Source organism: Megalobrama amblycephala, linkage group LG14 (genome assembly GCF_018812025.1).
Source record: "Megalobrama amblycephala isolate DHTTF-2021 linkage group LG14, ASM1881202v1, whole genome shotgun sequence".
In the NCBI taxonomy this organism is placed as follows: Eukaryota; Metazoa; Chordata; class Actinopteri; order Cypriniformes; family Xenocyprididae; genus Megalobrama; species Megalobrama amblycephala.
The window spans coordinates 23456259-23509918 of NC_063057.1; the positions used below are offsets into that span (position 1 = coordinate 23456259).

Here is a 53660-nt window from a genome sequence, read left to right on the forward strand (position 1 = left end):
CCTAGTCATGGCTGGTCTCTGGACCAACTTCAGGCTACTCCTCCCCCTTGGCTCTTCCCATCCTCCGCTCCCCTTGTAGTGTTCGGCGATAGCTCAATTTTCATATTGTCCAATCGTCAGCCTATTTGATCAGTGACACATCATATTATCGTGCATGGGGGGGGGGAGTCTTTACTCGTTTATTTAATTATTTATTATATGTATTATAATCATGGAAATTGAGAATCTTTATCATTTTGCGAGCAAAGATGGAGTGTTTATTAATAAATCAGGTTATTTCCTGGTAGCGAGGTAAAAATATAGCCTATAATCATCCAAACCGAAGAGTATTCCAACATGCAAGCAAGAAATGTACTGACACATTATCCTCTCAAGTTACGTAGGCTATGCAGCATTCTGTACTTCTGCACGAGATGAAAACATTTCAAGAAAGAGTCAGAGTTTGCTATCGCGTGAAAAGCTCATAAACGTCATACAGCCTATCACATATGCACACTTCAGCGTCGCAAGTGTGGTTATGTACGCAATGTTGTTATAAAATTAAGCAAGGCAAATGAATTGTAAGCCCTAAAGTTAATTTAATAATAACAATAGCCCTATAATAGTAATAACACTAATACTAATAACAATATAGATTAAAGTACACATGAAATCAAAACTGACCTTATTTACTTTGTTAGTGCATATTACTAGTCTTGTGGTAAATAATTAATCCGTGCAAGTTAAAACAGAAAATTTTTTTTTTTAAGTTTGTCACGGTAATTTTTAATCAAAATCTGAAAAGTTACTTCCTGTCTGGAATGGCGTTCCTTCTCTGATAACGTCAGTTTGACAGCTTGGTTTGAAAATGCGTAAACCACTCCCCTGCAACCGTTCGCCTGCTATGACCAAGATATGGAGAGGAGGAGCCTAAAGTAAAACTCTGCCCCCTATTCAATATTCTGTTTCACTTGGAAATACGTCACAACACTGGAGAAAAGTCATTTGCAACTTCCGGTTCATGCAGACTTTAATGGGAAAACGAGCCATTATTATCTTGATATCGTCAAAGGCATCAGCCCTCGGTGATATGTCTGACCATCATTGATACACAATACTATCGTCTACCAGCACAACCCTACCCCCTTGGACTTTTGTTTTATTCTGCCCTTCTCCAGGTCCTCAACCTCCTTCATAGGACACATAGGAAGGCAAGCTCAGAGAATGCTGGTACTGTTTGTTTGAACAGTGATGACTGGTTGGTGTTCAGCATTAATTAAATGTCTTTAAACTTTAAGTTCATGTTCAAGTTCACGTTTATTTATAAAGCACATTTAAAAACAACGTGTGTTGTACCGAAGTGCTGTACAATTTACCCCAGAAGTATAAAAGATAATAAAACTAATACATAAAATAAAATATAAAACATGCAAGATAGACCATAAACCACTCGAAATGCCTTTAGGCTATATTTAAAAGTGTCCAATGTGGGTGAAGACCTCACGCCAACTGGAAGTGCAGAAAAGTCAGATAAAGTCAGAAAAGTATAGTCGCACAATGTGCTTAAGCAAAAAACAGACAATTATAGTATGTAATATCTTTATTGAACACATCTCATTAAAAATTCACAGTACTACAGAAAATGTGACTACTTTGTTGTTGTTACATGTGAGAATTCACAGCAGAGGGAGAAATGAGAGAAGTATAGAAATTTGCATGGAACATCTGTTTTCTTGTCCCACATTGATGGTCCGTGATAGTGTCAGTTATGGTAGTGAAATGTAGTGTAATGCTTGAATAATCTCGAATGAAGAGTGTGCTCCAAGTGATCTGTGCTCAGTACTGCAACACACAACAGTTTGGAAGAGTTGTTGAATAAACAATTGAACTGATCAGTTATGCCTTCCTATCTGTTTGCTAACAGTTTTATTTATGACTTAGATAGCATTGACTTGGAATGAAGTCAGTTCAATATAAAAATGAAATTTAAAAAATAGCTTAAATGTAGTAAACTACTTTTGCCATGGTGCAGTAGCTACATTTCCCAGCTTCAGTGTAGTGAATCTTTATTTAATGAATCTCAGTGGCATTGGAAGCTTTGGGGAATCTGTTATTTATCCTTTATCTTCTCATTTGAATATGTTTTCTGTGTGTGAATTTCTATTTCGTGTGAACGGGACTTTTATTTTGGTGCGTTGACATGACGTCATAAGGCTGCGCCGCTCTCCTGCATCTGTGATTCTGCTGAAGAAAGGTTTGTGTTTTTAATCATTTAAAGTGTTTAATACAACCTGTTCAGACAATTAAATGGAGAACTGTGGAATGAATTAATTATTTTTGAGTGTAACACTGTAATGTTTCTAATAACAGTAGGCTAATGAATAACAGTTTTTTGTTCAAATCAGTTTTTGTGAGTAAAATGTGTAACAGAAAAGATGCATCTCATTTCGCTCCCTATATTCTGAATCAGTTCATCATAAGCACTGTTTGGTCACTGACAAGCTATAAGAAACTGAGCTTTTAAAAACCAATTCAGATACAACTGAATCAAATGATTCAGTAGTTTGTAATCGCTCGACTCACTGAATCATACTGACGACTCCTGCAGTTCACCAGTGTATACAACAAGAACAACTTTGTGTGTGTCTAATCAGGTCATTTAAGGCCATTAACTCCCACTCTGATGACTCCATTACCAGTGTGCTGACTAGTTGTGATGTGATTTTCTTTCTGTTAATTATTCTCATCTTAATCATGACAGAGTGTCCAAACACACAGAGAAACTCCTGGTGAAGCGACTGAGATCCACATGACACACTATTATAAAGATGGAGTTTATTAAAGAGGAGAGTGAAGACGTGAAGATTGAAGAAACATTCAGAGTCAAACATGAAGAAACTGAGGAACAAACAGGTTGGTTTCATTCTCAGTCTTTCTTCAGTCATTCTATGTCATGATCTCCTTATCTCTATTATTTGTCTTGTGACAAAATGAATGCCATGTGTTAAATGAGGATAATCAATAAAGAAATAGCAAAACAAAACAACTATTTTGTGTAACATCAGACCCAATACCTACTTCTGAATAAAAAACAATAATGAATAATATTTTTATTGCTTAATTATGCAACAGTATCTAACAAATACATTTATTTAGCAAAAAGCAAACTGTAAAATGTGAGTGATCCACTTTACTTTTTTTTTTTTTTTTTTTTTTTTTTTGTCTTGTCATCCTCAAAATCGCTTCCTCACATCAGGGTCTTTTAAGCATTACTTTCTTGCCAGGCATACTTTTTAAAACACCTTTACTCCACAAAATGATAACATTTAAAAGGAAATAAGACTTGAAAAACACTTCTTTTGAGAAAGAAATGTAATGTTTTTAATATTTGTCACATTTTCATGAAGCACATGGAAGCTGACAATATTAAATATTCAAAATTCTTAACAAAAATTCTGTAAAACTGAACCTGATTGAGAGGACACTATTTATCTAATATTTTTTATATGAATGTCAGATGTGAGCTCTGTCTAGGTCAGAATGTGGGTTATAGTCCTTCACTGGACTGTTTTCTCAATCCCTGAATTTCTGACCATTACCCGCTCCTGCAATGTGTGTGTTTCACTCCTGCTCGTTCCCACAATGATCATCGTTCCTGGTATTTGGTGACTTTTGGACAAAATAAAAGTTATTTGCTATTTCAGTGCTTCCCACAGGTTTGAAATATACTTGCGGTGGTAGTCAGGTGGAAAATCCTCCTGTTACCCATGGCACAAAAATGATCTACTACATGTGACAAACAACAAATAATGTGTTTTTAAAAATATTTTTATTTATTGAAATTCATTTTCATACAGATTATGTTGTGTTTTGGGGGATATGAAGTACTTTTTTTATCCATTTACCACAAAAGTTATCAACTACACCATGTGCATGCATATGAAATATTACATTTTTATGGGAAAAAAAAAACACTTTAATGATGATCATAATTAATTATGAGTTGTTTCTGGATATTGATCTAGGGGTTAGAGGCCGAATTCTGTAATCTGCTAATTAGACAAATCTGTAGGAAATACATTTTTAGTGTAATTACCATATACATCCAGCAGAGGACCCATAGAGATCCATTAATTTTTCTCGATGTGGCACACTGCTCTTATAAAAGCAATGTGGATGGAACATGATCACGTGCACACACACATGCACCAGGCCTTTGTCTGTGAAATATCCACTGTGTCTCTGAGGGTCTTTGCAGCACATGTGGGATTGTCAGTGGGAGTAAACGGTTCTCACGCACACTGAGCGCACAGGTACGAAACAGGTAGAGTGAGGGGAGACTTCCCAGTACCTAGTTAGGGGCCGTTCATGTGTTGCGTCTTTTTTACGCACTCAAGTTTGTTATTTTAAATGTAGACACGGGATGAACACGCTCAAATAGAGCTCGAAAGCTCTGCCAAGATGGACTAACTGATCATACCTGTACAGGGCGGGTTTTTTATTTCTCATCTCCATAAGTAGTAGTATAATCTAGTATTAAAGCTAATGCAAAGTCTGGAAATACATTTATCCTTTGCTGAAACTTTGTCTTCATGGAGAATGGGGCTCATGGTTACTTAGCAATGAGCGCTGTTGAAAGAGGAGAAAGTGGCGTGGCTGGCGTTTTCCACGCGTTTTTAGACGCGACATGTGAACGGCCTCTAAATCGAATGTGGATAATTTCATTATCTTGGGCGGATAAAAAAGTAAAAGTGGATAAAAACAATAAAAGCAGCCGCCTAGGTAAAGTCTATGTGTGGGAAGCACTGTATTTAAACAACATGGCATAGGATGTGAAAATGAGAACTGCATCTGGCTAAAATTAGTATGAGCTGCTGTAGCTCAAATTGCTCCAGAAGTTAATGCTGGTTCTGATAGAAAGGTGTCAGAGTACACAGTGCATCAGTTTGTTGTGTATGGAGCTGCATAGCTGCAGACCAGTCAGGGTGACCATGCTGACCCCTGTCCACCGCTGAAAGAGCCAACAGTGGACACGTCAGCATCAGAACGTTTTCTTTTACATCACATGGATGGCCGGGTGCATGTGCGTCTCTTACCCGGGGAGCACATGGCACCAGGATGCACTATGGGAAGAAGGCAAGCCGGCGGAGGCAGTGTGATGCTTTGGGCAATGTTCTGCTGGGAAACCTTGCTATCCATGTGGATGTTACTTTGACACGTACCACCTACCTAAGCATTGTTGCAGACCATGTACAGCTTTTCATGGAAACGGTATTCCCTGGTGGCTGTGGCCTCTTTCAGCAGGATAATGCTCCTGCCACAAAGCAAAAATGGTTCAGGAATGGTTTGAGGAGCACAACAACGAGTTTGAGGTGTTGACTTGGTCTCCAAATTCCCCAGATCTCAACCCAATCGAGCATCTGTGGGATGTGCTGAACAAACAAGTCCGATCCATGGAGGATCCACCTCTCAACTTACAGGACTTAAAGGATCTGCTTCTAACATCTTGGTGCAGATACCACAGCACACCTTCAGGGGTCTAGAGGAGTCCATGCATTGAATGAGGAGCTGAAAATGTAAATAATCTTGTCCAGTTGGATAAAAATTTCTCCGTGTCTCCAGCTGTTTCACTACGGTAATCCCCTCTCAGCCATGTCTCGCGTCGCTTCCGTCGCAGAGTAGTAGATGCTTACACTGTCTTTGTAGAAGACTGGGATTTTGGCAGGAAAGGGAGTTTGGAAGTGTATCTCCTTTTCTTTTATCTTTCCTCTTCTTTACCTCTGCGTATTCTCTTCGCCCCTGACGCTTAGTAATGATCAGAGTTTATTTGCTTGCCCTTCCAAACTAATCTTTTGTTTTGCCACACAGATTCCTTCTTTTGTTCTGTAGTTTAGAAATCTCACAATAATAGACCACGGTGCTGATCCAGGAGGTGGTAAAGGAGTAAGAGCTCTGTGGGCTCTCAGTCTGCAGATTCATGTCCGTAGGGAGTTGTAAATTTTCTGTTAACAACTGTTCAATGAAGGCCGTCATTCTCAGATCTTTCGAGCACAGAGTAAATTATGTTATTGTTCCTATCATGCCCTTCCTGATCGATTAGCCTTGCTTCAAGTTGGCTGTGAAGTTTTGTGATCAGGGTCATTACGTCCTTCTTAACCTGTATTCGGTCCTCCATTGTTGTTATCCATTCCTCTGTTTCTTCAAGTCTTTGTTTAGCCCTGTTGATGTCCTCTTTGAGCTCTTGGAATTGTTTCTTGTTGTCTTGATGGAACTCTTTTATTTCTCTGAATATAGTCTTCAAGTCAACTTCTATGCCCCTTCTTCCTCACTGTGATTAGCTAGCATTCTGGCGTCACTAGCCTCAGAGGCACTTTCAGTGTTCTGCACAGTTTTCTTGACTTTAGCTTTATTTTGTCTGTCTTTTGTCAGTCATAGGGTGTATGGCAAATAACATTCTTCAACTCAATGAGGATAAAACCAAACTCATCCTCTTTAGAAAGAGTCAGTATGACAAAAGAAAATTGTAATGCATGCCTATTTTACTTCCCCCCCCAATATTGGACTATTAAGTAATGCCTAGGCATAAATGAGTCCTTGATTGACCATGTAAGACTTGATTTTCCTGCTAAGACAAAAGCTGAGATCAAGCGCCTTGCAATAAAGCAATAAAAAACTAATCTGGAGAGAATATCTCAAAGAAATAGTATAGGACAACGCCTTGCCCAAACTCTCCTCACACATCTGGTCTCAGTTTCACAGCAGTCTTTTCAATTATGAGAAAAATTGAACACTCAGGAGAATTCTGTTCTCCTTTTGGGTGGTGTCTCTCCTATCTGATAACCTCCTTTCCCCGTAACCAGGTGTTGATATTTACAATCCTTTTGTTCTGGTCTGGGTATTTAAGGGAAAGTGCAAAGCAGTCATGCGAGATGTTCTGTAGACAGAAACCCCCATGCCATGATGGGCCACCACTGTGTGTATACAGTGGGTACGGAAAGTATTCAGACCCCTTTAAATTTTTCACTCTTTGTTATATTGCAGCCATTTGCTAAAATCATTTAAGTTAATTTTTTCCTCATTAATGTGCACACAGCACCCCATGTTGACAGAAAAACACAGAATTGTTTACATTTTTGCAGATTTATTAAAAAAGAAAAACTGAAATATCACATGATCCTAAGCATTCAGACCCTTTGCTCAGTATTTAGTAGAAGCACCTTTTTGATATAATATAGCCATGAGTCTTTTTTGGAAAGATGCAACAAGTTTTTCACACCTGGATTTGGGGATCCTCTGCCATTCCTCCTTGCAGATCCTCTCCAGTTCTGTCAGGTTGGATGGTAAACGTTGGTGGACAGCCATTTTTAGGTCTCTCCAGAGATGCTCAATTGGGTTTAAGTCAGGGCTCTGGCTGGCCCATTCAAAAACAGTCACGGAGTTGTTGTGAAGCCACTCCTTCGTTATTTTAGCTGTGTGCTTAGGGTCATTGTCTTGTTGGAAGGTAAACCTTCGGCCCAGTCTGAGGTCCTGAGCACTCTGGAGAAGGTTTTCGTCCAGGATATCCCTGTACTTGGCCGCATTCATCTTTCCCTCGATTGCAACCAGTCGTCCTGTCCCTGCAGCTGAAAAACACCCCCACAGCATGATGCTGCCACCACCATGCTTCACTGTTGGGACTGTATTGGACAGGTGATGAGCAGTGCCTGGTTTTCTCCACACATACCGCTTAGAATTAAGGCCAAAAAGTTCTATCTTGGTCTCATCAGACCAGAGAATCTTATTTCTCACCATCTTGGCAAACTCCATGCGGGTTTTCATGTGTCTTGCACTGAGGAGAGGCTTCCGTCGGGCCACTCTGCCATAAAGCCCCGACTGGTGGAGGGCTGCAGTGATGGTTGACTTTCTACAACTTTCTCCCATCTCCCGACTGCATCTCTGGAGCTCAGCCACAGTGATCTTTGGGTTCTTCTTTACCTCTCTCACCAAGGCTCTTCTCCCCCGATAGCTCAGTTTGGCTGGACGGCCAGCTCTAGGAAGGGTTCTGGTCGTCCCAAACGTCTTCCATTTAAGGATTATGGAGGCCACTGTGCTCTTAGGAACCTTAAGTGCAGCAGAAATTTTTTTGTAAGCTTGGCCAGATCTGTGCCTTGCCACAATTCTGTCTCTGAGCTCTTCAGACAGTTCCTTTGACCTCATGATTCTCATTTGCTCTGACATGCACTGTGAGCTGTAAGGTCTTATATAGACAGGTGTGTGGCTTTCCTAATCAAGTCCAATCAGTATAATCAAACACAACTGGACTCAAATGAAGGTGTAGAACCATCTCAAGGATGATCAGAAGAAATGGACAGCACCTGAGTTAAATATATGAGTGTCACAGCAAAGGGTCTGAATACTTAGGACCATGATATATTTCAGTTTTTCTTTTTTAATAAATCTGCAAAAATTCTGTGTTTTTCTGTCAATATGGGGTGCTGTGTGTACATTAATGAGGGAAAAAATGAACTTAAATGATTTTAGTAAATGGCTGCAATATAGCAAAGAGTGAAAAATTTAAGGGGGTCTGAATACTTTCCGTACCCACTGTATGTGTAACACAGTTCGTAGATACAGTAAGAAGGAGGCAGAAACCAGCGAACATTCAAACATAACTTTTATATATAAAATAAACAAAGAACAAAACAATAGTAATGGCGGCAGACCCTCACGGATGTCTGCCGGCCACAAAAACATAATAAAACTATAAATTATGTCCAGGCCTGGTCCTGTCTCATCCTTCATTGTCGTCGCTCCCCTTTAATGCTTCTGGAGCTCCTCCATAAGAGATTCGAGACTGGAGACTCGTTAACACTCACGCCACCAGCCTCGCGCCGCTCCCTCACGGCTCTTGCCCACCCTGCTCATCACAATATGCATTTCTTACTCTTAGAGTCATCTTTGAGCAATTAATGTCATGTGTTTATTATTTGAATTGGCTTCTAATTGTCTAACTATGTAATTGGCATGATACGTTTTTACCTGACAAATAAATGTCATACTTGATTTATTCTGTATTTATTCTTAAATCATTATTTCTAGTAGATTATCGTGAGTTTGGTATTACCGCAAATCAGTGTCCAGGATGGGTCATATGGGAAGGCTCAATGAATGGAGCAGGAGGCACATAATTTGAGACCTTTTTGATTTCTGTCTATCACTGACTTAGCAAGTTGCAGTTTTCGTAAATATACAAAAGTATGCTTATTGTTACGAGTGAGAGTTAGGGTTACAGAGCACAACTGACTTAAAGGTAGATATTTACACTGCATCCTCTGTCTAAGAATCAGATCTGGTGTGTTTGTGATTGTGGAAGTACATATTCGGCCGATGTAACTTCCTGTGCAATACCGAGTCCGTAATATATTTTCAATAATTGAAAATATAAGCTAATCAGAATAATCAAAGATCTAAATTAATACATAGCCTTACCAATGATTAATTTCTAATTTAAAACACTATATAAGAGTAATAATCATTTGAAATTGGAGTTAGATTAAATGAGCAGCTAAAGTAAAATTGAAACTAAATTCTAAAAATTAAGTGGACTTTACAGGGGCGCTGAAAAGACTTCGCCCAGGCCATTAGAATCCGCCCTTGAGCTAATTGGTGGTCCTTACAACCACCTCAAAAATGCTGCAGGAAGGCTGTTAACTAACACCAAGAAAAGTAGCATATTACACCTGTCTTTTATCTCCTCACTGCCTTCTGGTGGAAAACAGGATCCAGTATAAGGTGTTATTATTTTTTTTAAAGAATTGCACGATCACACTTGTTTGTATTAAAAAGATGTCACATCCATATTAATCACAACAACTTCTGCTTTCTTCTGACCAGATGTGTCTAATTTAGTGGTTCTAAACCATGTTTCTACTGCTATACTGTGGGTCTTCATAAGGGCTTTGATAATTGCCAGCTTGAAAGTATTTGGGACGTGTCCTTAAGAAATTTGAGAATTACGATATCGATGAGGTTCTGATATTTAGACGTTTAGTGGGTATAGGATCAAACATACATGTTGTTGGATTTGATTATTGACATGTCTAAATGTTTCATGTTTTTGTGCAGTTTAACTGGTGTTAATTTGTTTTTGTTTGTTTTCACCCTAGACCTGATGGTGCTGAAAGAGGAGAGTCAAGAACTGAATGAAATGGAGGAGAAAAATCAGTATGATAAATGTCATGATTTCATGACTGGAGAGAAATCTGTTAGTTCCTCACAGACTCATACAACAGAAACTAGAAACCCCCAGATGAGAGTTCACACTGGAGAGAGCCATTTCACCTGCCAACAGTGTGGAAAGAGTTTCAGTCGAAAAGAAAGACTTAAAGTCCACTTGAAAATCCACAGTAGCAACAAGCCATTCATATGCCCTCAGTGTGGGAATAGATTTACAGAGAAAAAAAACCTTAAATCCCACTTGAGAGTTCACACTGGAGAGAAGCCTTACACCTGCCAACAGTGTGGAAAGAGTTTCTCACTAAAGGGATATCTTAAGATTCACATGAGAATTCACACTGGAGAAAAGCCGTTCATATGCTCTCAGTGTGGAAAGAGTTTTAAACAGAAAAAAGAACTTAAAGCCCACTTGAGAGTTCACACTGGAGAAAAGCCTTACACCTGCAAACTGTGTGGGAAGAGCTTCACACGAAAAGAGACTTTTAAGACTCACATGACAGTTCACACTGGAGAGAAGCCATTAGTTTGTGATCAGTGTGGAAAGAGTTTCAGGTATAAAGAAAGCCTTAATCATCATATTAGGATTCATTCAGGAGAGAAATGTTTTATATGTCATCAGTGTGGAATGAGTTTCACAGACAGGAATCAACTTAAGAGTCATGTAAAAATTCACATTGTAGAGAAGCCTTGCATGTGTCATCACTGTGGAAAGAGTTTCACAAACACAGCAAACCTTGAGAATCACATGAGAATTCACACTGGAGAGAAGCCTTTCACCTGCCCTCAGTGTGGAAAGAGCTTCTCGGTTAAAGGAAACCTTGAGAATCACATGAGAGTTCACACTGGAGAGAAGCCTTACACCTGCCCTCAGTGTGGAAAGAGCTTCACGGTTAAAGGAAACCTTAAGATTCACATGAGAGTTCACACTGGAGAGAAGCCTTACAAGTGTCTCCAGTGTGGATTTAGTTTCGCATATCACACAGAACTGAAAAGGCATTTTCAAACTCATTGTGGAATGAGTTTGGCAGACAGGAATCAACTTAAGATTCATGTAAAACGAAACACTGAAGAGAAGCCTTGCGTGTGCCATCACTGTGGAAAGAGTTTCACAAGCACACCAAACCTTGAGAATCACATGAGAATTCACACTGGAGAGAAGCCTTTCACCTGCCCTCAGTGTGGAAAGAGCTGCAGGACGAAAGGAAACCTTAAGATTCACATGAGAGTTCACACTGGAGAGAAGCCTTACAAGTGTCCTCAGTGTGACATGAGTTTCACATATCACACGGAACTGAAAAGGCATTTTCAAACTCATTATGAAAAGCAACTGTCGTTCTCCTCAGTGTGACGAGGTTTAGAAAAGGAAAAAAAATCTTCTGTGCATCCACTCTGGAGAAAGACTATTCAATTAACTTGTGATCCGTCTAACAAAAAGTCAGATATATATTTGGCCTATAAATGTACTCAATCTTTAGTTCGATATATACTGAAAAGTAAAAATAAGTATTCTATGTATACTTGGCTTGTAGTTGTGTTTACACTTTTGATTGAGTAGCCTTTTATATACATTTTTATATAGTTTAAATCACTGTCTTATTGTCATGGCAAATTCAATGTCTCTGTGTCCCTTCAGTTCTGGTCTTAAAGAAAAACTCAGAGTCGAAGTTCCAGGTCTCAGAAGTATTTAACTTTATTGTCAAGCAACAAAGTGAGATGCCTGCTCCACATCTGAATCTCTCTTCGCTGGGGTACATTTTTATACATTTTTGTTATCTGTTACAGTGTGAAATCCACTCCTACAGTTATTTTCCATGATCTCATTTACAGGGGCTCTCCTCCCATACCTCTTTCCCATGTACTCCCCGACCTTTCTACCATAGTCATTTCTCTAATATAATTGTAGGTGTTGCTTATGTAAGAGACAATAAGGGTGACCAACGTCTAGCTACTGTACATCTTTTGACTTAAATTCTCTTGGGCCTTCTGCCAATTTGATGGTCAACCCTTTTCCCATGGGCCAAATGAAACATTGTGTCAAAATCTGTCAATACACCCCAGAGGCGAGAAGCCTTCATATGACACACTTAACAATGGTCTTATTCATTTCTCAGCCACCTGTTGTCTGGTGGAAAATTACCAACAAAATATGCTCAGTGGCCAAGTTAACTTTCTCAGACACATCGGACCCTTACAGTTACATAGGCCAAGAGACCTCAAAACAATTCTAGCTTTTATAGTAAGCAAACTAATTCTACAATTGTTTTCTATAGGATGTATAAAATACTCCATCATTATAAACTTAAATTGTTTGGAAATAAATTACTGACTGTTCACATTGTGTATCGCAACTGATCCGATTTGTGTGTCCATGCCACTCTTTTATTCTCCAGAATATTTACATTGGTTTCTATGGCAATGTTGTTGCATTGGTAGGTAAATGCCAAAAACAACATAACCACCAACATAAACACCAGCACTTTGCTACAGCACAATGTTATTTCTGCAGCAACTCTCAGCATGTTTCCAAAACAACATCTGGTGTTTACAGTGAGCACAGAATTTTTAGGTACGGAAGCGTTAAACAGCCATGGATTATCATTTTTTTCTATCTTGTTTCCTCATGATCATGACTTATTTTCTCATTACCTCGAGATAACAAAAGTTGTTTTATTGTCATCTCGATTGATCATGATTGATTCTGAAACAGACTGTACCCAAATTCTACTGTTGCTATAGTAACGAACACAACTTTCAAGCGCATGTGATCAACAGATAAATCATGCGCTCTTATATCTTGTGTATATTTCAGCAAAATGTTTACATCACTTAATAATAGGCTAATCAATCACTGTTCAATAAATGTACGCTAAGCATTTTATTCGTGTAATTAACATGTTTAATGATCAACAGAGAATTCAACATCTCAAGCGTAGGCAGAGTGCCTTCAGAAAGATGCCAGATTATTCTATAATTCTAAAAACTTTTGGATTAAAGCCACTTTATTTTCCTCATTTGTTTGAAATAAAATTATATTACATGATGTGTTTGTTATTTTTGTTCGTCATGTAGGATAGGCTGTGAGATCATAAACTGTCTTCCTCCTAGCTCTTCCATTAAAAAGAGGTGCAATACTCCAGACTTCCAAAAAACAAAACTTTATTCCAGTTGATATAGGCTAAAACAATCTTGGGATGCTATTTGAGAAGATTGTTTATGTGTATCTGTGTGGTTTTCTACAAAGAAATGTAGAAAATACAATAGGTTACACACTATCACTGAATTAAATGATATAGGCTATAAATCATATTTCTTATCAATAAACATTGAGTGACACAGTGAGGTAAACGAACACTGAAACTGCGATGATTAAATAGCATCTTAAAGATAAACAATAAGCTGCAAACAGAATACTATACAGTGACATCAAAATTAGTTTTAATAAGCAATAAGTTTAGTATCACGGTCGTGAAACTGGTGAGAACATAACGATAACTAGATACACTTTCAAGAAAAATAATTATATTCAATCATTTAATAGTTAAGCTAATTACTTAACGCTGTTAAGTAATTAGCTTAACTGTTAAATAACACGCACAATACTGCACAAAATAAAGCAATCACAAAAACTCTCTGTCCGAAACTCGTACAATCTGGGGCGATGTTAACTAACACAGTAAAGTGTATATTTATATATCATCAGTTATATTTGGTAATATACTGCCACATATTTGCACATTTGTGTAATTTAGAGCGGAGAATATTAAGTCGTGATCACGAGAAAACAACATTTGCCATTGCAGCAGATATACTTCGTCCAGACGTGCTCTCTTGATGGAGGATGTTTGGCCTTCACAGGACTTCAGATATTTGAAAATTGCCTCATGATGAGCTTTTTGGCAACAGTGTCCTGTACAACAGAACAAAAGCGTCAATGAATAGTTTTGAAACATAATGTTAGCAGGAAAACATTTTAAATATTCCAGCAAATGAAGTCACTCACTCATGACTCGATCCAGTTGACTTATCTTTTATCATAGGGTAGTATTCCACTAACCGCTTTGCCATGGCCATAACTTCATGTTCAGTGGGATATCTGTAGTCATCTCAAGAGGCTCTTGCAATTGATATCATTTTTATCAAGGTATTTCAGATAGAGCTCCTTTGATAAGGTGACTTCACCCTCTTTTCCAAGACGCTGCTGCTCGAAGTATTCACGTCTCACGTGTTGTAGTTCACTATCAGTGAAGAGAATGTATTCTGGGCTGGGTAACTTCAATAACTTCTGGGGTCAATAATGTTCCGGGGTCATCTCTTTTTGGACTTTCATTATATTCATCATCTGCTGATCAACCTTGGGCTTCAACAGTAATTGGTGTGCCACTAAAATACAAATTTATACATTAATCAAATCAGACATTTATCATTTTATTCCAGAGGGTCTCTCTTGTATGTATAAGTGTTAATCTTTAACCACACCAACTTACATATAAATCTTCTGTACTGAAAATGTAATTCCTGGTGGGACACTTGGTCTTCTTTTTATATATTGCCTCTTTTCCTATAACATATTTTAGTAATCATCATCATTTGAAAGCTTATGAACTCAAGACTCAGCCTGTGAAAACCATTTGAAATTGGATGTTGCGTTACCATGGAAATGGTACTTTTAGCAAGCTCCTCCCCTAGTGGGTTGGGTCAGGCTTCATATTAGTATTGGTGACTGTAAGTCTGAGTGGACATCCATGACATGCAGAGTCCCTCTAGGTTCAATACTTGTACCCCTCCTGTTCAACCTATATATGCTGCCACTGAGCCAAATAATGAGAAAGGACCAAATTGCATATCACAGCTATGCAGATGACACCCAGATTTACCTAGCCCTATCACCTAACGACTACTGCCCCATTGATTCATCATTGAAATTAAAAATTGGATGTGCCTAAACTTCCTTCAGTTAAACAAAGACAAAACTGAAGTCATTGCGTTTGGAAACAACAATGAAGTTCTCAAAGTGAACACATACCTTCACTCTAGGGGTCAAACAACTAAAAATCAAGTCAGGAATCTTGGTGTGATTTTGGAGTCAGACCTAAGTTTCAGTAGTTATGTAAAGTCAATAATTAAATCATGTTATAATTGTTATGTTTTGTGTTAATTTTATTCCTGTGTGTTTGTTTCCTGTGCTTCAGTTCTGTTTAGTCTTAATTGCATTCTAGTTAGTCTCCTTGGTTACTGATTACGTTGTCTGTCATTATGTTCTCTATGTATTTATACCCCCTGTATCTTTCAGTTCATTGTTGGTTCTCGTTTTGGTAAGGTGTGTTTATTGCTTCCCGTTCGCTGTGTTCTAGACTGTGTTAATAAATCTTTGTGTTGGAATTACTATTATCTCCTTCTTCGTCTGCTTCCCTGCACTCACCGTAACAGAAGAACTGACCCACAGAATGAATCATGAGGACTACACTTCACAGAATGGCCGGTTGCTGGAGGAATACACTCACCTAAAGGATTATTAGGAACACCTGTTCAATTTCTCATTAATGCAATTATCTAATCAACCAATCACATGGCAGTTGCTTCAATGCATTTAGGGGTGTGGTCCTGGTCAAGACAATCTCCTGAACTCCTGTAACAATTGGGGACTCAGGCAGGAGATCCAAATGCAGCGTTTTATTAACAGTGAGCGTGGTCGTACAGGCAGTGGTCAATAGGAACAAAACACAGTGTCGGAGAGCAGGCAGAATCGTTGTCGTGAAGCAGGCAGTAAGATGTCAGGGCAACAGGCAGGGTATCACAGTCCATAAACAAAGCAGTAATCCAACAGGTAACAGGCAAAGATTCAACCACGATAAACAGACCAAGACGTTAACAGGAAGACAGACAGGGATAAACGCTCAGAAATGCAAACACAAGGTAAGACTTCGCGATTGACATGAGGGAACAGACAGCTTAAATACACAAATCTGATGAGCTACACCTGTGAGGTAATCAGAGTCCAATCACAGGGCTTGTGGGAAGTGTAGTGCGAAAGTGCGTGGGTGTGTGTCAGTGATTGAATGATGAGGACCAGCTGGTCTGTGGGTGTACAAACAGAGTCCAGAGACAGGGATTGTGGGAAATGTAGTGAAGCAGTCCGTGTGTGTGTGTGTGTGTGTGTGTGTGTGTGAGTGACTGTATGCTGAATGGCAGGGTGTATGGGAAATGGAGTTCTGGTGTGAATGAATAGTCCGGATTGGAATGCCCTCTGGTGACTGTGACGGGCACTCGCTTCTGTGATCATGACAACTCCAAACTGAATGTCAGAATGGGAAAGAAAGGTGATTTAAGCAAAATTGGACAGTTGAAGACTGGAAAAATGTTGCCTGGTCTGATGAGTCTCGATTTCTGTTAAGACATTCAGATGGTAGAGTCAGAATTTGGCATAAACAGAATGAGAACATGGATCCATCATGCCTTGTTACCACTGTGCAGGCTGGTGGTGTAATGGTGTGGGGGATGTTTTCTTGGCACACTTTAGGCCCCTTAGTGCCAATTGGGCATCGTTTAAATGTCACGACCTACCTGAGCATTGTTTCTGACCATGTCCATCCCTTTATGACCACCTTGTACCCATCCTCTGATGGCTACTTCCAGCAGTATAATGCACCATGTCACAAAGCTCGAATCATTTCAAATTGGTTTCTTGAACATGACAATGAGTTCACTGTACTAAAATGGCCCCCACAGTCACCAGATCTCAACCCAATAGAGCATCTTTGGGATGTGGTGGAACGGGAGCTTCGTGCCCTGGATGTGCATCCCACAAATCTCCATCAACTGCAAGATGCTATCCTATCAATATGGGTCAACATTTCTAAAGAATGCTTTCAGCACCTTGTTGAATCAATGCCACGTACAATTAAGGCAGTTCTGAAGGCGAAAGGGGGTCAAACACAGTATTAGTATGGTGTTCCTAATAATTCTTTAGGTGAGTGTATGTTGAGGTGTATCTGCAGCTCTATCACGAGGCGCGCTGGGACGATGAATCATTGAAACAGCATTTCTGGAGCGAGATGGACGATATTCTGGTCCAGATGCTGCTGTTGAAGGAGGATCACCTTCCTTTCATCAAGTTCGTCGACTATGCCGTGTGGGTGTGCGGATCCTCTCTCACCGTGGGAGTCGTCGAGTACAACGACACCATTATCTCTGACTCCCCAGGACATTCAACACCTCCAGCAGCCATTTCTCTGCCCGCTCCAGAGAAAACACTTTGTCCCAGCCCGGAGTGTCCGGGTACGACAGAGAGACCTCCTGCAGTGATGGGAAGATGGGAAGAGGAATTAGGACAAAAGTTTGACGATGGTTACTGGGACAGGGTGTTGGATAATATATGCACTACCATGTCATGTGCAAGACTTAAGTTTTATACAATTTAAAACGATCCATAGAGCTCATCTTTCTAAGACTAAGATATATCCCAACGTTTCCGACATATGTGAAAAATGCAAGCTTTCGGCCTGTAACCTCAGCCATATGTTTTTTTTTTTTTTTTTACTACTTTGAGAAGTAGTTTTGTATTATTATTTGTATTTTAATTTATTCCTTTTTTTCTTTTTTATGTACATATTTTAATTTTATTATTTAATCACCATTTTAACTGTAGTTGAACCTTTTCACACGTCCTTTTATTTGAGTTTGGGATCATAGGGCTGGGTAAGATGTGATTGTTGTGAAATTAAAAAGTGCAATTTTGCAATAAAAATTCTTTGACAAAAAAAAAAAAAAAAAAAGATTCATCACTGGAAAGAAATAAAAAGAGGAACAAGAGGAGGAAGCCAAGCAAGAGAAACGAATAAGAAGTGTTGTAACTGTATCTGTTTTGAAATAAGTTGTTTTTCAAATAAAGGTTTCCGAGTGATAACAGATTGTTTGCATTTTTTAAAAATTACTTACCCTGTAACTACATGAAACATGAGTGTAATAAGCACCACTTTAATTTAGGGCCCGCAATGTCATATTCACCCTGTAACTACATGAAACAAAAGCATATTTCCCCATGTATTAAAAAAGATTGCAATAGTTCTTTCTACTTGCCTTGAAACAACTTAATCAGTGCACTTTCTTGCTAAATTGCTCCCAAACATAAGATTGTTGTCTATCATAATAGTATAAGTACCCCTTCGTTCTAAAATACTTACAGTATAAAATAATTTGTTATTTTCCTGGTTGTTATTCCAAAGACTTTACATATTGTTCCCCTATATTTACACGTACTTGCTTTATACATACACTATAATTATTGAAAGCTACAATGTAAAATCTTTGTAATTATGCAGTACTTTCCGGGCTGCAATCTAAAGCGTTACCTAAACTTGCCTTCCCTAATTTCCGCCTGATAGGCTGGTGAAGTCTGGTCGATATACAATCATGTTTCAGGCTCTAAAAACAAGATCGGGAAAGAATCTCTTCATGCATTTAGAGTCGTCTGACATTTTATCTTCTGGTCAAGTCCCATCGTTAGGCCTACATGTAAGTAATGTTTTGTTTTTAGCGTATAATAATATTTTGATCATAGCCTATAGTTTTAGTTAGTAATTATTCTTATGTACCTGTTCAGACTTAGACAACTGTTTTGTCTAACCTATCATGTCTTTAAATATTTAAAAAAATAAATGAAAAATCATAAAAAATATGCAAAAATATATATTTTTTTCCAAAATAAGTGTTGTAGTATAACTATCAGGACAGCAGTGATGTATGAACTGAATTTGGAGACAGTACAGTGTATTACAGTGAAGTCATTGACTGTTTTTGTAGTAATGCTTTTCAGGTTTTGCACTTTGCAGACGGTCCCTTCGGATCCGTCTCTCAGCCGTCTGCGTATAGAGATCAATGTATTTTTTCCACTGTGGAGGAAAGCTGATTTTGAGGAAAATAAGGTTGTAGCTTGTCTATGTTACTATGATTGAAAAGAGGTGTTATTTGTGTAGTAAAAGCGTTTAGCTCAAGAGTTATTAATCAGGGAAATTCAAATCTGTGAATATGCGGCCAACTTTACTTTAAGGTTTAAGTTAGTCAGTACATGTTTTTTAGTTGATGGCTGCTCCATATCTCACACAGCAGGGGAGAAAATTATGAAGCCCAGCTAATGTTGTTAAATATTGAGATGAATTTACTCTACCTTTGCCCTAATCCACGACACTTTAATTCCTCTGGTTGATAATAAAGCTCATAATGCCTACGTTAAGGCCACAGCTTACCTTACAACTTTATTCCCCATTTATTGGTCATCACAGAAAAGTGTAGCTAATGTCTCACAGTTAGATAATAACTTAATACTGTACAATTAACACTAGCCAATGTCTGTTCCTTTCTTGTTTAAAATATTTGTCAAAACTACGTGAGTACCTTAACCGCTGACAACAGAACCTCCAACTTACGCTATTTGGTCAAAACTTTTAAATTACATGCACTATCATATAAAAAAACAAACAGTCATTTTACTGACAAAATTTGACATTTCAACACTTACCGCTGAATCTGTTGGATGAGACCATGGAGAAGACAAGAGAGCTGAGATCACACACCGCATGCAAAAATGTACATAATCATATTTTACTGTGAAATATTAGAGTTACATCTTGTGAAATCCTGAAAATAATTCACAGTGTGACAAATGTATTGAAATAAATTATTAGAAAAATAATACACACCCGAAGTGGTAATGCAGCCACAACACAAAGCCAATAAAGGCATAAAATATAATAAAAGGTTTGTATTAGTACCTTAAGGTATGTAGTGCTATCTAAGGTACTAATATGCACATTTTAGGGGTAAATAAGGTACAAAGATGTTTTTTAAGGGTACTGCCCCAGTGACAAGCTGTTGTACCCCTAAAGGTACAGTTTTTGTTAATTTTTTCTGAGTTTGAACCAAACTGTTTCTTTCAGACACTGACAGCACACGTTAATCTCTGAGACGTCTCTCTGATGTGTGTGTTTACATCTGGAAGATGTATTTTAGACTGTCTGCCATTCTGCAATACATCTGTAGGATGTTTCCTGTCAGATGTCAAATAGACGTTTAGAAGACGTCTTTAAGATGTTTATGATTAATAATGTATGTAAAACTGACATCTTAAAGACGTCTATCAGATGTTCGTAAACAGCAGATGCTTTCCAGATGAAGTGATCTTGAACAGACATCTTGCAGATGTACGTGTGCTCTGATGCTGATACTGTGATCACGGCTGAACCGAGGACTTGAATGAGAAGGGGGAATTTGAGGAAATGAAACATTGTTTTGATTTACATACTGTTGAATGTCTCGTGATCCCGTTATTTTACATGTGTGTGAAGAACTTCTATCTGCTTCTTCTGGTTTATCCAGATCTTCTTCTTTGCTTATTTTTGGATCTGGAGATCCTCTACTCTTTCTTATTCATTCAATCACTCTCTCTTTTCATTATTTGTCTCACTGCTGCTGGCCAACTGAAGCCACTGACTGAACCTCCTACTTCTAGTTGTAAACTTCCCCTTTTAGTAGCAGAAACCTGCTGCTGTGCAAGTATTGAGTAATAGATAGACACAAGACATGGGCGTGATATTCTTGATCATTGTACTTGCTCTTTCAGCAATCTGATAATGGTATGGGAACTAACCGATCCAGCCCTAAAGCTTCAGTGGATTACAGCAGTAAATCGAGTGAATCCAGCGGGAGGAAAATGCTGTCATGTTTGAAAACGTGTCACTGATTGGGATCATCAAATAGTAAATGTATGTAGTATTTAAAAATATTCAGGCAAATATATGTGACAGAGAACTGAGTGTGTGTGTGTGTGTGTGTGCTGACGTCTGACTCTCTTCTGATTCATATGTCTCTTCCTGAAAAACAATTTTAATTAATTTAAGGAAGTCAAAGAAATTCCAGTTCAACACAACAGTTCAGAGGAGGAGAAAAGATCTACAAATATTATCTGAGGTGAGTGTTTCATCTTTCTTTAGTTGTGTGTGTGTGTGTGTATGTGTTATGATGTGTCATTGGTCACTTTGTGCTTCTGAGACTTTAAAGCTGTGCTGAAGTCATACTGATGATTTTATTTGAGTTCCTCATGTCACGATCGAACAGATGATGACATGAGGAAGTGTGTCTTGGTAAGTGAATCACAGAAGGCAGATATTGTTGTCACATGCTGTGAAATCACTGTAAATTGTGCATTGATAAAATATTAATAAAATATGCATTAATTTATGCTTATGCATAAAGCACATGATGTGTGCTTTTACTTTTTTATGTAAAACCTATGAAGATTAGAGGCGTTTATCTGAATTAAACTGAAACTGACAATTGTGATATAAGTCCACTACTTTAATGAAAAAAACAGCAAACATTTCAGTCATGTGACCTTTCTCAATGCCTGATAAACAATACTCAGCCATCTTAAAGGGACAGTTCATACAAAAATGAAAATATGCTATTAATAATCCACCCTCAGGCCATCCAAGATGTAGGTAATGTTGCCAACTTCAGAACAGGAAAATAAGAGACAATCGTGGTTCTTTATAGGAAAATAAGGGACACTTGAAATATTTGTACTGCACCACACAGTGGCCCTCATTTATCAAACGATTGTACACCAGAAAACTGTGCGTACGCTCGTTTCCACGCAAAATTTGGCATTTATCAATATGAGCGTTAGCGGTGGCTATGATCAAATCTCACGTCAGGTCTCAGCTCGTGTACACACATTTTTGAGTCAGCAGGAACTTGCGTGTGCAGCATAGTAGATCTTATGAGAACATTTAGATTATTTTCCTGACCGACAATCACTCACTAACCGATCATTGACCATTAAATGACAGGATTAAAATGTCAAATTAAAATCAAATTAGAATAGATGTGTGTCTTAAAATACCACAAATGTTTTTTTGTTTTCTTTCCAGGGATTTAACTTTGGATGTGCAAATGGCAACATTAAAAGAACATATGGATTCACACATCATGCACCTGCAACGCATAGAAAAACAGAATAATATAGCCTACAAGGAATGAAAAAATGGGACTACATGAAATATATTTCACTGAAATAATTATCAAAACAAAAGTGAAAAACTGTGCATCAAGTAGGGCTAGTACTGGCTACGCTCATATGGCATGTTGGGTTCGCTTTATTTTATTAAAATATTTCTCTTTATTTTATTAAAATATTTCTCTTTATTTTTTTTAAATCCAATTGATCGTGCAGGCGCCTCACTCACACACAGATGCTACATATCAGTTCTAGCATTGCTAACTTTACATTTCAGCCATTTATCAGCAAACTAAATGCAGAGAAAGTTAACACTCCTCAGTTTAAATGGTCCGCCACGTTTTATGTGGATATTGAAACGAGTGAAATAGAAAGCCTTAATTTAAATAATGAACAGTAGTTCAGCAACCAATAAATATTACATCACGACTATGGAAACGTTTGGATTCTTCCCGAATGAGAGAGGTAGGTTATATGAGCCCAATTCAGTTTTGCTTTAAATAAATTCATTTCTGCTTTATAATGAATGCCACTATAGCCTAATTTGTGTTTCAATATATGGCTACTTATTTTTCATTCTTATGTAAGGCTCTAAAATAACCAAGTTATTTATATATATATATTGATAATGATAATATATATATATATATATATATATATATTGATAATGTTTGTAAGTATTTAGTTTTATTTACCTATCAACCTATTGTTTGAAATTAGGTTGATAGGTGATTTTAGAGTAAGATAAATTTCTTTTTCATGTGATTACTTCCTGGCCGGGTTACGTTTCTCTGTGTCGTAAACTCTAGGACGAGGCTTGTAAAATTTGGGGCATGATATTTTAATGACGATTGTTTTCAGCCGCCACACTTATCATCACCCGGTCATTTGTACAACGGAGTTGGCCACTTGCGAAAGTTTAATGAATCACACGTGAGCGTTGTCGTTAGCTGATTTTTTCGTCCGGATGTACGCTGGTTTCTATGTCCGTTTGATAAATGAGGGCCAGTGTGTGTCATTTCAGTGTCTGCAGTTAAGGATGTGTATAAAAGCTTCTCAGACACATTTGTTATGCTTAACCTATTTATGTACAATTTAATCTAAAAAAGAATTTTAATGTCATTCAAAAAAATGTCGCGTTACACACAAACCATCATTTAAAATAACAGCATTTATCTAAAATAGAAAGCTTTTAAACCATTATACAGTAGACAAAAGTTTGGGGTAAGTAAAAAATGTTGGGGGGGGAATTAAAGAAAGTAATACTTTTATTCAGCAAGGACACATTAAATTGATCAAAAGTGACAGTGAAGACATTTATAATGTAACACAATCTTTCTTTTTCAGATACATCTGTTTTTTTTAAAACTTTCTATGCAAAGAAACCTGAAAAAAAAATGTTTTCAACATTGAAAATAATCAGAAATGTTTCTTGAGCAGTAAATCACATCAGCATATTATTCCCTCGGGTAGATTGCATGTGTTCTTGCGTGGCCAAAACTGATTTGTTGAAATCAAAATGCTGACAGTGAAAGGGACTTGCCTTGAAATTTGCCTTGGGATTTGCCGCTCGAAGCAGGAGTGACCTGACAGCAGAGGATTCTGCAGTTCGAAAATCAAACAATGATTTGTCCCAAAATAATGATACATTTTTAATTTTTGTAGAGTTTGTTCTTCGTGTTGCCTAGACTCTAGTGTATGCCTCTGACACAGTCTATTCTTTTTTGCAGGTTTATCCATATTTGCTTCTTTTTATCTCAGATGTGACTTTTTATCTCGCAATTGCGAGTTTATATCTCACAATTGTGTGATATAAAGTCAGAATTCTGAGATATAAACTCGCAACTGCGTGATATAAAGTCACAATTCTGACTTTTTTCTTGCAATTTATTGACGGACAGTTTCTCTGTCTGTAACAATTCCGGACATCCAACATTTCTGGTGCATCCAATGATAGCCGTGCTGCCGTGAAGTCTGAAGCTGTTGGTGTATAAAATGTGTCACTTCAGCTTCATCTGTTTTATTGCGCCTCCGCCACAGCTGATTCTTATTATTATTACTATTATATTGTCATTATTGTGTCAAATTCATTAGTGTATCCATTCTGTTAAAAAAACTTTTATTCCCGTTGAGAAAATTATGGGTGGTCCCTTTTTATATACAAGTGCAACACCTTTATGGAATAATAACTGTCTACAAACTGGGAAAAAGCCCTTTGTTTATAAAGCCTGGTCTGATTGCGGTATTCACACTTTGAATGACATTTTTTGTGAGGAAGGCCTCAAATCTTTTCAAGATCTAAGTAAAGAATTCTCCTTACCAGGATTTTCCTTTTTCTTATATTTAAGACTGAGGTCAGCTCTAAAGGCCTACGGTGTTCCCTGGACTGCTAATATATTCCCACATCCCTTGTGGAAGTGGTTGGACTTTAACACCCCCTCAAGTGGCTTAGTCTCTAAAGTCTATAACTCTATTCTCTTCCATCAGTACTCCTATATACCAGCTATTTACTCCTGGGAAAAAGAAGTAACAACTAAACCTGATTGGGATGTTGTATGGGCCAGATGTTTCATTGCATCTAAAAACATGGCGCATCAGATGATCCACTATAAACTTATTAATAGGGCCTACATCACTCCAAGCTTATTGTATAAAATGAAGATCAAACCTGATCCTTACTGTCATCTATGTGATAATTCTATAGTAGGCTCGTATTTGCACATGTTCTGGGAGTGCCCTATGGTGGTACCTTTATGGTCCCTTGTATGTATGGTTCTTTCTGATATCTTGCATCTAGAAATACCTCGGGACCCCATGATCTTCTTGCTCTTAGACGACTCTACACTTCAGCTAAATACTCATCACAGAAGGATCTTATTGGCTGCAGGTACTGCAGCCAAAAAATCTATCTTAAAGCTATGGATTGAACCATCCACCTCCTACAATTACATCTGGCTTTCTTACTTCAGAGACATTGCCTTGCTTGAGGGAACCACTGCTAAACTCAATGGGGCTAAAGACAGTACTATTCAAAGCTGGTCAAGAACAGCCGAAATGCTGTTAGAACTACTTAAACCTTGACTTCCTAATTTTGTTATTTGGTTGTGATAATTTTCATGGCATCTGTTTGTATATAGTTAATTGAATCTGTCTTAGTGTTTATGATGCAGCTAAAATCATAATAAAAAGTTAATCACAAAAAAAAAAACTTTTATTCCCCAAATACCTCGACTGTAATTTGCAGAACTGCATGATTCTACCCTTGAATTCCCCCTTTTATGGAGCCACCAGACTTGAGTTGCAAAGTTACAAAGTTGATGAAACATGATAGGAATTGGTGTTTTAGTATTAAGCCCACTAGATGGCAGTAAAAGCTGTTTTTTTCTCCTTGAAATGCTGTGCTCATGTACAAGGTTACCATTTAAACATATGCATATTCCTGCATAATGCATATGTCTGGAGACTAATCTTTGTGTCTCCTCCAGTAAAATCAAAATTTCTTTATTGGTAAATTGGTGCTAAAAATAATCCTTTATGATGTCCTCTATTTTATAAATAATAACAAAGCAGCAATACTGATGGTCAGTTGCAATGAAAGGAAATGCAAGCAAAGTAAGAACTGTGAGAAACAAAGTTTCACACAATTGTGAGAAAAAATGTCAGAATTTTGAGAAAAAAAGTCAGAATTCTGACTTTATCACACAATTGCAACTTTATATCTCAGAATTCTGACTTTATATCACTCAATTGCAAGTTTATATCTAAGAGTTCTGACTTTATATCACGCAATTCTGACTTTATATCTCAGAATTCTGACTTTATATCACTCAATTGCGAGTTTATATCTCAGAATTCTGACTTTATAACTCGCAATTGCGACTTTATATCTCAGAATTCTGACTTTATATCTCAGAGTTCTGACTTTATATCTCAGAATTCTGACTTTATATCACTCAATTGCGAGTTTATATCTCAGAATTCTGACTTTATAACTCGCAATTGCGACTTTATATCTCAGAATTCTGACTTTATATCACACAATTGCGACTTTATATCTCAGAATTCTGACTTTATATCTCAGAATTCTGACTTTATATCACTCAATTGCGAGTTTATATCTAAGAGTTCTGACTTTATATCACGCAATTCTGACTTTATATCTCACAATTCTGACTTTATATCATTCAATTGCGAGTTTATATCTCAGAATTCTGACTTTATATCTCAGAGTTCTGACTTTATATCTCAGAATTCTGACTTTATATCTCACAATTCTGACTTTATATCTCAGAATTCTGACTTTATATCTCAGAGTTCTGACTTTATATCTCAGAATTCTGACTTTATATCTCACAATTCTGACTTTATATCTCAGAATTCTGACTTTATATCTCAGAGTTCTGACTGATTTTATTGTCTGCTATATTTGCTTCTTCTTTATTAAAATCCAGGCAATTGGTTGATGAAACATTGCTTAAAATGAAGATAATTTTTTTACAAAACGAAATTCACTTTAAAGAAAGGCTTTCTACATAACAAAACTTCATGAAGTGGTCAAAATCATGTCTGACCCACTCCATGTCTCTCGATATATATATATATTTTTTTTAAGTAACACAATAGTTACTTTCCCTGGTAATTAGTTATTAGTTAGTTATTTTATAATGATGTAACTCCGTTACTAACTCAGTTACTATTTGTGAGAAGTAACTAGTAACTATAACTAATTACTTTTTTAAAGTAACGTGCCCAACACTGTTTATATCACACAGTTGCAACTTTATATCTCAGAATTCTGACTTTATAACTCGCAATTGCGACTTTATATCTCAGAATTCTGACTTTATATCATGCAATTGCCAGTTTATATCTCAGAATTGTGAGATAAAAAGTCGCAATTACTCTTTTTATTTTTTTATTTAGTGGCGGAAAAGGGCTTCCATAGTTTAATCCGTATTTCCACATGCCAAATCTACTGAACAGCATCACACATTGCCCTAACTATATTTCTTTTCCGTTTTTTGAAGAGGAATTGGCGCAGTTGCATAACATACTGATGCGCATGTGGGGGGCTGTGATTGGATGATGACAGGTGTCGGTGATCATTCTCAAGTGTCGTGATCAGCACTGCTGCTGTTGTGTTACCAGTGGTTAGATCAGCATAAGGGAGGACATGTACGGGACAAATCAATTAGGCCCAATATAAGGGACGTCCCATCTAATATATTCTCAACAGTGTGCAGTGTGAGCTTCCTGTCACATGATGACGTATGCGCAGGAGCAACCTCACACGTCAGCTGATGCAGGGCGTGTGTTCACCAGCAGTACCAACGTCTAAATCTAAGTTAGCTAAAAGTACCGGTCATCTAACACTAGACAACGTGGAAAATGTTTTGTCCGTCTTTATTGTTTAATCTTTTGTTTTGTACAAAATAGCACAAAGTTACAGTTGTGGTGTTCTTGGTCAAAAAATGACTGAAAATAAGGGAGAAAATGTTCATCATGTTCATGTGTATGTACATATGTACATGTGCTTGCAAACATAGCTCCTTTTGACCTGTGCATGTGTGGATACGTGCATATGTAACCCCTCCTGTTCAAACTGCTGCTCTAAGCAGGACTCAAACCTGGGTCCACCAGCATGGGAGGTGGATGCTTTTACAAGAAGACTAAAGACCGCAGTCTATAGCGTCAGCCGCTAGAGCACCTCTTGAGTTCAGGGGAGTGAGGTTTACACACACAGCTTTTACTGGTCTACGTCTGTTACACACACACTATCAAACACACACACGTTAATACAAACTATTTGAGTTTTACACACATTATTTTTCACAGAGATGAATTTTATCCTACTCTGATCTAATATCCATTCATATATCTGGCATTACCACATTCAAACACACACACACACACACACACACACACACATATGCGCAAACTGTCTTTAGTCTGCAGTGACCCTGCTTCAAATGAATCTTCATGTTCTTTGTTCAAATATTATGATTGCGTTTTGGGACTTTAATGTTCTCAGAAAGAAGCAGATAAAAATGTAGAAATATACTGTAGATGTTACAGCACAGACACATATAAATCATTCGTTTTGTGGCAGCACAACAGCGAAGAAGGTCTCTGTACATGATGTTCTTCATCAGATCATTGATCATTGCATGAGTTCACACTAAGACCCAGTGTTTGTTGTTTTTTCTTAATTAGGAAAATGTAAAGAATATGAACAGTTTGGTATTGTTGCTCCCTAAAATTTTCTTTGTGACAGCGTCATTGTGTTCTTCTTTGTTTGTCACATTGGCCAGATCTGACAGATATAGCCAGATAGTCATTGATTTGTTTTCTTCCTAATTAGAAAATATAGCTTACTCAAATATGACAGTATTGGTATTGTCCATGAAATGTACTCTATATGACAGCATTAATGTGTTCTTTCTTGTACAGGTGCTGGTAATATAATTAGAATATCATGAAAAAGTTCATTTTTTTATTGTAAATTATTTTAAAAAATGAAACTTTCATAAATTATAGATTCCCTACATGTAAAGTAAAACATTTCAAAAGTTTTTTTTTTTTTAAAAATTGTTGATTAGAACGTACAGCTCATGAAAGTCCAAAATCCGGTATCTCAAAATATTAGAATATTTACATTTGAGTTTCATTAAATTACCATCCCTACAGTATAAATTCCGGGTATCTCTTGTTCTTTGAAACCACACTAATGGGGAAGACTGCTGACATGGCAATGGTCCAGGAGACAATCATTGACACCCTCCACAAAGAGCGTAACTCACAGATGGTCATTACTGAATGTGATGGCTGTTTACAGAGTGATGTATCAAAGCATATTAAATGCAAAGTTGACTAGAAGGAAGAAATTGGGTAAGCAAAGGTGCACAAGCAATAGGGATGACTACAAGCTTGAGAATACTGTCAAGTAAAGCCGATTCAAACACTTGGGAGAGCTTCACAATGAGTCAAATGAAGCCGGAGTCAGCGCATCAAGAGTCACCACACTCAGACATCTTCAGGAAAAGGACTACCAAGCCACTTCTGAAACAGAAACAACGTCAGAAGCATCCTACCTGGGCTAAGGAGAAAAAGAACTGGACAGTGAACAGTGGTCGAAAGTCCTCTTTTCAGATAAAAGTAAATTTTGCATTTCATGTTGAAATCATGGTCCCAGAGTCTGAAGGAAGACTGGAGAGGCACAGAATCCAAGCTGCTTGAAGTCTAGTGGGAAGTTTCTGAAGTCAGTAATGATTTGGGGGGCCGTGACATCTGCTGGTGTTGGTCCATTGTGTTTTATCAAGTGCAAAGTCAATGCAGCCATCTTCCAGGAGATTTTGGAGCACTTTATGCTTCCATCTGCTGACAAGCTTTATGGAGATGCTGATTTCCTTTTCCAGCAGGACTTTAGCACCTGCCCACAGTGCAAAAACCACTTCCAAGTGGATTGCTGACCATGATATTACTGTGTTTTATTGGCCAGCCAACATGCCTGACCCCTGAATCTATGGGATATTTTCAAGAGAAAGATGAGAAACAGTTGATCCAACAATATACAGATGATCTGAAGGCTCAATAGTGCCTCAGCAGTGCCACAGGCTGATCACTTCCATGCCACACTTCACTGATGCTGTAATTTGTGCTAGGAGCAAGTCATTTGCTGTAATATGTGCTGCCGACCAAGTATTGAGTGCACAAATGAACATACTTTAAAGAACTTGAACTTTTCTGTTTTGAAAATCAATTTTTTGATTGATATTAGGAAATATTCTAATATTTTGAGATGCTGGATTTTGGACTTTCATGAGCTGTACGCTCCAATCATCAAAATTAAAAAAAAAACTTTTGAAATGTTTTATTTTACATGTAGGGAATCTAGAATATATGAAAGTTTCATTTTTAAAAATAATTTACAATAAAAAATTAACTTTTTGATGATATTCTAATTATATGACCAGCACCTGTATATCACAATGGTCAGATTTGACAGGGAATAGCACAAGTCCTACTTTGCACTTCTTTTCAGAAAATAAAAGCATTTCAAAATACAGATCCTGTCCCATTTTTTTAATCGGGAACACGATTAAACAGTTTGAAAAAGAAATCAGTCCTAATTGAAAGAAAATGAGTTGACAAAAAGATTGAACCAAATTTTTTAATGATATAGCATGACGTGTAATTTATAAGATATATTTTGTAGGCTGATCATTTTTGACCAGGAACACCACAAGTGTAATTGAGTTTTCAACACAACACTAGGGTTAAACAAAAGTTCAAACACCACAGAAAATGTGATATCAAGCCAAGAATCACCAGCAAAAAACAAACTCTGCAAACATGCAGCCTGCGCTTGGTCTACTGTTTTCACAATGTCTAACTTTTCAATCAATGGAAACATGCAGTTTAATTTAAATACATAAGCATATATGTCTTAATGATGAATAGATAATTGAAACAGAATATATAAATATATTGATAGGAAAATATGTTGTTTCTTAAACATAGGATCTCGAGGCTACGAATTCACATCTCGTGGCCACGACATAATGATGTTGTTAACTTGAAAAAATTATCTTGTGACCACGACTTATCACATTCCCATGAGTTAATATGTCATGGCCAGGAAAAAACTAAGTGAGCCGAACATGTCCCCTCCCAGTCACCATACAGATCTAATATGTGATTTAATTTCCAGCTGACTATGTTCAGAGACATAACCAATTTTGTTTTTGTGAACTTTGTGTTTGCACTCAGACAACCATATATCAGAAACTAAAATTAGCAAAGCTTTTTAAACTAATGCAAAGAATAAATATTTCATTTTTACCATGACAGAGATGAATCAAAACCAAAGAGATGTTTAACTTGTTGCTGGCAGGGTATTTAAGGCATGAGCTGCAAAGACTCTGCCTACTTCTGGAAAAGGGGGTGAGGAGCAGCAGCTCATTTGTATTTAAAAGACACACAAAAACATATTTTTGCTTCCACTCAAAAATGGGCATTTACAGAATTCCATAATATTTGATCTGTGTGGTATTTTGAGCTGAAACTTTACAGACACATTCTATTGGACACCTGAGACTCATAATATCTTGTATTATAGTATTATCTTGTAAAAAGTAGCGTTATAGGACTTTGACAGAGGAGTTTGGATGAGTTGACTGAGAGTCCTGATCCGATCACAGCTTAATTTCATAATCTAAATTAAATTTGAGTGCTTAGGCCCAAATGTTAGGAGTTAAACTACATCAGATCTTTTCTTTTTGTCCTGCAGCTCGGTGAATTGGTGAAGGGCGATGGCATCTGTTAAAGATCTGCTCAAGAAATCAATGTATGAACTGGGAGGAGATGATCTAAAGGAGTTTCAGTGGCACTTAGAGAATGATCATGAGAGTATATCAAAGTCTGACATGGAGAATGCAGATAGGTTAAAAACTGTGGATAAGATGGTGGAGTGTTTTGGACCAGAAGAAGCTGTGAAGATCACTGTGGAGATCCTGAGGAAGATAAACCAGAATAATCTGGCTGAGCATCTAGAAAACAAACTCAAGCAAGGTAATGTTTAATTTGTTGTGACTGTAATGTTATTGACAGGCAATATGAAGACATGTGCCGCTGTTGGAGCTCATTCAGAAGAGATATGGGGTAAATAACAATCACTGCCTGTACATGGAAACAAGAAAATATAACAGCAAGCAACAATTACAGGGCCAAGAAGATCAGCAGCAGATCTTATACAAGTATATCTAATAGAACAGTGTCTGATTTTACTAATGGTTAAATTGTTTACAGCGGTCTTAAAACTTCTACAAGCAGCTTCTAAATGCAAAGACTCCATCATCCATTGCATTGATTACACACACGACTGAAGCCAGTCACACACCCTACATAAGCCATGGACTTCCTCTCTCTCATTGCCGAGTATTGTTTAGCATTTACACTGTTTTAGCGTAACTACTTTACGGAGCCAGTTCCCTGTTCTAGTCGTAGGCTGCGTCCAAATACCATACTGTAAATTAGTTCAACAATTCTGTTTAAATCAATATTGAATTTAAAATCTAAATTTGTCGTCTAAAGATAAAACTGAACGCTGCCTCTTTAAAATCATTAGTTGTAGTGCAGTTGCATGTGAGTTCGCAACTGCGAACCATAAAAGTATTATGTTTTGATAAAGTTAAAATGTTTTAAAAAAGCTATAAAATGCTATTCCATGTTTGACTAAATCATTAAAAGTTTCCTTTCTATTGTCTATCCGGGGTTTATAGGGATTTTAAGAAGTAATTAAATTACTTTTCAGACAGAGTAATTAGAAAAGTATTTTAAATACAACATTGATGATGTAATTAGTAATTAATTACTTTTTTGAAGAAACTTACCCAACACTGGTCCAATGTTGCCAATCCAATAAATGTTCTGAAAAGAATTAGAAAAAAAAGAAAAGTTATTCAGAAATGTTAAAACTGAAACCAACTGCATTCTAGTCTGCATTAGTCAAGGTGTTTCCATCACCATATATGTTGTCAGCTTAAGCATTATCAGTGTAAAATGTGCATTTAACACAATTGCAGTGCAAGTGTGATCAATTTGAATATAGTAGAAATTTTTATCACATGTGCTGTAGTTATATTTGTAATGGGAACTGCAGACCAGGTTACAAATTAGATATAGGTTTTATTAAAAAATTTATGAAAAACATGATCACTTAGTCTTTGTATATTTATTTGCATTTATTTATTTATAGAGCACTTTCCAGGCTACTCTGTAGCTCCAAAGTGCTGTACATAGTATACAGAATCAATAATTAAAATACAAATGGACAAACAACACAACAAAACACATCATCAATAATAATCCTCATCATTGATAAAAAATACTTAGGACAAGTTAAAACGCCAGAGAATACAGATGTAATTTTAGGTGACTCTTAAAGATACCTAATGTAGAGGATGATCTAACCTCGAAGGGAAGCATATTCCATAGTCTTGGACCAGTGACAGCAAACGCATGGTCTCCTTTTGATTTAAAACGTACTCTTGGGATCACTAATAAAAATTAAAAATTTGCTTTCTTTTCACCTCATTTTTAAAGGCTCAACTGCGGACGACAGACAAGCTATTCTTCATGATTACACAGAAACCAGCCGCAGACTGAAGAACAAATTAAAACGGGACTACAAGTGGATATTCATTGGTAATTCACAAACGGGTCAAAAGAAAAACTTGAACAATATTTACACTGATTTATATGTGGTGGAGAATGAGACTGGAGGAAGAGAAAATAACCACGAGGTGATACAGATCGATTTTAATCAAAAACAAAGTGATGCCAAGGACACACCAATCCAGTGCAATAATATTTTTAAAGTCCATGAGCATCAACAAAACAAAAAGGTAATGACGTTGGGGATCGCAGGGGTAGGAAAAACTGTGTCTGTCAATAAATTCATCCTTGACTGGGTTGAAGGAAAAGAAAATCAGGATATAGCCTTCATTTTTCCTCTGCCATTCCGTCAGCTAAACCTTCTTACAGAGAACTGCAGTCTCATGGAACTGCTTAACAAACACTTCTTTAATGATCCTAAAGAACTGCCCTCTCTTCCTGAAGGTGATGGTAAGGTCTTGTTCATTTTTGATGGGCTGGATGAATGTCGCTTACCTTTGAACTTTAAAGAGGGTGACAGAATTACAGATGTTCACAAAATAACAACAGTGAGTAAGATAATAACAAACCTTATCAAGACAGACCTGCTTCCCTCTGCTCTCATCTGGATCACATCCAGACCAGCAGCAGCCAGTCTGATACCCCGAAAATTAATTGATCAAATGACTGAAGTGCGAGGATTTAACAATGAACAGAAAGAGCAATACTTCATCAAAAACAGCAGTTCTGAGGTTTCTGAAAACATCATCCGTCACATCAAGAAATCCAGAAGTCTGTACATCCTGTGCCACATTCCTATCTTCTGCTGGATCTCTCTCACTGTTCTTCAGCCTCTACTGGCTCAAGAGAGTAATGACAAAACACCTACAACTCTCACAGGGATGTACACAAGCTTCTTAATTTCTCAGCAACAACAAATGGAAGAAAAATACTGTGATGATCCTGAAGCCAATGCAATGCATTTTGATCAGATTATTCTGAAGCTTGGGAAACTGGCCTTTCAACAGCTGGAGAAAGGAAACCTGATTTTCTACAAAGAAGATCTTGAGGAATGTGGACTAGATGTCAGTGAAGGGTCTGTCTACTCTGGGTTATGTACTCGAATGTTTCAGGAGGAAAAAGCTGTTTCAGCAAGAAACGTTTACAGCTTTGTACATCTCAGCATCCAGGAATTTCTTGCTGCTCTTTATGTGTTTTTGATTAACAGAGACAAGAATGAAAACCCATTTCTTGAATCATGGACAGAAAAATTAACATGGAAATTCTCCAAAAAGCCACTGTTTAAACTTCATAAGACTGCAGTCAACAAGGCTTTAGAAAGCAAGAATGGACACCTGGATCTTTTCCTTCGGTTCCTCCTGGGTCTTTCACTGGAGTCCAATCAGAGTGACCTGAAGGATCTACTGCCAGGACTGGAATTGAAAACGGAGGGCGTTAAAGACACTGCTGACTATATCAAAAAGAAGATACAGAAGGAGAAATCAGTAGAGAGGACCATCAATCTCTTCTACTGTCTGAGTGAACTAAAAGATGACTTTGTGGAGGAAATCCAGGAGAATCTGAGCTCAGGAAATCTTTCAGCACAGAATCTCTCCTCTGCTCAGTGGTCTGGTCTAGTGTTTGTGCTCCTCATGTCAGAAGAGACTCAAGAGATGTTTGAACTGCAGAAATACAGAGGATCTGATGAAGCAGTGATGAGACTGCTCCCAGTGATAAAAAACACTAGAAAAGCACTGTAAGAATCATTTTACAATCATTTACATACACTGTTAGTCACATTAATTGGGCCTTTATCTTACACAGGTGATTTGATGGTCAAGACTGTTGAAAATGAATAAATGCAAATGCATCACTGTATGTGATAATATTAAATTAAGGGTGTAACGATACACTCAACTCACAATTTTAATACATATTGTGATACTGGGCTCATGAGACAATATGTTTCATGATGTTTTGAACAAAATTAAAAAAGGAAACTGAAATTCAAATAACAGATTTATTTCCAAAAGATTAACAATTTTCAACAGCTTTATTGTACATACAACATACAATATTTCAAGATTGAATTGAACCTTCTGTATCTAAATTAACAATTGACTAGGTGATTCACTGAACAATAATAAAGCAACAAGCCCCGAGAAGCTGAGGTTTAAAGTGAATTTATAACAGCTAAAGAGCATTGTAAAACCCCTTAGCTGTTATAAATTCACTGTAAACCACGGCTTATGCTTTTATAAAACGGTTACCACACAATGCAAATATTAAAGCCCAAAAAATTATCAATGCAACTTTCATGAAGTAAAATAGCTAAAAGCCTTCCTTCCAATGGAAAAATAGTCCCTGACCATGAACAACAGAACAACAGAAGTTATATTTATTACATAATTAGATGGCAGCAAAGATTGTCTTTATGAGTGAGTCACTCATTCGCAAAGACTTTTATATTGAAACTTGTTGTGAACACGGAACGAGACACAAATGACAAATGCTTTGACTAGTGCTATCAGTGTCAGCAGGGCACGGGTGAATGAACAATATCAATTGAGAACATACAGTTTACATTGCTAAGTGGTTGCTAAGGTTGTTGTGCAGTGATACACAGAACCATTGGGTCAAACAGTCAGAGCCGTGTTTTATCGTGTTTTTATAAGAATCAAGGACTGGAACTAACCATTTTATGAAACTGCATTTTAACATGAAATTAGGATAGTTGAAACCTAAGAAAGAACCTATTAAAGCAGCAAAACAATGGTGACATCAGAATAAACATATTCATGATTCTGAACCTGAAAATACAGAATTATACATATAAATAATGTAAGCCCTGTTTAACAGGTGAAATCAGACATTTGGCATTATTAGGACCGATAAATATTGCCCCATTTCATTATAATCAGATTCAACATTAAAGTAGTTAAATGTAGTGCTGTTACTGAAACTATGTTAGAATAACTTTCATTTATTCTAACGCAGTACACTCAAGCTTAATGCAGGCATTCGCTGAATCTCTTTTACACAGACAAGCCACCCATGCAGATTATACACTTACATGATAAGTATAAACAATCTAAAAAGCTTTGAATCTTCATTCTATCAAAACTAAAAACACAATGCTTTCACTTTGAGGAGTGCCACTTTAAAAGATGTTTGCACTTTCGCTTTTAAGAGAGCCCCTTCAGTGCACATGCTCTTCAGATGATGAGTTAATCACAAAGCGTGTCAAAATGATTATTCCCAAACTTTATTCATTCATCCAAAAATTAAAATGTAATTTAATTCTTAATTTACTCACTTCATGTCATTTTCATGTGTCATGCACATACATACATTTGAACACATCTGTGTTTACTACAGTATGTGCGTTTTAAATCTGTTCATCATATAAATGCCAATGCATCATCAGATAAGCTGGGTCAGGCATCAAACCTGAGTTTTACCCATTTTATTATTCTTAATTTTATCATAAATTAAAGAAACCTAAAATACTAATTATTTTATAAAGAGACATTTTAGCTCTGCTTGCATCACTTAATTATCTGTGCTCCAGATGCATTAATATTGCATTATTATTGTTTTGTTCTTTGCACAGGCTGCAGTGCTGTAATCTCACTTTTCATTGTTGTAAGAGTTTGTCTTCAGCTCTACAATCCTCAATTTCTTTCCTGAGAGAGTTGGACCTGAGTAACAATGACCTGCAGGATTCAGGAGTGAAGCTTCTTACTGATGTGCTGAAGAGTCCAAACTGTCAGCTGGAGATACTGAGGTAGATGGTTTTAAAATAATCAGCAAAATACTATCACAATAAATGATTTTGTCACAGAATGTGGCATCTGCTCTCAATAGAATTCCAGAACAAAAGACAAAACAACATTTGCTGGAATGAGATTTTTTTTCCATATTTGTACAGATGTCCATATTTTCGTTGAGAAGTATGACCGATGTGAACCGCAAAAGTCCTATTTAAAGTGTTTCAGAATGGCTTGATTCACAGTAAATTAGTGGGCTGCAGAGTTTAGCTCCAGCCTGCTCCAAAACACCTGCCTAAGTCTAGTAATCCTGAAGACTTTGATTAGCGGGATCAGATGTGTTTAATTAGGGTGGAGCTATACACCCTAATTCAAAACAACAAAACTGAATTTTTTAGTTACTGAAAATTAATATTTAAGTTTTTTACACAGTTACAAATAAATGATACCTGGTGAACTGCTGAGAATAGGTATAAATTGTCAAGTCATGTGGACTGTTGCTGTGTGTGTCTGTAGGCTGTCTGGCTGTATGGTGACAGAGGAAGGCTGTGGTTATGTGTCTTCAGCTCTGAGTTCAAACCCCTCACACCTGAGAGAGTTGGATCTGAGCTACAACCACCCGGGAGATTCAGGAGTCAAGCTTCTTAATGAAAAACTGAAGGATCCAAACTGCACACTGGACAAACTCAAGTAAGAGTAAAGCAGTAAGAGTTTTGATTAAACAACTCCAAAAACAGCATTAAGTAGTTCCAGGATCTGATCAGCTTCACACTAAGGAGGCTTATTTATTCTTAACACAATGGTAACTTTCATCTTTGGTGAAACAATGAACAGTGCATGATTATGATTCAGGCAGCATTAAGGGTCATAAGTCAGATTGGAACCATAACAGTCAAAATATTTAATCCAGTTGTATCTGGTTGAAGATCAGATTCATCACGCCAGTATGAAAATGGTTTTGTTGAGGATCTGTGCCACAGGCTGTCATGTCGATGATGCTCTCACAGTGGATAATTGACACAATCAAGCTGACATTTCAAGAAAGCATTGTAGTCGTGTCTAGGCACAGATCCTCCATCTGATCTGGATACGGCCATGTATGTGTGTGTAATCATCATCTTTGAAGAAATTCTCTGGTTAAATGTTACAAAAGAATTAGAAATGTTACATTAAGAATTAGGCCAGATTTACTATACAGGGCAAATTAGCATGAGAGTGCAATTCCAAAAAAAAAAAAAGCGTCAATGGGAGTGAAACATTCTTTGGGTGATATACTGATGACATGCAAATAAAAGAACCCAGACGCATCCAGATAATTTCCATAGTAACCAACATAATCTACCTAACATAATCAACATAATCATAATCAACATAATCTAGTAATTAATAGCACTATACCAGTAAATTGACAAGCGCAAACCTTAGTTATCTTTATTTAAATCTTTATTTACTCTTTCCATAAATTTTGCATATGATAGGGAAACACCCACAAATGCAGTGTCCATACCTGTTTAGTGCTAATTTCTCACTGCCTGTCTGCCTGACAGTAGTTTTTTAATGTCAAAAGTGGGTTTGTGCTGCCGCAAGCTGTTAGTAAATCTGGCCCTTAATCTTATAAAATGAAATCTTATACCAATACCACCACCTAGTAGTGAGAAATGGTACATACATTAAAAGACATTCAGTTACTATTATGTGTAACATATAGACATACGCAAAAATACAGTATTATAATACAGTATTATTCATGCCGCAATGCATGCTGGGAGTCATGGATGAGTTTTGTTCTCTGCTCGTACCTAGCATGCATCGCGTCATCAGGGTTGGGAAGGTTACTTTTAGAATGTATTTCATTACAGATTACAAAATACATGCTTTAAAAAGTAATCTGTAACTTATTTCGCATTCAAACGCATCTCTTGTTGATGCTATAGAAAAGCTAACTTCCAAAATTGACACTTTTGGCATTCAGCTAAGAGAAAACTCGGCCATGGTAACTAATATCACCAGACTAGTAGAGCTGAATGCTACTGAAATCAAAAAGTGTAAAGTCAAGGTACAAGACATGGAAAAAGAAATGCCTCATCTCGTGAAGGAAAACGAGGAGTTGAAAGAAAGAGTCACGGAGTTAGAGCATTACAAGAGGCGCTGGAATCTTAAAATACATGGTCTGAAAGAAAGAGACGAAAATACCAAAGATATGTGGTGACATATTTATATAAATTAGATTTGGTACATTATTATGGTCAAAATGACATTGTACTTCAACAAAAATAGTTTACAGCTCCCTTTATCAGTCCATTCAAATGTTACAATATGGTGTGATAAACCAAAAATAAATAAATAAACTAACGTTAAACAAAGGGCAGCTTGCACAATCTACACAATGAGCCCCTGCCCCTTTGATCACGAAAGTGAAAGTGGCCATTTCTCAAAATGGGAAAAGGGCAACAGAAACAACACCCCCTCCCCCTTACGCGATTGCGCCCCTGCAATCGGAGGTCTGTGCATGCCACTTGTAACGAGGTGGGACACGACATGGGATCCATGTGCAAGCTTTATTTAAACAGAGTTCGTAGTCAGACAGGCAATGGTAGAACAAAAGCAGACAGGTATGGCAGAGAGCAGGCAGAATCGTGGTCAAAGAACAGGCAATGGGTCAGGGCGGGCAGATAACATAAATCCAAAACAGAGCAAATAGTCCAAAGGGCAGGCAGTAGAGAATCGTACACGGGGAACAGACAGTGTACTGTTCTCCTTGCATCTACCAATGCAATTTAACAGCCAGCCAAACTCCATCCATAAAGTACAGACGAGTCAGGATTCATCTTAGTCTTTCACGTTTAATAAGATGCCAGGTACATTATGAATTAAGAGTAAAACTGCAAAAAACAGCAAATAAACAACAATCAGGAAAATTAACCAATGACTAAAGAGCATTCATGTAAGTATATCTGAAAATAGCCCAAATTAAATCAATGTCATCAATTTACTTAAATGGGATTATCAGATGACCAAGAATTTGGCAACAAATACAAATATTGACTCATACAGAAGTTATCATAGTAGATTGAAATTAACACATTGAGTGCTGTCAAACAAAGGCTAGGCTAATAGCTAAAGGTTATCATCACAAAAATTACATTAAATCAAAGCTCTGAATAAACTTATCACAAATATATGGAAATATGTATCATCAAGTATTATGTAAAGAAGAATTAACTTACAGATGATGCTTTTACAAATGCAAAACAAAGAATGGTATCCGAAGATTGAGGAGCTGACTGCATGAGAAATGTAGTCACTTATTTTTCTGGAGAACTGCCACTGGGGGGCACCAAAACTACATAGCTATACATACTATACAAGTGACAAGTAAACTTGGAGCAGAACAGACAGGATCAGTAACAGACAGGCAAGATAAGTCATGCTCAGAATTGCAACCGTAGTAAACAAGACCTCGCAGTGGGTGTGAGGATGTGAGTGGCTTAAATAGTCCAGATAATGTGCTGCAGCTGGGTGTGGTGATTAGCGATTGGTGGAGTGAGTGCAGGTGATTGCCAGGGAGGATGATGGGAAATGAGACACCACTGTTTTCTAATGCAGGTGTTTTTCATTGCTCAATGTAAAATGTAATTTTTGCTGTAAATATTTGGTAGTCCCCAATAATTAGAAATGGCCAAATGGCCCAATATTTAAAATTCTTGCACTGCTCTGCTGCCCTTCATTACAGCACTCTGCGTGTTGTTAGGATGACAAAAAGGTTTAATAGTTACATTTTTTGTCTGGTCTGCTTCAGCATCTAAGAGCGCTCGTCAATGTCCAGATGATTGAGATGCCCAATCAAATCAAAGTAGGCGGGGTTTATGTTCTCTTTTCACTCGTGCCCAGTCTTCACAGCAAAAAATGTGTCCCTGCTCTGGATATACAACCATTAATGGACATCTTTGATTTTAATTAGGAAAAAACTATATGAGGCTGGATTGTGGCTTGTTAGCAATTGTAAAAAACTGTGTTTTAACTGTGCTGTTAACAGGACATCAAAAGTGGAAAAAGCTGGTAAAAACTCACATGTAGACACAAACTGACAACCAATCACTCCTTTCAGATGTCATTAGAAACTGTAACCAATAATTAGATTAATCGCCTACAGCCACTGCACTGCTGTGTATCTGTGTATCTGGAAATATCTGAAATCATTGTGGGACATTTTATGGTCTCCATGAGGAAACCAGCTGATAAATCATACAGAATCATGTTTATTGAAAATGTAAAACAGCAGAAAGTTTCCTGTGATGGTCGATTTATGGTAGAGTTAGTGTAAGAGGAGAGAATATACAGTTTGTACAGTATAAAAACCATTACGTCTATGATTGATTGTGTCTGTGTGTGTTTTCCAGTGTGGATCATGGAGGAGAGAACTGGATTACACCAGGACTACGGAAATGTACGTCTACACACACACACACACACACACACACACACACACACACACACACACACACACACACACAGACACACACACTCTCATACAGACACACACATATTACAGAAATATTATAATCCTATGTTATCTGTTTGGTAACCATGGCAACTTCAGTTAGAATCTCATTTAGGACAAACTCTGTTATAGAAATGACATTTCTTAAATGTATTATTATTATTATTATTATTATTATTGGTTGCTTTGCAACAGACCTGAGAGTTGAGTACCGAACTTAAGATTTCCTAATAACTACAGATGAGATTCTGTAAGATAAGAGAAGAATCCTGAATCAAGTTACAGTTTTTTTCAATTGCTAACAAGCGTTTACCAATACTTAAAGAACTTTTTCTAAACTCTTAACACAGCAACACACATACATCACACAATTAGCCAAATAATTAATTTTTCTGCCCAAAAACCATATTTTGTTAAATAAACACAAACTCTACATTTCAAAACGTTAAAAACCTTTTTCAACACATACTAACTCTATCAAAACACAGCAAACCTGATTTGAAATAGAGTCATTCTGTCAAAACATAGCACTAGTTTTCTATCCAACACGAACATATAGTCTATCAATGACTGTCAAAATACTAACAGTTGATGGCATGAAAACTGCATTACTGTCATGTTTCAGTTCTACCTGCAGAAAATATGAAATCCATATTTTTTTTATAATTCAGTTTCCTTTTCCTTTTTTTGTTCCTTTGTGTTGAATGTGTGCATTCTTGACAACAGAAGTGAATGAGACTTTACATTATAGAATGTACAGTAGAAAAAAGAGAAGATGAAGAAAGTAACAGAATTGATCAGGGCAGACACTGGTCACATGGTGAACTTCAGTTAAAATCTCTTTCTGGGGTGTGTGGTGTTGATGGTGCCCATAGAGGGTGGGATGGTGTCCCCTTTGGTAGTTAGTGCCCTACACAGACCACATATTCTGCATATATGGAACAATGGTAGAGGAATCATTGTAGTAAAATTATTAAGTGAAGCTTTTACTGAAATGAAACATGAAACTGCTGCCATTGATCAACAACAAATCCAACATACATGGCCTTTGGTTACTGTTGAAGCTTTTTTTCCTCATCACAGAATAAAAAGTATAAAAGGTAATTGTGACTATCTCACAATTCTATTTATTTTTTTATTTTGCAATTATAAGTTTATATCTCACAATTTTGACTATTTCCTCAGAATTGTGAGATATACAGTTCTATAGGAATTAGGAGAGAAAAAAGCCAGAATTGTGAGATAAAAAGTCATGATTACATTTTTTTATGTTCTATTCATGGCAGAAATAAGCTTTCATAGGTTCATCATGTGTAAAGGGGAAAACCATAGAGATGCACAATCCAGCACACATTCTTCCCCCTCTCCCATTCCTCTTGTTCTCCCTTGTCCTGATCCAACTTCTCCTTCATCTGTTCCTCTCCCTTACCCAGACATTATTTCTCTCTTTCTCTCTGCTCCTCTGTGTTGTTCTTCATCCACACTGAACAAATCCAATTCAAAGAGTCGTATTTCACTGTGTGTCCATGTAATGAAAATAACACCTGACTGTGCCTCCAACTGAGACTGGAATCTATTTCTCAATATTTCAGTGATCTGCTAATTAAAAATGTTTATCAATTGTTTCAGTATTTGTTTTATATATTTTTTCAATATTTTTGAGCTGATGTTGTTGCAAAAGTATAGGTTTTATACTATATTTAATGTTTGTAACATTCAGTCTTCATTTCTGACTTGCTGTGTTTAAGCATTTGTAAATAAGACCAGAAAGATCCATTTTGGTAAGAAAAAAAGTGTTAGCAATTGAAATAAACTGTAATATTTGCTTCTGTAATACAAATTTGCGAAAAATCCTAAATTAACTGGTCAGATCTGAACTGAAGATAGAAAGTTTCTGTAATAAATGATACAATGATGTGTTTCATTTCCATCAGATTCCCATCAGCTCACTCTGGATCTGAACACAGTGAATAAATTCCTTCGTCTGTCTGAGAGGAACAGAGTGATTACTGTCACTAACACACCGCAGCCGTATCTTGATCATCCAGACAGATTTGATGATGTGTGGCAGGTGTTGTGTAGAGAGAGTGTGTGTGATCGACGCTGTTACTGGGAGATTGAGAGGAATGGGAAATATGTGTATATATCAGTGTCATATAAGAGCATCAGGAGAAAGGGAGTGGGTGATGAGTGTGAGTTTGGACATAATGATCAGTCCTGGAGTTTGTTCTGTACTCCTGACATTTACTCATTCAGACACAATAAGATAGTGACTGATCTCCCTGTAAAGCCCATCAGCAGTAGAATAGGAGTGTATGTGGATCACAGTGCAGGAACTCTGTCCTTCTACAGCGTCTCTGGAGACACAATGAGCCTCATCCACACAGTCCAGACCACATTCACTCAACCGCTCTATCCTGGGTTTATGGTTGGTTATAAACCGCTCTATCCTGGGTTTGGGGGTTATATTGGATCATCAGTGAAACTGTGTTGATGAATCAGAACAGACTGTAGAGAGATTCTACCCATAATGCTTTGAGCTCATGATAAATCAGTGACTGTCACACTTGACTAGATGATCGAAGATAAGAGTGTTGATGCAGAAAGACGATGAACACTTTTGTTTACAGTATTTTTCAACACGTCTCAAAAGAAACATTTATCTCAAGTCACAAACACCTTTGCCATAATATTGTGTTTTTGGATTTATCATAAACACACAGTTATTCAGAACCTAAAGCGCTTCTTTCATGAGCTCCTGTGATCATTTGGGTTGTCACACATACAGCCCGCGGGATGATTTGAACTGTAATAATAATAAAATATAGAGATGCACTAGTCCACTGGTCATAAATCCAAACGTTTTTTAGTGTTATTTTTGGTAAATTTTTATTCCAGGCTGGCAAACAAGGTGCTTTGTAATAATTTCCTAAAATGTAATTTGTGTGGAAATATTTACGATGTCTGTAAACAAGAAGTTAACACAGGCGAACGGACACAAAGAGGAGAACAGATGCGCCACAGAGAAAATACTGTACATACACAAGCTCACTGTTCGCTAAATATAGGAAGAATAATATAAATATTGAATTTATATGTTGATATAAATGTGTCTCTGAAGGGAACTGTCTTCAGAAAAGTTTTGATGGTTTTTCCTCTTATCTCCATTTAAAGTATTTATAAGTATCTATTTATCGATGCAGCGCTGCTTTGTGTACAGCGGTAACCATGGAAACGCTATATCACTGCTGTCCCGTGAGCGCCACCTACTGTCAGAGAGTGAATCTGCATCTTCATTCAGTCCGTCTGCTGATTGTGTTTTGTGCAGGTGTCTTATGAAGCATCATTTCACAAAGCTAAAGGCAGACCATGCTGTTTTTGTTGTTAATCTTGAAATGATACAATAATTTAAATTAAAAACAACTGCTCATGTGAATAAGTTCTTTGTTTGGATTGTGATAAAAATGCAGTACCTCTAATATAAAAAGCTACACATATTTTTTGAACAATTAAACAACAAATAAATTTTCTTAAAAAAAAAAAAAAAACTGCAACCAGTAGCAGAATCGGCCAATTTGCTTCTAAAAAATGTGGAATTGGCCACAAAAAATCAAAATAGGTGCATCACTAATAAAAAAATAAAGCATATAAAAATGTAATATTTTTTTCGCTGTAAAAACAAATGCAGTTTTAATCAGCAGTGTAATAGTTTCCTTGAGATTCCTTTAAATATCTGAATTTATAGAAGAAAAACTGCATATAAATGATTTTAGAAGACTTTTATTTTGAAACTCATCATCAGACAGTCCTGACTCTGTGTGAGTGACACTCTGAGGTGATGTACTATCATTTTGAACTGAAACTAGACTGTGGAAACAAATTCATTTAAATATTCATCTGAATTTATAGAAGAAAAACTGCATGTAAATGATTTTAGAAGGCTTTTATTTTGAAGTTAATCATCTGTCATTGTGTAAGTGAAATGTATTGTTTGGCTTGATTAATGTGGGTAAAAATACTGTAAAAGAGATTTATCTTATAAATCTGTTACTTCTTTCATAAACAGTTTCACATTTCTTCACATTTTTAAGGTGTAATTTCAACAATATTGTGTTACGATCTCTGTATCTGAAAATACAAAAGTGTGGAAAACATTGTAAATAAAATTCTTATTGTGTTTATGTTCTAGATTCACCATGAGCTTTTTTTAATGTTGTTTACTTTTGATATTTTTATTATTACTACTACTACTATTATTAATATTTTATTTATCATTATTGTTATTAGTGGTAATAGTAACATTTTCGTTAATTATCATTATTAATGTGTTTCATTATTAATGTATTTATTATGATTAGATTGATTAGATTTTCCCTTTATTGATTAATAATTACTCTGTTATGTTGTAATGTATTTGTTCTTTCATTTCATGTGAATGTATTTTCAGAAACGGCCTCATTTCAAACACTGTATTTCCTTTCAGCGATAAGTAAACACATAAATATTGGTAAATACATTTATAATGAGTGATGTTCATGTTTTCTTTACATGTGCAAATGTTAGAGTTACTAATCTGTAACATTAACTTTTTTTTTCTTTCTTTTTTTATTGAACATCAGAACAAAACAAAATATACATCTACAATGGCATTAACAAAAATAGTTAAATGACTATCAAGCCAGGCACATATCAGTTAAATAAATATTAGTGGTGGGCATAGATTAATATTTTTAATCTAGATTAATCTCACTGTAATCTTGGAATTAATCTAGATTAATCTAGATTAAAATGGCTCATTTGAATTCTGCCGAAAACATTCAGAATATGTGTGCTACCCAAATAATGACTAAAAGTAATCCACCATTTTGTCCGACAAAGCAGTCAGGAGTTAGAAGATTAACATTGGTGGAGTTAAACTTGAAAAATTGAGTATACTGACATCTTTCCGCATTTGAAACAACATTGATTCTCATGTTCATTCATGTTTATTTGATGCTATAAATGGACTAGTAGTAAGAGATGATCGGTTTATGAGCCTCTTGAGCTGAGGCACTACAGCAATCTGTCATGACCATTTTTTACAGTCTATGGTCACGACACATTAAAGAGCAACAAAACGGTTTTTATTGTTTGAATTTCTTAAAAAAACTACACAGTTTTAAAGCTGGGACTTTGTTTAACCCTCAGGGGTCTGAGGATTTTTGGGACCCTGGAGAAGTTTTGACATGCCCTGACATTTGTGCTTTTTTTAGTTGTTCATAAACATATTAATGGAAAAAGTGTCATTACACTGTATTCAGCACAAACTAGGCTACAATAATATGTGAGGAACATGTATGTACATGTTTGTGTTTTTGAAGGAATAACGTTTATGCGTGGTTATTGAAAAAACAAAAAACTTAAGTCACTGAAATAAAGCCAAAAAATATATATTAAATCTTTGTTCACAAGACTTCTGGGTATTTGAGGTTGTAGACTAGAGTGTTTGCTTCAAAATGAGGTAAAAATTATGCTGCCTGCTTGTTCATATAAAACAATAGAGAGATTTAAATTTTCTAAAACATCTTTGGTCAAGAAACACAGTATGCGTGGAGGCATGAATAATCATGAATAATGGGTGATTCTCACCTGAGAAGACAAAAGAATTGCATAAAGAGCTCTAATGATCTGCATAAATAATGAGCTCTTTCAGACAGGTAGGCTGTGAAAAAACCCTCTGTTGATCATGTCTCAAATCTCATCATGTTGTAAATCAAATATACAGAAAAAACAGCAATACTGTGAAATATTATTACAATTTAAAATAATGGTATTCTATTATATTCTTTAAAATATAATGTATTTCTGTGATGCAAAGTGTCTGAACAATTATGTTACCTCTATGGCATTTCATATAGGCTTTTAGCTTAAAAGCATGCACATTTGGAGAAATATTAATGGATTCTCATATGTTTGTCAATTTTCTATACAGAGGAGTAATATTTATTCAGGATTTATTGTCATTACTATGAGTGCTGGATCTTGTGTTTTCAATTCATACTTGCAGCCGGAGGGCGCTCTGCCCCTTTTGTCCACAAATGCCTGCTAAAGAAGAATAGGCAATCCAGGAACTAACCAAACTAACAGAGGCCAGAGATCATTAACTATGGCTATTCAAAACACTTTTCAAGACAATAAATACACGATTGAGACGATGTATGCATGTATTGACTGAATTTGCATCTGAATAGCGCTGGCTCCGTGGGCGTGGCCGCATTAGCGGATAATGAGCTGAATCATGGATTTCTGACATGGCTCTCTTTTCATACAGATTACATAAACACAGAATATTTGTTTTCGATTTGACTTACACAGTTTAAAACCTGACATTTCAACGTTTTTTTAGACATAAGTCAAATTTTTTTGTGATTAGTATTCACTAAGTTACAGTTAATTTTCTGAGAACTATCAGATTGGAGTTCGTTCAGAGGGAGACGAGAGATCACGCATCATGTTAGTTTTCTTTATTTTACAAAAAGCACAACATTTTGTTGTTACTCTGAGTGTACACAAATAAAAGAAGATATTCCACAGATTAAAATGGTGTATAGCTCTTAATTGTATGTGCAACATTGACAGAGTATTTTGAGTCTCTTTCACACTGGTTAGAAAAACAACGCGGTGATCACGCCGGCGTGACCGCCGACCAGAGGGAGTTAATATCATAAGTAACCTGCTCTGTCTTGTCTGTCGACGTGTTGTCAGTATCCTCTTTGCTCCGCGATGTATTTTTCACTGCGTGTGGTGTGACAGCGCCACGGCTTGCCGGACAAAGCAACAGTAACTAAGGGGGGGCGGGTCTTTGCGAAGGGTCAATTCGGCTAGGTATACACCCGCGCTAAAATATCAAGGTGAAAGTCATCATAGCTTGTGTTGTATAGACCCAGCTCCCAACCCAACTTTGAGAATAGATTAACGGCTATATTTTTTTTATCGCCCGATAAGAGTCTCTGATCTCGCCGATAACGGCCCACCACTAATAAATATTAATAAAAGAAAATTATATATAATTTAAAATAATAATATAGTTTTTCTCAATTGCTAAAACACTAAAACCCATTGTCTGAACAAAGTTCTCAGTTGCCTGACCTCATTTAGCTAATTGTGCAGTCTGTTGTCAATACCTTAAACCATGTCACATGGTAAAACACAATTTGCAGATCTCACTTAGACTTTTCAGCAAAACTCTAAACACATTCTCATTCTCAAAACACATTCTGCACTCTAATGCACGTCATCCATATAGGTAAACAACAAGTGGCAACAATCAAATACAAATAAAGAATACATGTCATTGTGTCTACGTCCACACAAAGCCGGAGCTTACCCTAAACAGATCTTTTTTTTCCTCGTCTCAAAAAATATCTGCGTCCACACGAAACCACTAAAACGACTCAAAATTATGTAGTATACATGCCAGACCATTATGTGGCACTGTCTAATAAATATTCTGTCACAGAAATGCACTTAAAGCAGCAAACAAGACTTGGAGCATGCACATAAACCTTGCGCGCTGTATACAAACTTTAGCAAAGCTTAGAAATAATGCTTTATTTTGGCTCAGTAACTTATGCAGCACGAACAAAAGCATCTAGAGCCTGCTATTGCTGTTGTTGTTGCTGTTTTGTGCTGTTAGCGGCATCTGACTAGGGTCGACACGTGGGGTGATGACATCATCCCATCATTGAGAAAGTCTGAGAATGGATAGAACAATGCGAGAGGACAAGGACGAGTGCGTATGCGAGGTGGGCGACGAGGAGGAAGCAGAGGAGGGCAAGAAAGAGGAAGAGGAGGAGGAGGAGGAGGAGGAGGGCAAGAAATTGGAGGAGGAGGAGGAATAAAAACAGAAAATTGCAAAGATCAAAGCAGAGTAGTAATTTCTGATCAATTTTGAGCTACTATGAACATGTTTTCGTTTGTCAAAAGACAATGACGGAGAAATATTACATTTGTTTTGAGACTTTGTGATTTGAGAGCAGTGCTTGATTTTGAACACAGGTAAAACTGTTAGGCGAAAGTTTCATTTTGCAAGAGGAAGCATTGCCCTGAGGTCATTACCATTGAAAAAAAGGGATGGGAGTTCACAAAGTCCATCAGGCATGTTGACAAAGTGTTATGTACCAAATTTATAAAACTTTTTGTAATGGCATTTAAAACACGTTCAAATTGTTTGTTTTCACACTGTAAATTATATTTAAAACAAAAATGTTTAAAAGATAACAATCTTCCATTTTCATCCATTAAATGAAGAACTGACCGAATACCTTTTTTTAAGCCATTCAAGAACGCATAGAGACTTGTACCAAGATAAAATAAATCTATTGTTCCATATGGGGATTCTATGTGGCGTAAAGTTTTTGTGCTTATATAGTAACTTCCAATATAACAAAATCTACTGGTGAAAGGACGATAGTTTGATTGGTAGTTTGGAAACAGTGAAATCACATCTCAGTAGGAAATCAATTCCACCCAGTTTTTTAAATATACCTCTGGGAATACAAAACCAGAAACTAGTTTAATTTGTTATAAAATGTTTAAGCCATTTGACCTTCAACATTCCATTTATACAATAGAAGTCAAAGGCTTGTAAACCACCATTTTCGTAATCTTGTATAAGTTGTGCTCTCTTTATGTAGTGCATACGTTTTCTCCATATACAATTGAAAGTAATTTGATTATTGGTCTTAATAGCTCTATTAGAAATGGAGAGACAAGATGCAGGATAAATACACCTAGAAAGACTTTCCATTTTCGTTAAATAAATCCTTCCAAAAACAGACAAATCCCTTTGCATCCACGCATCAAGCCTGCCTTTGCATTCATTCCATTTATTCCAAACATTTTGCTTCTCCATCAAGACCTCGTCCTTAGAAATGTTTATGCCAAAATATTTGACACTCAACTTAATCGGAATATACAGCTTTAAGAGGGCATTCATGTATGGTAATAATTTCACATTTGCCAATATTAAGCTTTAAACCTGAAAATTTGGGAAAATAATTAACTATATCAATTACTTTAGGAATTTGGTTAATATCTTTAAAAAATAATATTGTATTGTCAGCCAATTGACTAAGTATAATTTTCTGTCCAAATACATTTAAACTTTCAACATTTGAGTTTTTAATTAGGATAGCCAACATCTCTGTAGTTAGAATAAATAATGAGGGTGAGATGAGGCAGCCTTGTTTAACTCCTCTCTTGACATCAAATCTGGGTGAAGTGCCTGTTGGTAGGGCAACTGAGCTATTGGTATTTGTATAAAATAACTGAATAATATTACAAAAATTTTCACCAAAGCCATACATTTCTAAACATTTAAAAATAAAAGAATGTTCTAACATATCAAAGGCTTTATAGAAATCTAAAAATAAAATGACCCCATCATCCTCTATTTCTTGATTATAATCCAGCAAGTCTAGAACCAATCGAATATTATTATATGTTTGTGTCTCCCCAATAATTTTGGATAAGCTGTGTTTCAAGCGGTTATTATATATGTGGGTTAGTCATTGTTTATTAAAGTTACAGGTCGTAAATTGTCCAACAATCTACAATCTTTTCCTGGTTTTGGAATAAGTGTGATAAGGCCTTGTCTCATTGAACTAGGCAAAACCAAAGTTTTAGTCATTTCCTGAAAAGTTGCAAAAAGAAATTACCTTAATAAGACCCAAAAATGGCGATAAAAATTAGATGTAATGCTGCCTGGGCCAGATGATTTATCTAATGACAAACACATAACAGCAGAATCAAGTTCTTAAATTTTTAATTCTGCATCACATATCATTTTAAATTGTTCATCTATATGAGGGACAAACTGTCCAATTTTTTCAAAGAGAGAATTAGGGTCTAATAATGAGGAGGATGACGAATATAAAACCTGATAAAATATGGCGACTTCTTTAGCTATTACTTGTGTATTAGAACACTCTGCCCCATTAATAATTAACGTTTTAATAGAGTTTCTTAGAGTTTTTCTCCCCTTTTTCCATTTAGCTATTGATCTAATATATGCCCCCTTAGCTTTTCTCATATAGATTTCATCCAACTGTGATTGCAAAAGTAACAATCTTGATCTATCATCCTCTGTCAAACTCAATTTGTTAGAAAATTCATTTATTTAATAATCGCTTTTAAAATATAATTTTTTTGGCTGTTTAGTGTACGAAATAGATAACTGTCGAAGTTTGTATTTAAAGAATTCCCATTTATTTATCCAGGAAACCAGGCTATTATCATTAATAATAAATAATATCTTTGACCAATTTCACATAACCTTCATTTCCGAGAAGGTTGGAGTTAAACTTCCAATAACCCTTGTTACGGAAAGGTTTATTTTTATGATTTATCATCAATTCAATTGAACAGTGATCTGTTAGGGGAGCTGCCGATATATTAGTTATAGTTTGATAGGGCAAAAAGCTATGAGAAATTAACCAAAAGTCAAATCGGGACTTGCTAGATGCATCAGGTTTAAACCAAGAAAACTGTCTTAGACAGGGGTTTGATTCACGCCAGGGATCTATTAAACCTTGATTGTTACAAAAGTGTAATAATAGTGAATTGTAATGATTCTCACTATATTTAGCTATATTTAACCACTCATCATACACCATATTAAAGTCACCACCCAATACAATAAATTCAGTAGCATATTTTGTTTTCATTTCCTATAATATCAGTGATATTTCTGAAATTAAAAGTTGGTTTTGGGACAAATTATTGTAACCATACACATTTACTAAGACAATGTAAGAATGTTCCATTTTTTGAATGCAAAATAACCAATGTCCATCCAAAGTAGATCTTGATTCAACAAGTTTCCCAGGGAAGTTGTTAAAAGGAAAAGCAACACCTCCTGATCGATTTGTGCCATTAGCAAATAAAATTGGTTCACCCCACTGATTAGACCAAAAAGTACAATCACTGCCACTTGAATGAGTTTCCTGCAAAAGAACACAATGAGCTTTTTTCCCCTTACAAAACAAAAATGTAGTTTTCCTTTTTGTACTGTCTCTTAGACCCCTAACATTTAGTGAAAGAAATGTTAAGAACAAGAATTACCATATTAACAAAACAATAAACAATCCCTTTAGGGCAGTGTTTCTCAACCCTGGTCCTGGAGGACCCCCAACACTGCACATTTTGAAAGTCTCCTCTGTCTGACACACTCATTTCAGGTAGTGGAGTTTCTTCTAATGAGCTGATGAGTTGAATCAGGTGTGTTTAATTAGGGAGAAAGACAAAACCTGCAGTGTTGGGGGTCCTTCAGGACCAGGGTTGAGAAACACTGCTTTAGGGGATAGAATAATGCTGGATATAACGGAAATCAAAATATAATATGAACTGATACTCTGGCAGATGAGTTTCATATTTAGTTCTCTCAAGTCACAGTCTCTTCATTGTTTCATTGAAGATTTCAGCCCATGTTCTGATTTGCAATTGAGATTAGACGGTGGTCGATGTACACCAAAGTAACACAATAATATGCCTTCTTATCGGCACTTCTGGCTTCCTGGATGAGCGGCCAAAGAGCTGCACGAGCACTTCGTCCTCGGCTGACAGATCCTCTGTGAACCTGATTCCACGTTCAGTGCACAGCTGGGAGTTCTTTGTAATCTTCCAGAATTTGTCCCTGTATTGACGCATGGCAAACTGAACAATCATTTGACGGTGTCTTCCACTCTCCTAGTCAACAACATCTTCCAGCTTCTTTGCCAGATGTGGAGCTACGCTACTCAAAAGTTCAATCACCTCTTTCCGTGTGTCCTCGTCAGCATGCTCTTTCATCTCTTTAATGATTCCATCTCCGCTTATATCGATCGGGCTCTGACGTCTTCATCCTTAACTCCTCATTGGATTTCACAAGAACTGATGTTTGCTTTTCTAAGATGACATATTTTTGCTTGTACTCCTTAATCTCTGTGATGCTGTCTTTTCTTATTTTGTCTGCGATGTCCTCCAACTTTCGATGTCGTCTGATTTCACCTTT

General features: G+C 36.6%; 2 protein-coding genes across 2 annotated transcripts; both read left to right on the forward strand.

The window, feature by feature from the left end:
* Nucleotides 1-690: 690 nt before the first annotated feature.
* Nucleotides 691-13234, forward strand: LOC125244862 (gastrula zinc finger protein XlCGF57.1-like). The gene is made up of 3 exons (XM_048155218.1): nucleotides 691-2233; nucleotides 2741-2892; nucleotides 10125-13234. The coding sequence occupies exons 2-3, from the start codon at nucleotides 2808-2810 to the stop codon at nucleotides 11540-11542; spliced, it is 1503 nt and encodes a 500-aa protein (XP_048011175.1). The 5' UTR covers nucleotides 691-2233; nucleotides 2741-2807; the 3' UTR covers nucleotides 11543-13234.
* Nucleotides 13235-20482: 7248 nt separating this feature from the next.
* LOC125245679 (NACHT, LRR and PYD domains-containing protein 3-like) lies at nucleotides 20483-46145 on the forward strand. The gene is made up of 8 exons (XM_048156391.1): nucleotides 20483-20951; nucleotides 21087-21156; nucleotides 31494-31774; nucleotides 33308-35114; nucleotides 36972-37145; nucleotides 37645-37818; nucleotides 41529-41575; nucleotides 43564-46145. Exons 3-8 carry the CDS (start codon nucleotides 31516-31518, stop codon nucleotides 44121-44123), a joined length of 3021 nt encoding a protein of 1006 aa, XP_048012348.1. The 5' UTR covers nucleotides 20483-20951; nucleotides 21087-21156; nucleotides 31494-31515; the 3' UTR covers nucleotides 44124-46145.
* Nucleotides 46146-53660: the final 7515 nt, after the last annotated feature.

Bases quoted from the DNA above. Each gene is read 5' to 3' on its own strand.
- LOC125244862 (XM_048155218.1), top strand. From the start codon at position 2,808: ATGGAGTTTATTAAAGAGGAGAGTGAAGACGTGAAGATTGAAGAAACA. The intron at 2,893-10,124 runs GTTGGTTTCATT...TTTTCACCCTAG, and splicing joins AGAAACTGAGGAACAAACAG to ACCTGATGGTGCTGAAAGAG.
- LOC125245679 (XM_048156391.1), top strand. From the start codon at position 31,516: ATGGCATCTGTTAAAGATCTGCTCAAGAAATCAATGTATGAACTGGGA. The intron at 31,775-33,307 runs GTAATGTTTAAT...TCATTTTTAAAG, and splicing joins AGAAAACAAACTCAAGCAAG to GCTCAACTGCGGACGACAGA. The intron at 35,115-36,971 runs GTAAGAATCATT...TTCTTTGCACAG, and splicing joins AAAAACACTAGAAAAGCACT to GCTGCAGTGCTGTAATCTCA.